General features: G+C 35.5%; 6 protein-coding genes across 7 annotated transcripts; 2 read left to right on the top strand and 4 right to left on the bottom strand.

Moving 5' to 3' along the window:
• Nucleotides 1-7,252: 7,252 nt before the first annotated feature.
• LOC143636561 (lysophospholipid acyltransferase 1-like) lies at nucleotides 7,253-11,460 on the bottom strand. Its single transcript, XM_077104128.1, has 8 exons — nucleotides 10,969-11,460; nucleotides 10,351-10,406; nucleotides 10,012-10,232; nucleotides 9,500-9,905; nucleotides 9,308-9,393; nucleotides 8,596-8,659; nucleotides 8,395-8,513; nucleotides 7,253-7,786 (listed from the first exon to the last, which is right to left on the bottom strand). The coding sequence occupies exons 1-8, from the start codon at nucleotides 11,298-11,300 to the stop codon at nucleotides 7,646-7,648; spliced, it is 1,425 nt and encodes a 474-aa protein (XP_076960243.1). The 5' UTR covers nucleotides 11,301-11,460; the 3' UTR covers nucleotides 7,253-7,645.
• Nucleotides 11,461-12,946: 1,486 nt separating this feature from the next.
• On the bottom strand, nucleotides 12,947-17,268 carry LOC143636560 (plant UBX domain-containing protein 8-like). 2 transcript variants are annotated; one of them, XM_077104126.1, is made up of 10 exons: nucleotides 17,185-17,268; nucleotides 15,773-15,834; nucleotides 15,387-15,672; nucleotides 15,074-15,186; nucleotides 14,847-14,988; nucleotides 14,550-14,765; nucleotides 14,345-14,455; nucleotides 13,428-13,571; nucleotides 13,277-13,333; nucleotides 12,947-13,198 (listed from the first exon to the last, which is right to left on the bottom strand). In XM_077104126.1, the coding sequence occupies exons 1-10, from the start codon at nucleotides 17,266-17,268 to the stop codon at nucleotides 13,091-13,093; spliced, it is 1,323 nt and encodes a 440-aa protein (XP_076960241.1). In that variant the 3' UTR covers nucleotides 12,947-13,090. The 2 variants fall into 2 exon arrangements, with proteins under 2 accessions (XP_076960241.1, XP_076960242.1); XM_077104127.1 differs by having other exon boundaries at nucleotides 15,387-15,669.
• Nucleotides 17,269-25,651: 8,383 nt separating this feature from the next.
• LOC143636563 (cytochrome P450 87A3-like) lies at nucleotides 25,652-28,176 on the top strand. The gene is made up of 9 exons (XM_077104130.1): nucleotides 25,652-25,851; nucleotides 25,981-26,302; nucleotides 26,378-26,527; nucleotides 26,979-27,230; nucleotides 27,308-27,397; nucleotides 27,488-27,566; nucleotides 27,634-27,740; nucleotides 27,847-27,974; nucleotides 28,056-28,176. The coding sequence occupies exons 1-9, from the start codon at nucleotides 25,652-25,654 to the stop codon at nucleotides 28,174-28,176; spliced, it is 1,449 nt and encodes a 482-aa protein (XP_076960245.1).
• Nucleotides 28,177-29,367: 1,191 nt separating this feature from the next.
• Nucleotides 29,368-31,038, bottom strand: LOC143636559 (RHOMBOID-like protein 2). Its single transcript, XM_077104125.1, has 5 exons — nucleotides 30,838-31,038; nucleotides 30,225-30,388; nucleotides 29,985-30,148; nucleotides 29,655-29,905; nucleotides 29,368-29,575 (listed from the first exon to the last, which is right to left on the bottom strand). Exons 1-5 carry the CDS (start codon nucleotides 30,954-30,956, stop codon nucleotides 29,458-29,460), a joined length of 816 nt encoding a protein of 271 aa, XP_076960240.1. The 5' UTR covers nucleotides 30,957-31,038; the 3' UTR covers nucleotides 29,368-29,457.
• Nucleotides 31,039-41,105: 10,067 nt separating this feature from the next.
• On the top strand, nucleotides 41,106-44,110 carry LOC143636564 (E3 ubiquitin-protein ligase At1g63170-like). Its single transcript, XM_077104131.1, has 4 exons — nucleotides 41,106-41,709; nucleotides 41,787-41,919; nucleotides 42,003-42,164; nucleotides 43,738-44,110. Exons 1-4 carry the CDS (start codon nucleotides 41,108-41,110, stop codon nucleotides 43,909-43,911), a joined length of 1,071 nt encoding a protein of 356 aa, XP_076960246.1. The 5' UTR covers nucleotides 41,106-41,107; the 3' UTR covers nucleotides 43,912-44,110.
• A 4,243-nt stretch (nucleotides 44,111-48,353) lies between these two features.
• LOC143636562 (BON1-associated protein 2-like) lies at nucleotides 48,354-48,866 on the bottom strand. Its single transcript, XM_077104129.1, has one exon. The coding sequence runs from the start codon at nucleotides 48,864-48,866 to the stop codon at nucleotides 48,354-48,356; it is 513 nt and encodes a 170-aa protein (XP_076960244.1).
• Between the last annotated feature and the right edge of the window lie 16,282 nt (nucleotides 48,867-65,148).

Below are 65,148 nucleotides of genomic sequence, written 5' to 3'. Positions count from 1 at the left end.
TTAACCTTTTTAACCAAAGCTCACCTTACGGTGTCGGGTTCGGGTTCGGATATGAACAACCCGCAGATCTGGGGGTGTTTCTTGTTGCTTGAGGATGTTAAGTCACGAAATCACCTTGGTGGTACTTGGATATTAGAGGAATATGAGAGAAAGAGAGCTTGTGTGCATGAGTGTGTGTAGGAAGGAAATGAGAATGGAGAAATGAGGAGTGCTTGGGAAATTTCGGGTTTATATAGGGGGTCCATGGGCCCTATGGTCCATAACCCTCTCCTAACCATTCTCAAGCCCAGACCCAACATAATCCAAGCACTAATACACAATTAAATTAACATAATATCCCTTATTTATTATTAACAAAAGTAGGATGTTACATAAATTGATCAACTACACAATATTTTAGATTTACAATTGAGATAATGATGTGTTTAATATAATATGGTACGCATAAAGTCCCTAAAAAGGATTTTGAAATTTGTAAAATAGAGGAATGATTACTCACCTTAATGATTCGTGAGCTAAGCAATAAATTTAGAATAATAAACAAGTCCCGAGCCTTTAATGCGCTAACTGATATGACACGAATAGACCTGAAACTTTGAGACGGTAAACTAGGATTAAAACCGAGAATAATTCAACTAGAATCAGGTTAAACAAACATGTAAAACTCAAGTTATGAAACTTGTAATAGTTAAGCGAGTTGGTACTGTTCAGAATCTAAACTTCGAATCTGAAGTCAAGTTCTGACCAATATGCTCAAAATTTCGGGATGAACAAAAAATTCTTCTGACCCAAAAGCTAGTTTTGACCAGAAGATGTAGTAATTAAATATGCAAAAGATTTGACTTTTAACCCTTAAACAGGTCAGGATCAAATTGACAAACAAAACTCCATTAATCAGTAAAATTGATTGAAGGCTTTTGTTAGTTAGGCAAAAAAAAAAAATTTCATGAAAACAACTTACCCGGAAAGATTATGGAACAATGAGAGATCATGAGTCAAATGTTCTTGAAGCACCAAAGTCAAACCAAAGAATAAAGAACTTGAATAATCTTGAAGAAATCGGCAATGGGGAGAGGTAATTCGTGAATTCAGATATGGCGGCTGATGTTGAAATAATAATTTAGGGTTTTATGATACGTCTTGTTTAAATATTAAGCTTAAAACTTGTTTATTAGGTAAGCAACTCGATTAGAAAACAAAATAATCAATTAATGATAAAATCGGGTATTTTAACTAACAAAAATTGTTTATAAAATCAGAGGTACGAATTTGGACATGCTATAATATCATATGGCTTATCTTGGGACTTAAGTTTCTTGATTTTTGGCAAAAATAGTCCTTGTACTTCTATAAACACGATTTTTAGCCGTTTTAAGCGATTTTAAGGGTTTCTAAGAGTTGTTCGACAAGTTTAGAGGTTGTGAGGATATAAATAAATTAGACCAATTTAAATACTAATAAATTTAAGTTTTTATTCATACGAAAGATCCGAATTACATTTCCTTGTCGGGTTAAATATAAACGAATACAAATATGAAAATCCGAAATGTTACATCTAGTGTGAAAGAGAAAATGGGTGAATGATAGAATTGGGCTGGGATAATCTCTCCCCAACATACGGGTAGTGGGACTAGTTATCCTGTCCGAAACGATCTATTATCCTCTGTTTTCTCCACACATAAGCCTCGTAGGATTTTCACTTTTTCATACCTAAAGGGGGAGAGGGTGTCGGTCATCCCACCGAAAAAATAATTTCTTTTAATATAAAAATTTAAATAAAATGCTTTCAAATAAAAAATAAAACAAAATAAACTTCTATTGAATAAAAGAAAAGTGCAAGGCATGAATAGAAAAAAGAAATGGATACAAATAAAATTAAGCTAATTGAATCACTCTCATCCCCAATGTTTGGCAATTTGTTGTTTTTGAGTTGAAACCTTGTTCAACGCCTCCCTGGTTAAATTGTCATGCATTACATTTTGGGGGTGGTCAGAATGCCTGAATCCGATTAATCTGACCCGAACCTGAATAAGCTAATTAGGTCGGGTTAAATATGGTTAAAAAGTATTAAACGGGTTATTCGGGTGTTAACCCGAATTGTTAATAGGGTCGGGTTTCAGTTTTTTTTTCTAAACAAATTGGGTATCTGGTGAACCCGAATAACCCGATTAATGGTGATAGTTAACTTCAAAAACATTAATGATGCAAAGGCGAAATAATAACTAAAAAGTCAATATTGAAAATTTTATAGATGAACAAATTATTTTGCTTGTCCGTGAACTATCCAGCGAAAAGTTCATTTATGGTGTGGTCAATTAAAACATGAACATGAACACATGTTTCATTTATTCATCTGTGTTCGTGGACACTCGTTTATGATCTTTCATTTAAATTTGTTTACGTTCGTTTACATATTAATATAAAATTATTTTAAATGTTATTTGCATTAGAAATTATATCACCCTAATATGTTTTATATTTGTTTGTTTGTGTTCATGTTTGTTTATGTTCGTTAATGTTTGTACATGTATGTTCCTTTATGTTCGTTTATCTTTGTTTAATTATGTTCGTGAACTATTCGTTTAGATTTTAAATGAAGGGACATGAACGAACCCGAACATTTTCATTTTTTAAACGCTACGAACATGAACACAAAATATTTGTAAGTGTCGTGTTCGTTTAAAGTTAAATGAACAAACACGAACATGCCCTTGTTCATGTTCGTTCGATTTGTTTACAGGCCTATATTTAATAATAAGATAATTACATGTCAAAGAAATTGAAAATTGAGTGAAATGAACAATATTGCAATCCACAAGTTACAAACACAAAAATCAACTTAAAGTTATAAAGTAACATGGTTAACTCGATTAACCCAACTAACCTGACCCGAAACCCGAACCCGACTAACCCGAAGCTTAATAGAGTCGGGTTGCGGGTTAGGTATTTTTTTAAGGAAGGCCCAACTAGCTCGTTCTGATTAACCAATAGCATGATTGGTTGACCCGATTAACAACCCCAAATACATTGACAAAAGAGAGGATAAATATATACTCTTTGTTTGGCATGTTCTTCTTGATAAATTACGAACACGTTAAAACCTTAGTCAATTAAGGCTTGATATCCTTTTCATATTATGTCCAATCTGTCTGTCACATATGGAAACCATTAATCATGTTCTTGAACACTGTTAGTCTGTCACATTGTAAAGAGGATTTGGAGGTTAGTGATTACCTGGCTAGATAATAATAATCAATTAATTTGAAATTACATACATATGTAAAAACGTTGTATTAATCCGTAATAATTTTAATAATCATAAGAAAATAATATAACAAAAGTATATTACTAAAAGTAATTTCGTTTAGAAATTAGTGAATTAAAATAAGAGATTATATTATACATGTGAGTATTTAAAACTTAGATTTTAAAAAAATAATGCATAACAATTTGAAGGATATAAAGAATGAAGATCTTTAACCTCCTTTATAGTGATGCTAATGGCAGGTGGATTAACCATGACATATATCATTTATGATTTTATTAATTCTCTATTAATTTCATTTATGGGCGTCATTGTCAAAACATGTATTATGTAGCTCGAATTTCTGCTATACACTACGTATAATGCTTTCATAATTGGAAATAAGTTACCGACGTGCATATATGCTTTGCTGGATAAGACTTGTGAGCCATCGGAGAAGTACCTTTAGGTAATCGATCCTCGCTAAATATCCCTTCGATTATCCCTCGAGACTTTCCCTCGTTAATACATTGGTAAACAAAATCCTCTAGTGTGGATTACTGACAGTCTTTTATAGACAGATTCTTGTCAGCAACTACTTTTACTGGCGGATTATTTATGGAATTCTACGTCATTAATACTCATTTGTTTAGCAGCATGTATTTATTATGTTTGTATTATATGAAGGATCACAAAAAAAAAATAAAGAAAGAAAGAAAAGAAAAGATGCAATTTAATAAATATACTTGTTATATAATTAAGTTTATTTGCCTTTGATTTTGTAAAGGTGACATGCTAGTCCTTCGGGGTAAGGTACTGTATTATACGACAAAAGATTTTTAGATGGTTTTTGAGTTTTGCTAAAGCTTATGCTTAAATATTAGATGAACTAGCTTTTGACCCGTGTTTTACAAATGTTTTGTCAAATGATAAAGATAAATAAGGTTTGTTATTTCAGTTGTGATTCTTAAAATACTTGTGAATTAATTTAATGTAGTCTTAATGGAAAAAACAAATAGGGTTAACGAAAAATACTAAAATTGCATAATTTTAGAACCACCAGGTGTTGATTTGCGAGAAATTTAAAAAAAGTACTAAAGTTGTGTAGTTGGTCAAAGCTTAGGTATGAAACTGACACTTGATTCAATAATGAATATAATCCACACTATATTATAACCCATTTGACAAAATAGTTAACCCATGACCCATAAATAGCTAAAATGAATGAGATGAAATTTAGGAATTAGGTGAAATATAGACTTGATACCTAAGCTTAAAAATTTTCTTTTATTAGTATTGTAAGATAATATAAGATGTAAAATAACATAATTATTCAAGTGAATGCTTAAAAATTGAAATAAAATTTAGATGGTTTTTGAGTTTTGCTAAAAGTTTACATTTTGCAGGCTCTAATTTTATCATGTAATTGTTTTCTTTATATATTTATGGTTTATATCATTTATTTATAGTGACAGCTCTAAAAAGTCATGAAGTGTCAGAAACAGCCGACAAATTTGAAAATCTTTTAAAATGCTTTGACTCCCGTTCCTGCTTATTTTTTTACTATTTGTATTTACGCACAACCATATAATTCCGGCATGTTTTATCCATTCGAATGGCAAAATGGAACGAACAACATGGGCCATTTGCGTAAATTATATCTTAGTACAATTTGTCTTTTCTTCTTCTTATGCATCAATTTGTGGTCCAACAAGACAACGACATGCATGTATGTTAATTCATCGATCAGTTGTATATGTTTAGAGAAATACAACATAACATGCAAAGTTAACTATTAGATAATAAAATATTTACAGTTAAGATTTGTTATGATTATAGAGGATACACCCGATCGATGCATGAGAATTCCGCATGCACTGGATCAGGATGTATCGGGTTAACTTCGGCTTGATATACTACATTTCTATAAGAGGTTGTTTTTACGAATCGAACTTGTGACTTCAAGGTTACACGGCAACAACCTTATCATTGCTCCAAAGGTTCAACAATATGATTTGATTAAGTTCCTTTGTAATTATTCTCGTTGTACGCTTAGAGATAGTTTTTTTTTATATATAACTATTCAATACCTTTCGAGATCTTAATTATTTTATATGATTTAAGATTTTTAGGGCTCTTTTCTCTTCCTCTTTGCCTTGACTCCGTCAAATTTTAGTTTTAGCAAAAACAAATAAAAACAAAAATAAAGTCGGCCCCTTGTGTGATGGATTTCTTTCACTTCTTTGCCCCGCGTCTTGCTGAAGAGATGTGCTGTAAATATATTTGATTATAACTTAGTTATTGTCATTTTATACTTGTGTCGCGATAGTCGTAACTTTTGCCTTATAGTCGTAACTTCAATCACCATGTCATCAGAGTTGTAGCTCCTGTAATCATAGCTCTATTATTGTGCTTATTTTGTTAATTAGTATATATATATATATATATATATATGTATGTGTGTGTGTGATATTGCTAATTAGTACGTATATACAAAATTACAAATAAAAGCTTTAGCTGCCAACTAGTTTGCTAAACATACCCTAATAAACAAGTTTTTATGAACTTAATACTACGTCCTACAAGTTAATGTTGTTTTCTTGATTAAATATTATATAGATAGCAACATATCATTTACTTCTGTAGATAGTTCTAATGGTTTCTTTCCTTTTTTTTTTTTTTTTGGGAGGGGGGGGGGGGTAGGGAAGTAGTCATGTCTTTGATGATTGAAAAATGCTCTTTCTAAAAGAAAGGGAAAGGAAAATGAAGAAACCTTATGTTGAATTTACTTAATTACACACATCAACATTACATTTCATTTGAAATAATTTATTTGGATTGACATGATTAAACTATTTTAATTCAAAACTAAAAATATGTTAACCCTAAATTGATAAGCTAACACTTTGTTTGTTTGTTATCCGTTATGTTGATTAATCATGTAATTACCTAATTTTAGGAACCTTGCATGTGCCCAACTGTTAATATTAAACTAGACCTCAATATGAACCCTAACAACACAAACACTACATGTCTATTAGCCGCATTTTATATTAATTAGAGATATGATATAATACTAAAACCTTTCAAATAATTATTAACAAATAAAATAAAAAAGATGGTATTCTCTTGGCCAAAAAACGGTCCACAACCCCGCTTTCAAATTCCTTCTCATAGTTGGTTGGTTAGAGTCAAATTGTATTAATATAATTAGTGGATTAGAGTGAAACAACAAGGTGTTTGATTTGTTGATTTAATTGTTGTACCTTTTGGTTGACATGATATATATGGCTTTTCATTTTTGGCAAATATATTGGACCAAAAGGGCATTCGATTTGTTTTGTTAAAGTTTATGCACCGGCCAACTTTCTAATTAGGGCAATGGTATATGTTTGGACTATGGAACTATAGCCTAAAGGTATGAAGCTATGGGGTATACATTACTAGTGACCTCTAATGGTGCTGACATGGCATAATTAATGATCGGTCTCACTGAAAAATCGTGCCCTCTTCTAATGTCTACTAGTTACGGGGGCTCCCTAGGCTAGACAACTAGATCCAATCATTTCTTTTTCCTTTTCTTTTATGGTGGAGAATGATGAAGAATAAAATATGATATAGGTTGAATGGTGGGGTTTAAGGATAAAGGAAATGTTGAGGTGACGCTAATGTGACGAATTATCTAGAATAGTGGAGAGTAAAGTATAACACATAGTCTAAAGATGAAATAACCAAATAGTAAATACAATATGGAAAAAGTTAAGGTCGATCACAAATTGTGTGTGTGTATAATCATAGAGATATCAACGTTAACATGTTTTGAATTCTATCTGGTTTATGACTAATACTTGATAAAAAAAATATTTTATAACTAGTTTTACTTTTAACTTTTTTTTAAACATCAAAATATATTTTTTATAGTAAAAGACAAGTTAAGTGTCAATTCACCATCTTTTTATTAATTTACCTAACAAAATCAATAAAATAACGTACTTGATGATACAAATAAGACACAAGAATGGAATAATTTTCCAAGTAATCAACAAAAGTAGAAAATCTTCTCCAAATGTACATGACTGGACATATATAGAGAACTACTTCTAGATCAAATAATCATTACATGAGTGCCCATTTACATTATTATTACGGAAATATAATTCAAATATGCAAGTACATACCCTAAACCACTTCTAGATCCCATTGGGTGCTAAAAGCTGTCGAGGATAGAACCCGAAAACAACTCATGATAAGTTGAAAAATGCATAACTATATCGCCTACCCCACCTTCCTTAGTGAATATAGAACCAATATATCAGTGTGGTTCTTGAGGGCTAAATAGGCCAAGAAGAAAGCAAAACTGGGAAATAAAATTAATTTATGTGTTTGTGTGGTTTATAAACGTTACTGTACTTTCTGAGCTCTGGATGTGCCCGCCGTTGGATTGACCATAATGCTACCGAGGAGGATGATAACCACAGGAATGACAGTTCCAATGTAGTATACACTCGCATATGAAGCGATTGTTTCGTCCAGATTTAGTACCTGAAAAGTAAAATGGATATATATGATATATGTGAGTGAATTAAAAACGTGTTTGGATGTGTATTTTGAAAATGATTATTTGATATATGAGTAACTATAACAAAATAAATAAAGCATGATGTATTGCTTTAAGTTGTAGTAAACTAGTAATTGAATATCATTTGTTTGAAATACTCTAGTCAATCTAATAAGGAAATAAACTAAAAAGGTTAAAATATTAAATTTTTGAAGCATGCCAAATCATTTAAAGATGTTTTTTTTTAATATATAATGGTTATTTTTCTCAGTTGTATCATATATAAGAGAAAATCTTTAAAAACTAGGGCAAACAAGTAATTTCAGTTTTCCTCATATAATAAATTTTGTTTTGATTGTTAACAAAAATGATTGTTTAACTTCTAGATAATGAGATATATAGTTAGTATTGCATAACACAATTCCAAACACCCCAAAATGTCTGCATCAAGTTGTTTGAGACTCAATTCAGAAAAAGAGAGGTTGACTTTCATTTTTTAAGGTCAAACCAAAGAATGTAATTATACTTTATAGAGAATTTAAAGTATAAAAAACCATTAACAATAACAAAGAAAATAATCATATATACTTACCATGAAACCAATAGAAGAGTAGGTTAGAACAATAACCGTGTAAGCAAAATTTGTGAGCATAATCATCTTCCTAAGCGAACAGTTTTTACCCGAAACAGATTGTTGCCATCTGTAAATGACTGATTATACACAAAACAAAAACTTATAAGTTAGAAATTTAACCATGAATGTAATTAATTATCAAGAAAGAATGATTAGTACCTTTTGAACCAGAAATCATCAAAGCAGATTGAACAAAAAAGATAATGTACCCCGGATATAAACCCTATCAAAGTAACAAATATATATAAACTTTCCTTAATTATGTAAATTAACATAGTTCTTATGCATAAACATAAGATAATGTTTACAATAGTAGGAGAACTAATCAAATAAAAGTTACAAACATAAAGTTATGAGTTACCCAAAATACCGATGTGTCGAATAAAAAGTTTTACAATGGTTTGATTACAGAAAAATTGTCTTGCATAACCCAGAAAATAAAGCTGTTGTATGCTGGAAAGGATATTGACTTATGTTTTACATCAAACGAAAACCGTAAAAACGAATACCGATACTGGTTCTAATATACCAACACCGGTGCCTATGTTGTTCAGTTAGTCACGGTACCTACACTCGTATCATTTACGATATTAAGAACGTTTCATTTTGAATACAACTCCGTTTTAAATAAAACTTATATTGGAAGTCGGAATGTTGAAATTAAAACTAATTACAACCATGTACTTAGGTGGGTCTTTTTTTCTTTTTTTTTTAAGTTAACGAAAACAACGCATTGGTAAAATTACTAAAGGTTAGACGGTTAAAGGCATATATTATTTAGAATATAAGAGAAAGTATTAAAAACTGTTCAAAAAACTGTTCAAAAAACTGTTTGGTATTTTATGAATATATAATGCAAATAAAATCTTACATGCCATACGGCACTAACAGTCTGCGTTGCTAACAACTGAAAGAAACCAGGTTTTTTCCCCTTCTCAACAAGCCTGTCATAAACATCTGAATACACACATAACATGCACACATACATAAATATATACATAATATATAAGTGTAAAAGTACAGAGTATTATTATGTAATTAGAAGAAAAGTAATTAAACTCACAATGTCTAAGCCATGTGCTAACATGTATATTCCACACAAGTGGTATCTCTACTGCACTCTTTGCAAATTCAACACCCAAAATATCAACATTTTTTGCTCCCCGCCATTGCGCTGTAGGCGAATCAGAATCACTCCATCCACTGAAACCGAGTCCCGAAAGAATCATGGAAGCTTCTGAGACCGACCATATGAAATAATATTTCCAACGCGCCGAAAAACTGCACAAGAACTGGTACTTAAACTTCTCAATAAATCCCCATCTGTTGTAAACGGGGTCACCGATTCTTGATATTGTATATCGCGGGTCAAGGTATAAGTACACACCCATACACAAACCAGCTTGAAGAATAGCTTTTATTGCTGCCGCAAAAGGTGATGGTTTAGGCTTCTCAGTCTTCTTCCAAATCTGGTAATATAGTTAAAAAAAATAATTTAAAAAAATTAAGCACTTTTCAAATTTAAAAAAAAAATAAAAATAATAGTTGTCTGTTTTGACTCGTTGATTTACTGACCCCTTTCCCTTCTGTCCAATCTAAATAATCCTGCATTTCGAAAACGGGGCCAGCGAAGTGGCTTCCACAACAGAGACAATATGCCACATACTCTATGAAAGAGGGTAAGTTAACTAAGCGAGTTCTCTTCTGGGAATCGCGTAGACGTTTGTTTTTGAACATCCCGTCGTTGTAATTAATGGTGCATGATATCACTTTTAATGTTATCACCATCATGGATCCTGCATAATATGATATGTAACATACAAATCAATTTCTTTAAAATGTAATAATAAGTTGTTTAGGATTATAATAAGTTTATAAAAATATGAAACATATGGCATTAATTAAAATGCTTACCAGTAGCATCAATACCTCCATCCTTCCATAAATCCCCACTCATGTAGTACACATGGCTACATGTTTGTCAACATTTCATAATAGTCAATATTTTTATGAACCATCAAAATATTTAAATAAAGCAAATATGTGTAAAAACTAATTTTCATAATTGTAATCGTAAATATAGATATAAAAAGTGATAAAACTATAATCAAATAACAATAGCATACAAATTTTTTTATAAAAAACGTTAGTAATTAAGGCTCCCATTAAGTTATTAAATAATTTAATAGTTCTGTAATGATATTCATCCTATATATGTGTGTGTGTGTGTGTGTGTGTGTGTGTGTGAGACCTATTGGTTCATAATAATCCATACTAACAATTTAACAAACGACACTCCTAACTTTTACATTCGTTGCCAAGGAATCCCTATAAGGCTATAATCATCACCGATTTACAAGTAAATCTCTAAAGATTACATTTGTGGGATTGCCAATGACACCAAAAATGAAATTGTCAACATATATTATTATCGGCCAATAGGTCATAATTTGGATTAATAAAATCCAATTTGCCGTAAATATATAACGCATGAAAACAAGGTTAAAACAAGTAATGTTATAAATCGCGTACCATCCGATGAGATAACCCATAGCCAAGAAGAATGTAATGATGCCACATTTTCTCCGACAGATCTCCATCGACCCGTAGCTGATTAATATGAGAACAAGGAAATGCAAATTGGAAGAGAGGCCAAACGCGAGGTAGGAGAGCACAGCGCCCGTTGAGGCAGCGTAGAGGTGTTTTGCAGTCGGGCCGCCAGGGACAAAGCGGTGGAGGAAGCTGACAGGAATTGTGGCAACAAAACATAGAAGGAATTGGAAAACCGGACGCGTTACGCCGATCATAGACGCCATTTCTTCCATGTTCATGTCCTTGATCTTGTCTAGCAAACACGGACACATGATGAATGAAAAAAAACACAGAGAATCAAAAGACAAAATTTGGCAAAGGTAGTTTTTTGTTATAGATTTAGATTTAAATTTAGATTTAATTTTGGGAAACAAACGGTTGGAAAATTAACACTAAAGGTGAGACGTGGTGGTACATGATTAGTTATGTATTTATATATATTGGCTGTTAAAATAAAGTTAGTTATAATTTATAAAGGAGGGAATGTATAAACTATAATGTTGCATGAAAAAAACATAGGTGTGACATTTTACGAGCCAAGTCAGGATTAAATTGAACTCGGATTATGTCTTTGCAAGAACGCATTTTACAATATTATGAAAAAACTAAAGCGTTTGGTAATATATAAATCTTTACGTTATAAGCGTAATATAGCGCAAAATTACAACACTATTCGTGTAACATAATAATTCCTAGATTAAAATATAAAGTGATTAAACATGTCACATTAAAATTTTGTGTTGGGTAGTATAATTTGGATAACATTAAAATTTGGGTTTAATTAATACTGCTTTATCCGGCGCGATGCGTCGGGCAAGTCGGTAAACTCAATTGTTGTTGGTCCTGGAGTTAAGGCGGTAAATCGAAGTGAATTCAATCCGTTTCGGTTACGTGAATTATCGTATCAAAACTAAAACAAAAAAATATATAAAAGTTGAGTTGGACCAATTGGGTGGCATCGGTCCGTAAAATCGGGCGTTGGCAAAACCGAGCATTGTCGATCCTGAGCGTTAATGCGGTAAGTCTACGCAAATTCGGTTGGTCCCCACCACATTCGTTACGGTACCAGAACTAAAAAAAATAAACAAAATTGGTATACAGTCGGTTTTCATTACGGTACCGGAACGATGAGTCTACGCAAAATAGGTTGGTTTCCATCACGTTCATTACGATACCGTAACTAAAACAAAAACGAATTTGACTTCCAGTCAATTTTCGTTATGTCCATTACGATGCTGGAACCATAACAAAAAAAATGAGTCGATGCAACCAAAAAAAACAAACATATTTTGGAAAAATAAAACAATAAAATATTCAAAATAGATTCTTAAAGCAAAAAAAAAAAAACAAAAAACAATAAAATATTCAAAAAGTTTCTTGTGGCACCGACCTACCACATTTACTTCTATATAGATAATCGTTTACAAAGAGTCGAGCGTAGCCGCCTACTCATTTACAACCGAGCTATAACTGAGCCTTTTTTAACGAGTTTCGAGTTGGTTGAACAGTTCCAAAAGAATGGTACATTAATTGTTTATATAAAAAGTCTAACCTAAATTTAATAGAGTAAAATCTCTAAACTTGTAAAAATATTTAATAAAAGAATAATTCAGGAATAAATAACAAAAATAATCAAAATAAAAAAATCACTTCACCTAAATTTAGTATATTAAAGTCACTAAACTTAAGTTTAATATGGTTTTAGTCTCTAAACTTATAAAAAATTACTTAACCCAGTTTCGAATTGTAAAAAAATATTTATATAAAATAATTTGTTACGTTTAAACTTGTTATCGAATCCGACTAGTACTTATTTTGATACGCCATAGCTTATTTTAAAAAAAAATATCAATGACCGCGTGTAAATCATATAAACATTGTATCATGTATCAACTTCATAAATACATAAGGTACGGCAGAACACTTATCAAGCTCGAGCAAGTTGGCTAGGCGTGCCACCTATACGATAACATTATCCCGATCAAGCAAGAACAAGCAATGACCCTAGGCTAATGAAGCCACCTATTTTATAATTTACAAATGACATATGCTGCTTAAATAGTTAAATCAACTCGAGAAACAACGCCTCCTGCTTGCTAGTCAAACCGAGTTCATTCAAGGTCAACTCACTTTCGCCATCACTGAATGCACGTCGAGGGTATGGTCTCACCTGTGTCAAAACATTACAGTACTATGTTAAAAAAACATCAAAATAAGATTGTATAAATAATAACAGATGAGTGATTACCAATCTGTATGTGCTAGGTTTGGCCATTCTGCAAATATCAATGAAGTCAAAAAGATGCTGCCAAGATAATAGAAAAATAGTTAATTTAAGGTATAACTGCATAAGTATTTTAATCACAAAATTCATGTCATCATTACTGCAGAAACCATACTTGTAATTTATCAGTTTTTATAAATCGGCGCCCTCGACGGCTTCCATCTGGCATCCGCACGAGAAGGGTGACCGCATTGTTATCATCAGATGCAGGTTCCTGAGGAAGTGAAGCTTCTTTGGCTGCCAGCTGCCTCTCTGTTTCCTGCGAAAAGAAACAAAAGAAAAGGCTTGAAAACTATACCGAAATCTTTTAACAATGGCAAGAAACAATCTTGAAAAATATATGGAATCTTGGAACAATGGCAATAAACAATCTTGAAAATTATACTGAAATCTTGAGCAGTTAATGCGGAAAAATATCGGATATCGGTCAAGGACCGATATCTGAGATATCGGTTATCGCGGTGAGATATCGGTGGGATATCGGGAATTTTAATATCATGTAAAATTCATATATATAGCAATTTAACACTAATTATTCAGTATAGTCTCCTATCATTAACAAATTAACCATTTGCAACTTGCAAAAAACACTAACAATCGTAGCAAGTAAGAAGTGATTAAGACTTAAAACACTAACATTGAACACTAAAAGTTGATAGTTAAGACGTAAAACACTGATATCGTGAATATCGGTGATATATCGGTCAAATATCAATCCAATATCGGTCAAATATCGGTCAATATCACTGATTTATCGATACCGATATTTTAATTGATATTTCACCAAGGTATCGATAACCGATATATCACTAATATATGGGTGATATATTGGTGTTATCGACTGCATAGACTGAAATCTTGAAACAATCATGAAAATGATATAGATTTCTAGAAAATGTCAAGAAATAACCTTGAAAATTATACGAAAATCTTAAAACAATGACAAAAAAAAAAAAAAAAAAAACCCTGAAAATTAAACTGAGATCTTGAAACAATGGCAAGCCACCAAAAAAATCTTGAAAATTACACTACCTGTTCTTGCTCCAGCTTTCTCTGTTCTTCTTCAATAGCAGCTTCTCTGGCTGCTTGTTCTAGTAACTCTTTTTCTTGGTCAGCTTGCAACGAAGCAAGATATTCATCATTCTGCAAATAAACAGTTAAAAATCATATGATTTTGTCTTAGAAAAATTAAGTGTGTTACTTAGTGTATGCCGACACTTTAGCCTTTGGGGTTTACCTGTTGCTCCCTTATTAATCTTTGAGCAGTAAGAGAGGGAGATGGAGGACGTGGGGTCGACCTAGTGTATGGCCGACCAGTTCTACCCGAACTATTTCGCGTATAACGGCTTCGTGTATTCGGTACGCGATATCCAGCCCCCGGAGGAACTCCACCAAACATTGCAGCCTCAAGCATGACCGCCTCATCGTGTTCTTCAGACGAAATACCTCCCCACTTCCAACAAACAATCAACAAATAAAATAGGAAGTAATAACAAAATGAAACTTGATATTAGAAAGAAAGCAAGAGATATACTTCATCAGGATGATTCACATTTTGCTGCTGTATGGGAGCCGATGGTGCGTTCGAGTTCGTGCGTCTAGTCCTATGCCTAACTAGAGGTTGCTCGTCTACATCTTCGGTTTCATCCTCGACAGACGAGCTCCCGACACCTAGCCTACAGTTTCGTGTCACTAGTATTCATGGTTTAATGAAATGATAATAGAAGTATATGCAAAACAAAATAGTAAATAATTCTTTACCGTCCATTTGACGATGCTAATGTCTCAGGTTCTTCAACCTCGGTCAACTTAGAAGCTCGTGTTTCCGATGGTCCTGCTTCAGATTCTAGCTCCCCAAAGGCCTTCTCGTGTTTCTAAAGAATGTTTTATCAATAATACGTAATTGTTAAAAAAAAAAAAAAAAAGGAGGTGGTGGATTATATTGGTCAAATGGCGTCCGGTGTGTATTTTTTAGTTACTTGTTACAAAACTCAAAACTTTATTAAAAAATAATAAAAAAAAGTGCTTCAAGGGCAACCTGAACCAACCCATTTCGTACCGCACAAGAACTTACCACATCTGGTCGACTGGTTTCAGCCTCGCGTTTAGAAGCCTCGATTGCAGCTTGGATCATTTCCTCTTCTATGCCATAGTCAGGTAAGTTACTAATTTCAGGAGCACTTGGGCTCACACGTGTGTCATGTGACACGTCATTATTAGTACCACGGGTCACACAAGTTTCAGGGACGGTTTCTGGTAAAGAGTCGGTGACATTATCAATGGAAGTAGTTGCAGGGTGATGTGATTCATCTATGTCCATAAAATCCTCGAGTGGAGCAGCAACATTTGTTTCATGCCTGCTGAGAAAAGAAATTAACAAAAAATAAGTTTATTACTTTATTATCTACTGAATCCGCTTCTGAAACTTAACATAATGTGTATATATTATTAGAAACTAACATGTTTGTATCTCCTTCAGTAAAATAAGAATTCACAGCTTCATTGAGACCACCACCATGCTCCTGATAAAGAAAAATATGGTTTAGCACCGAGCAATAAAAGAATATCAACGAAAACAGAAACGAACTTGCGGAAACTCAATCGATGCATTATATAATGGCTGTTGGAGTAATCTATAATTCTATATACCAGATTCATATTCATTTTAATTGCCTAACTGTTTCAATCACAATATTCATTTTAAATTCTATAATTTATCCAAAATTGCTGCATCCAGCAAACTGTAGTGTTATTTGGCATTTGCATTAAATGATTCCTGAAGAAGCACAAAGCATGATGATTCATAAAGTCAATAAATTCAAAAGTTCATATCAACTGCTACCAATTGTAATCAGCAGGGCCGCCGTCTGGGAGGAGATACAAGGCTTGGCTGCCGTCTAGGACCCATTCTCGGTGGAGGCCCGAATTTTTTTAAAAAAATTATACTATATATTTATAGGGGTGAGTTCATTGGGAAACCACGAAAAAGTGGGGAGCCGGGAACCATGTTTTTACAGGTAAAAAGTTCATTAAAAAATTGTTTTTACATGTAAGAAACCCATTTTAACATACTTTTTTGGGGATATTTTGCATATAAACACATTTAAAAGCCATTTTAATAAATAAAAAAATTATTTTAAAAAAGGGTTAAAAACCTGTTTTAAAAGTGAAAAAAAAAAAAAACTCTTTCAAAAACACATTTTTTATTCGAATGCCTTCTACATGTGTTTATATACAAAAGCTCAAAAAAAATATATGAAAAATTGAATATTTTTACATGTAAAAATGAGTTTTTTTATACGGTTTTTAAATGTAAAACCTATGCAGCCAATCATCATTGGTATCTCGGTTATCGTTCCTCGTGTGAAATATCGGTCAGAATATTGGTACCAAGAATATCGGCGTTATTGACCGATATATCACCAATATTCCCAATATCAGGGTTGTAAGTCTTAATTTTCAACTTTTAGTGTTTAATGTTTGGTGTTTTGAGTCTTAATCAGTTCCTACTCGCTACAATTGTTAGTGTTTTGTAAGTTGCAAAAGGATAATTTGTTAATAGTAGGAGAGTATATTGAATTGTTAGTGTTAAACTATTATATATATATAAATTTGCATGATATTAAAATTACGGACATATCTCATCGTGATAACCGATATCTCTATTTTTCCGCATTAACTGCTTAGATTACACCTTTTTTTAAATAATAAGTAACTAATAAATCCATATCATCATCAAATACCTAAAGTAATAACATTTACATCAATCTGAGATTCTAAATGTATCGAAATCAGCTTTAATTCATCATAAGCACAAAAATTGATGAAATTAATTAAAATGAGCAATTGGGTATAATATAATATATTATTACCGTGAGTTTTTGGATAGCAATAAGTTCAGAGGAACCGGTGATACTAATGAACGTATCGATTGATTCTCGATCAGGTGTCGCCATTGAAGATATTTTGAAACTGGGTTCGGAGAATTTGTTGGTGTGTATTTATATATATGTATATGTATGTATATATGTGTGTGTTGAAGAAGATGATGAGAGTAAAAAAAATTAATTAACGGAGACGATGGGGTTCCGTTTGTGATTATTATTATTATTATTATTAACATTGCGTGTAATTGATAATGTGTAAACTTTTATATGTTCGACCCTTGAAAGTTTTATTGTAGTACTTTTTTACCCTTTAAGTTTTCAGGGGTAAAATGTTTGCAGTCTGCGAACCACATCTGCAGGCATTTGTATAAGAAGAGGTGGACCAAACCTCTACAGTCTGCAAGAAGAAGACTGTTTGTTTTTAACGTCTATAGACTAGTAAAAGAAACTGGTGGTGGTGTCTGAACTGTGATAATGGGTGGTGGTGATGGATTGTGGTAGTGGTAGTAGACGATGGTGGTAGACGTGGTGGTAGGTTGTGGACGGTAGTGGTGGCGGACGGTGGGTAATGGGTTTGCGGTGGTGGTGGACGTGGTGGTGGGTGGTGGACGGTGGTGGTGGGAGGTGGATGGTGGTCGTGGTGGTGGGTGTTAGTAGGTAATAGTGTTTAACCCTCTGTAGACCTTAGAAGTTGATGGGCAAAGTCTGCACCAAGAAGAGCTCAGGCGGACTTTTTTTAATGAAGCGTCTTCGAAAAAACAATTTGCAGATGGTAGTGTCTAGTGCGTCGCAGACAAAAGAGCATACGCATGCCCTTTTTAGAAAATCAAACAACACCTGTGTAATTTAACCACCATGAAGAAGAAGAAGTGTTCTTACCCTCATCGTGTACGTTTCAGAGATGCAAGCAATTTATGTCGAGCACCAAAGGGCATGTAGATATGTAAAGATAGACGTGACTTGTGAGCGATTTATATTGAGTACCGAAGGACATGCAGATGAGAGAAGTTTTTATTGTTTACGTATTGAATATGTTTAGTGGATTGTTTAAAAGGTTATCAAGATATGACGAGTTGACTTTCAAACTGAAAAACTGGAATTTTTTTTTCGTATATAAAATTGGAATTGTTATTCTTTTTTGTAAACATGGGGGCTAAGTGTGTAAGCGGAGGTCTTTATTCTGTTGAACATAATATGGATCCGTTAATATACCGTCAACAAGTGTTAAGAGGATCATCAAATTAAATTTTGCTTGCATTGATAACCTTGTTGTGAACTATAGAACAAAATAGTAATAATCCGAATACATGTATTAAGATTAAGATAATGAACTTTAAAAGCCATAGTTTATGCCAATAAATAAATTATTGGAGTCATATTCACCTTAGTGTTTTGTAATAGTGATTATTTTTCATTATGACCTTAATGATTAAAATTGATAAGAAGACAAGTTGTTACTAACAGAAATAAAAGACAAACACCTGTAATATCATTAATATGTATCATGACTAGGTTAGAAAATATATCTTAGTAGAATTACAAACATGTAAAATACGCTATTATTTTATATCAGTTAAATATAAAAATAAGTAACAGTACAAAACAAACTTTTAAAAACAAGCCAATGACCAGAAACATTGGATCAATCGAGTCTAGTAAATAACCCGATTGACGCAACTCAGCCACTCATTGTTGTCACTTCTTAGCAAGCCTAAAGAACGAGCATGCGAAACTTGTAATATACAAGTGTAAATAGGGGCGCTATAAGATGATAAATAAAAGTACATGGGCCAAATAAATCATATTAGCATAGTACATAGACTATACGGTTACATATTTTATTTTGTTTTGTTTTGCTCGGTGCATCTCCAATGTTGCACGCTTCTGTTCTGGATTTGGTTTTTGTGTGTTTTGTTGGATGGACAAGCAAAGACTTAGCCGTTAGATAACATTCCACGTGTTGTGAAATCAACATCTTTGTATGATCAGCAAATGTGTCTTTGGGTATCTTGGGCCTTTTGGGTATCTTGGAGGAGGAGATTAGCATCTTTTGGCGTGTAATATTTAACAAGCATAGTTGTATCATGTATATTAAATAGTGTTAAAAATCAAATAGAGGATTAAAGCAAGCACAATTGACTATTTTGTATGTGATTTTATTTATATATATTGAGAGAGGAAAAGATAGACACTTTCTAAGATTTCGATTGCTAGTTTTTTTCTTTCAAATTGTTGGGCCGGATTATTTATCAGTTAATTATAATTGTTACTTGTTTGGACTTAGGCCCAATTTATCAATTAAATAGACTGTTAGGCCCATAAAATCACCAATCTATTAAATGCTCAAACCCGTTATTTTGTTTATATTTTGACTTTTAGATCATTTTTAAATCTTTCATATAAATTCAGACCCTTATGTAAGCATAAAACAATATAAAAAAAAAATAGCATGCCCCCGGATGAATAGGGTTTGACACGGCTGTGGATCCCCGTATGAGGTGAGAGTTGAGCCTGCTTAATTATTAGGTTGAAGTTCTATAAGCTTCTTGTAATTCTCTATAATAGGTTAGTTATGATTGAATGTGTAACTAATATTAGATTAGTTGGGAAAACATATATTTTGATGTTTTACTTATATATGCTAGGTTAAAAATACGAATTTGGATAAACTTAATTGAAAAAAAATATCAATTATATTATGCTTTAGAAAAATGTAATGATATTATAAAAAGTAAACTTATTTATAATACATTACATTTTTCTAAAACATTATTTGAAGGGTGGCCTATTGTATTTTAGAGGTTATAAAAGCAATTTACAACTTATTAATTCCTCACTAACGTAACAAAATAACGGAGCTACTCATTAGTCATTAGGCCTATTAGCATAACTTGTTCATTACTTTATCAATCATTTATTCGAGTGGCTGACTTCCTGACAACAAGCAAGCCTTGATATATCTCTTTTCACATAAGTTGTTTACAATCACAAGTTTGTTAAATATATGTTAAGTCTGACCCAATTAAGTTAAGGTTGCATAAATTTGTTTGATATAGATGATGTTATCACCTTAGCTCCTTGTTTTTCACATTCAGTTTACTTGATTTTGTGCTCCTTCTTGGGTTCTCGTTTCTGTTGCCCCTGTCTCTAGAACACATATACACACTTTGGACCATATAAACACTTTTTGACACAACGTGGAACACTTTGTGACCAAACATCTATTAAAGTTCCAAATCCGCTACCAACCTTCAATTTTATTGCCAAACTTCAACGTCACTACTAACCTATAAAGTTGATTTAACGGGAAAAAAATGGATAGAGTAAGGGAGTTAATGAAATAGATAAAAATGACAATAAAATGAAACACTTAGACCATTCGCTATGAGGCGTCTTTGGGCCTGAAAACCGCCGTGGAGCGCTAAGAATGGGGCGTCCAGGGGGTGGCTTCATGAAGACCGACACTATGTGTGTGTGTGTGGGGGGGGGGGGGGTTGGGGAGGGGGGGAGTGGGCCCACCTTCTCTCATACATACACATACATATATATGCATACATATAATGAGGCGTTAAATGAGCTTTAAACCACAACGGGACGCTATAGAGAGGACTTTTGATGTCTTGTTTCTTAGGTGACAATGACATAAAGGGGCTTTAAAGCCCCGCCATAATAAAGAGCCTTATAATTAAATTGCATCGAAATGCATGAAGTTGGTAGTATTTGAGCCATTAAAAATGAGTTAAGAGTGCTGACTAATGTCCCAATTTAGTCCAAACCTTTGGTCAATGCACTAGCATCAACCAGGCACCTGTTTTGGGTTTCCATAATAGGAAACTACATCCCTGTTTTAGAGTTATGCCACCTCATCTTGACCTTAATTTTGATTACACACTTTTTAAACCTTTTTTAAGTGGGCCCCAATAGATCTGTGCAAGACAGGTAGGACCTCTGATGAAGCCCATATAACACTTGTTCAATCCAATGCACTTAAACTACAAATCACTCTTTTTTGCTGTAATATGCATTAAACAAAGAGATTAATTAACCATAATAGATGTTTAGTTGTCAGTATTATGTGTTATACATTGTCCAACCTCAGTCCCTTTTTCCACACCTTATTGCATTCTATTTTTTTCCTTTTAAGTATTTGGAGAATCAAATCTTGGTGTTAATGATACGGAACCCATCCAAATACACGCATAGTTGTATGGAGCAACCAGATAAAGGCAAGCGGACAATTTTTGTTACGTCTGGAGTTATATGACCCATAAATATAAATGTTTTTTTACTTGATTACTTTTCCCCATAATTTCATCATTTTGATTGATTTAATTTCAATGTAACAACCATGATTTAATTTCAATGTAACAACCAAAAACAAGTGATCTTCAATTTCATTAATTAACGTGTTTATTTAGTTATAAATCTAATGGTTGAGGATTCTAGTCTCGTGAATATGTAGATTTATGAGTAGTATTAGAGAGTGTGTTAGCTGTTAAAAAATTACAATTCTAGTCCATTAGTTTTCATTTCTCAAGATTTGGCAATACTCGACAGAATAAAACTTACCCTATACAGAGGGCCGAATATATCATAAATTTACCAACTTCTCTCTTAAGAAGTGTAACCTTTTTATATGAGTTAGAAACTACAACGGTAGAAAAAGACTTTTATGTAAATTATGAACATGGATAGTGAAATCATACGTATCACGAAATCACGATCTAGATATGCAAAAAAAGAATAAACTAAAACAAACTATAATCATCCATTCAGGAAAATTCCGTACTCATATATGAATCAATGACAATTCGAGAAAAAAAAGTGAAAAACAGACGAATTTAGAGATTTATCTTGTTTTTCATGATAAGGAAAAACATGACTTGTCACCAACTCATGCAAATTATTAGTTGTCACATTACTTTTCTTGATTATAGTATTTAATTCTTTAGTCGCATGTTTGAATAAACAAGTTGCTAGAATTTCGCTATAACAAAAAAAAAATCGTGCATTCGCTCTTTCCACTCTGTAACAAATCAAATTTTCTCCTGAAAGGTATTTTTTCTTGTTTTCTATTTTCGCTTGTGCATCGTTAAAACTTAAAACACAACGGATTGTCATATTTTATTACCAATACATATGCTATTGTTTTTTTTATTTCTAAATTTGATTATATCGAAACAGAAGGTAAGCGGGCAACAAACTGATACATATGCATAAAGACCTGCGTAAAATACGCCTACATGGTTCCCAAGTTACGTAACGGGTTGCCACAAACTGGACATAATTGAGGGCCAAGAATGACATGAATCTGGAGCTTTGAATTTCAAAAAATGCTTTACTATATCTCAAAGAAAAAACAATTAATAATTAATTAGTGGAAGTCAAAAGGATTAAAGTTTCTGGAGTTTAGAGCTCACTTTCACTACAAGACATGTGTTAAAACGTAAAAGAGCAGACAATGGTTACACATACCAATACTCTTGTTCTAGCTTCATTTTGCAGCTCTCACATGGCATGCATATACATATACTCTTTGTCATCTCACACATGCACCATGCACGTGCAAACACAGTGGTTTACACTGGTTATTGGTCATTGGTCAAGTTGGTCATACCAATATACAGTTACCTACCTAGTAAAATAACTCGTGGCTCAAAAACAACACAGCTTGTGTGTGGTGCTCTATGTCAAATTTGACTAGATTTGTTGATGTTTGGAAAGTAATTTAATTTGGCAAATTTGCTATATGTTTATGCAAATTTGCATCCAAACGTAGTTGTAGATAACGAATAGCGGTTGATAATGACAAGCTATCTGTATGCTATGTTGCAATGTAGCAATCATGGTTATGGATAAACCAAGAGCAAATTTTTTAATAAATTAAAGGGTTTTCATTCACGAAATTAAGTTTTTACGGTGGAATTGGTGGAGCTTGGCTATGCAATTAATATGGAAAAATATCGGATATCAGCAGTGTTGTAAAAATCGCTAGTCGCTAGTCGGGCGGTGGGGTTGGGACTGATGATTAATCGGATCCAACTTTAATGTATAACTTTCAATTTTATATATACAGGCACACATTTTTATAATTTTTAATTTTATACAACCATAAACACATTTAGGCAGGAAATTAGCTTGAATCTTGCCGGAAACTGCTAGTTTTTTATAGAATCTCGCCGAAAACCGCTAATTTTGGTCTAAATCTCGTCAGAAACAGCTGATTTTGGTCAGAATCTCGCAGGAAACTTTTGATTTTGGCCGGATTTGACAATTAGCCGATTAGCCCAAAGTTAACCAGTGAATTGGGGACTAGCGATTAATCGGCGCCTAGTCGGGATTTTTGCAACACTGGATATCAGTCAATGACCAATATTTGAGATATAGGTTATTGCGGCGGGATATCGGTAATTTTAATATCATACAGAATTTATATAGCAATTTAACACTAGCAATTCAATATGATCCCCTACCATTAACAAATTAACCTTTTGCAACTTAAAACACTAACAATTGTAGCAAGTAAGAACTGATCTTAAAACACTAAAAATTGACCATTAAGACAAAAAAAATTGATATCGGGAAAATCGGTGATTGATATATTGGTCAAATATCGGTTCAATATTGCCGATATTATCGAAATTGGTGATTGATATATTGGTCAAATATCGGTTCAATATTGCTGACATTATCGGTACCTGCTAGAGGTCCGATAACCGCTATAGCACCAATATTGACTGCATAAGAGCTTGGTGGAGTTTGGTTGACAAAAATGCCTAAAAATTTTTTTGATACTTATTGAGTCGCCATACATCAGGTTGCGGGTAACTCCCTCTTCGCAACATTGCGCGCTATCTTCGCTACCGACAACCGAGCATCCAAACACTCCTGGAATTTGAATAGAAGTTGATAGGTTCCTTACACCTTCCTAAGAATATATTAGAACAACACAAATTGGTTTGGTAGAAAGAATCTGGCGCCAAATCAATAGTGACGCAATTAAGATTATGAAAGTGGATATAGATAATAATCTAATACATAGGTACAGCTAATGAAAATCTAGGATGACATATAAAGATCAAAAAAACAAACAAACAAGCACAAGTGTTGGAATGAAGTAAAAGAACAACATTTGTTTCAGTTTAATGTCATAACATATATATATATATATATATATATATATATATATATATATATATATATATATATATCAAGAAAAGAGTATTTAACAAAGATACTGGCAAAGATTTATAGTAATAGTTAAAACTCTGGGATTTTAGTATTTGTTTTAGTTATCATCATTTTGATGATTGGCTTCATACTTGGAATAGTCAATAAAGATTCTATCTGCCTCTTATCTTCTAGAATCTAGGGAAGCTAACTTATTAACTTATTTCTCAATTGATCTATTTTCTAAGTTCTAACACAGCTACACACAAAGATGATGCAATACCACTCGTATATTGGTAGTGGGAGACATATAGTTTCTAAAATAAAAAAATAGCGTAGATTCGACAAATTTATACGTTTTCTTTAGGTTAAGATTTATGTGGTCTAAAAGGTCGAGTAATAAAGGCGAAAACCAATTTGGTTCATACTAGGTTTCGTCAGAGTGGATTTGTGTGAAAACGAGTCACTTAAAAAAATGAATTTGGTCATGGTCAAAATGGGGTCGGGTTGAAAAATTACGCTTTAAAAAGCCAATTTGGTTTTGATCAAAACGGTTTAGGTCAAAATTTGTTTAGGCAGAGTGGTGGTCAAGCAGGCTGTAATCGAAGTTATCAATACGATGTCAAATGTTGTATATAAAGAAGTGCATATGAAGAAGCATTTGTAATACATTTTTAATATAATTATGTTCTTAAGCTTACCTTTAAAATTTTTAAAGAAATTATTTGTTTTAAATAATTCATTATATTAATTTACACATTGAAGAATCCCGAGTAATACACGGATTCCAAAGCTAGTAGTTTCTAAAATATAAAAATAACCTAGATTCGACAAACTTATACGTTTTCTTTAAGTTAAGATTTATGTGGTCTAAAAGGTCGAGTAATAAAGGCGAAAAGGGAGGAACATGTAAACTTCATGGAAATTGAATGCATAGCTTAAGTTGTAATCTAAAGATGCTGTTCACAACAAATGGGATGGTCTGAAGACAGAAGATGATGATTATTATTATTATTATTATTATTATTATTATCACCAACCACTTGTACAGCTTTATGAGGAACTAACTGTACAAAAAGTGTATTATTATTATTATTATTAAAATAGTTCCAACTTCTGGCATGTCTATATAAATACTTCTCCTCGTGTATACACTCAAATACATTCCACAACCATTTGCTTAATCTCTCTCATCATCAAATCATCATCATTTTTTCCATCCAATTCTAGTTCCTTAAGTCAGTCTCTCATTGGCTTAACTTTTGATACATATTAAATAAATATGTGGTCTGTAAGTGTATGCATTGCAGCCACACTTGTGTTGGCGGTTGCGAGTTGGCTTTACAGGTGGCAACATCCCACGTGTAACGGAAACCTTCCACCCGGGTCAATGGGTTGGCCGTTACTCGGGGAAACCATAAAGTTTTTTGCTCCTAATCCAACATGGGACACGCCTCCTTTTGTTAAAGAAAGAATGAAAAGGTGATCATATATTCATATGATCATATGATTATGAGCTGGTTAACATATGGCCCATATGGAACATATTATTGTTATATTATTTTATATGATTCTATTGATTGTATTCTAACATAAACTATTGGAATGCAGATACGGGTCGATATTCAAAACTAGTTTAGTAGGGAGGCCTGTCATAGTCTCAACTGATGCAGATCTTAATTATATGATATTTCAACAAGAGGGTCAACTGTTTCAAAGCTGGTATCCAGATAGTTTTACAGAAGTGTTTGGGAGGCAAAATGTAGGGTCTTTGCATGGGTATATGTATAAGTATCTCAAGAACATGGTGTTGTATTTGTTTGGGCCTGAAAGCCTTAAGAAGATGCTGAATGAAGTGGAACATGTGGCTGCAAGAAACTTGGAGAAATGGGCTGGGCTTGAATCTGTGGAGTTGAAGGAAGCAACTGCAAATGTAAGTAATATGTAACGATAGTTAATGACTAAATGCTCATAAGCCTAAAATTATTAACTTTTTTGTTTCTTGCAGATGATATTTGATTTAACTGCAAAAAAGTTGATAAGTTATGATCCGAAGAAGTCGTCTGAGAATCTAAGGGAGAGTTTTGTAGCTTTTATACAGGGATTAATATCCTTCCCTTTGGATATTCCTGGAACAGCTTACCACAAGTGTCTACAGGTACTAAAACGAGTCGGGTTGGGCCGGGTTGGATTAGCGCTAATTATGATTCCAGAAACAATATTTTGTAGAATAATAATAATAATAATAATAATAATAATATACGAGTTAAACGATTTAGGAGGTTTCTGTGTCATTTGTTCCTCATTTTAGCAGTTTTTATAACTGGCCCAATTGGAATAAGCGCGACCCAAATTGACATATTCATGAGTCATAAGTAAATGCATCGAAAACAATATTTTGTAGGATAATAATAATAATATAAATATACAAGTTAAACGATTTAGAAGGTTTATGTACCATTTGTTCCTCATTTTAGCAGTTTTTATAATTGGCCCGTTTGGAATAAACGCGACCCAATTGACATATTCATAAGTCATAAGTAATGTATCGAAATTTCCACCTACGAGGCTACTACTAATTTATGGTTTATTGTCTTTAACTTAATCAGGGAAGAAAGAAGGCGATGACAATGCTTAAGAACATGCTGCAAGAAAGACGGGCTAATCCTAGGAAAGTCAAAACTGATTTCTTTGACTACGTACTCGAAGAACTCGATCGAGGTGATACGATCTTAACAGAAGCAATTGCACTGGACTTGATGTTTGTACTGTTGTTTGCAAGCTTTGAAACAACTTCACTAGCTTTAACTGTAGCTGTCAAGCTTCTGAGAGACAATCCGCGCGTATTGCAGGAATTAACGGTATTTAATTCAAAATTATTTGCTCCTAATATTTTTCGGCCCGGTTAGTCGCCTTATGCTGCTACTACTGTATGCAGGAAGAGCATGATAATATCCTAAGAAATAGAGAAAATAAAGAGTCTGGACTTGCATGGAAAGAATATAAGTCGATGACATTCACGTTTCAGGTGCGTTGAATAATGAATATAAAATTGTGAGTAATATAGATTTCACTTGCGAAAGTATTCACTTGTTAATAAAACTACTTGATGTTGCAGCTTATAAATGAAACGGTCCGTTTGGCTAACATAGTGCCAGGAGTGTTCAGAAAGGCGCTAAAAGATATCAAATTTAAAGGTAGCAAAACAACTTTTTTCTTTTTTATTTTTTTTAACTTATAAATAATAAAGTTGGATTTATGCAGGCTACACGATTCCAGCTGGTTGGGCGGTGATGGTATGCCCGCCATCCATTCACTTAAACCCTGACAACTATAAGAATCCACTAGAATTCAATCCGTCGAGATGGGAGGTATGCATACTTAAATCCTAAGTTTATCACTTTATATGCAAATATGCATACTGTAAACTGCAAATGTATACTTATGATTCTTATTACTTAACCGTGTTTCGAACAGAAAATGGATCAGAAAGGTGCATCGAAGAATTTCATGGCGTTCGGTGGTGGTATGCGGTTTTGTGTTGGAACAGATTTTACTAAAGTCCAAATGGCAGTTTTTTTGCATTGTTTGGTTACTAAATACAGGTAAAATTGTAAAAACATAATAAAATCTATATGTTTATGAACTAGAGATACTAACATGTTTTTTTTTTCTAATATTGACAGATGGAAAACGGTTAAAGGAGGCGATATTGTACGAACACCGGGCTTACAGTTTCCAAATGGCCTTCATGTTCAGATGACTAAGAAAGACAAACAGAATCAAGATCCAACATCAAAAAACTAGACACTTTTCGAACAGGATTTGTATTTTGAGGTTGCAGAAGAGCTTACAGTGGACGGTAGGCTCGTATTGTGTAGAAATTTTGGGAAAACAATCACAATGTTCCTGCATATTTTGCGCAGGATCATCATCATGTAAAGCTAGATGCTTTTAATGTGCCTCAGTATTAGAATATGTAAGTTTTACAAAAGAAATGAGAAATGTACAATGCTCTATATGGCACTGTTGCAATATATATATATTGTTTTACTCGTGTTCTTCTTAGGCGAAAATAAACCGAACAGCTTAAAATGAATAAATGATATAAAGATCACGCAGGAGCGAGAGCGTAAGTTAACTGGTCACCTAGATAATAAGACACTAAGATGCTGAAGTAATAAAAGAAGTAGATAAGTAAACATTGGCCCCTGCTAAAGTCAACCAGTTGGTAGTTGAAATGGTTACGGTTAATCAATTCATGTCAATTGTCTGTCATAAACCGTTTAGTGAATTGTTTTCGTTTATTTGATAAACCGTTTAGTGGATTGTTTGTAAACCGTTTGGTGTGAAGTTTTCATTTATTTGATAAACGAGCAGACGTGAACGAATATTTTGTGTTCATTTAATTAAACGAATGAACATGAACACATCGTGAACGTTAGTTTATGCTCATTTATGTTTATGTTTGTTTACTTATTAACAGAATATAATTAGATACTATTTGTATTTTACAAATTATATCACCCTGATACGTTTCATTTTCATTCATTTATGTTTGTTTGTATTCGTTTATGTATTTTCATATATGTTCATTTGTGTTTGTATACGTACGCATGTTCATACATGTTCAAACACCTTTGATCCATTGTGTTCATATGTGTTCGTGAAATGTTAGTTTAGATTTTAAATGAACGACATAAATGAGCACAAACATGATCATTTTTTAAACAAACAAGCATGAACACAAATATTTGTCCGATCAATAAGTGCTTGTGTTCGTTTAAACTTACATAAACAAACACAAACATGCCCTTGTCTATGTAAATATATAACCAAATCAATGCTTCATTTGTTTCATAAAAATGGTGCATTATGTTATCGACGAGCCGGAAAATAAATGTAAGATAATATAATATAATATATATATATACACACAAATATCTAAAATCTCATGTATCAGAGTTTGTTACATGTACAAACCAAATATCATACCCTAACTACATATAAAAACATAAAATTCACAACCAGAAAACAATAATAAGAATCATGTTAACAATCGCCTATGCGGAATAAAATAAGGTAAAATCATTCGTTATTATCACACCGCCATCTTGAAGTCGGAACACAGCTCAAGTAATGGCACCAGCTGCAACGCTCGTTCCCATTTTCACCTTTGAAAAGCATCACCAGCCCCACAGTAAACCTACAACACATTTCTGCTTAATTTAATTTTAACCGTTTAATCCTAGTAAAAACAGAAATAGTTGTTAAACAAAGCTTACCCGACAGCCAATAAAACGACAGACAGAAGCCAAAACACATATTGGAAGACCGTGTACTTTGATTTGCTACGCGCTTCAACAAGAAGATTATGACGCTCTTGCCAAGAAAACTGCGGCCGGATAAGCAGTACACACCCGAGAAGAAAACCCGTCAAGAAACCTCCAATATGTGCAAAGTTATCAACATGCGGTAGCATCCCGACAGCCAAGTTAACCAAAATTATAATAATGAGTGTAAACAAAGCTGCAGCCTACAAAAAGAAATATAAAAATTAAATAAAAGTGTTACCTAACATTAAATGTATAATATGTTATATATATATATGTTACCTTATTAGCATAAATAGTCCAATTGGTAAGAAGCTCGGACAACATTGCTCCAAGAAGTCCAAAGAGAGCACCCGAAGCACCAACCGAGATATTATCGGTTATAAAAAGACCAGATAATATACTCCCACCAATGCCGGCAAGCATGTAGAGTATCCCAACTCGAACTGTCGTATTAATGCATTAATCAATCAGTAATCAAAATGTTTATATGTTTATGTGAAAGTTAATAAGGAAACGTACCGAAACCAAACTGTTGCTCGAGACGAATTCCAATGAAAACCAAGCTTAGCATGTTTGCGAGTAGATGAACAACTCCGGCGTGCAAAAAGATGCAAGAGACTAGTCTCCATGCTTGATGATCATCCACCACTTTATTCCACTCTAGAGCTCCCAATTTTTCCAATCTATAATAAAAATTAAATAACAATAAGACCCAAATGCCAAATCAAATCACAAACTAAAAGTAGATCATGACAAATACAAATATATATAACCGAAAAAAATGAAATTTTTCATAAAAATGTCTATTTACCAAAAAAAAAAAACAGATTATATTCAAGAACAATCGTTTAGAATTTCGAATAATCGATTATGAGAACAATTGTTGTAAAAAACCGGCGTAAGCGCCGCCAATTTATCGCTAGTCGAGACCCACAGACTAGTCCCAATTAATTCGCTATTTGGTCAAAATTGGTACATGTTATAATATGTTTAATATCCAATCAAATTAATCCCAATTAATCTCTAGTCCCTACCAACCCCACCGCCCGGCTAACGAGTTCTGCAACACTGATTACGACTTAACTAACAAATTAAACCAAACCGAACCGATTCGAACACATTGAAAGCTTACGTGGAAGAAGAAGGACCAAAGAGTGGATTCTCCTTAAGCGGCTGAAACGAAAGTCTAACCAAGAAACTTAGCAACACAGTCTCCATCAAGACTCTCATCATGGTTCTTGGGGCAGTCATTCACAATCATGATAACAACAAACATAGCCACGTTGGCGACAACAATCATGGGCACGAGCCAAGAAGTCCATTGCTTGTCGGATGACTGCTCGTAGTAGTGTGAAGGTGGTGCGAACTACAGAGGTTAATCGGATCGGACTTTAATATATAATTCTCAGTTTTATACACACACAAACACATTTTGGCCGGAAATTAGCTACAATCTTACTGAAAACCACTGTTTTTGCTGGAATCTCGCCGGAAACCGATGATTTTGGTTGGAATTTATCCGGAAACCGTTGATTTTGGTCGGAGTCTCTCCGAAAACCGCCGATTTTGGCCGGATTTGATTGTTGACTGATTAATTGGCTTATTAGCAAAAATTAATCAGTGAAATGGGGACTGGCGATTAATCAGGGATTAGTCGGAGCCTGATCGAGATTTTTGCAACACTGGCCCTAGGAAAAATCATACCGCCGACTGCCACTTGACAATCATTGTGCCAACACATGAGCAAAACTCTCTGGCGTAACACACTGTGGGACGAAACCTAAGTGGGCTCTGGGTTCGAACTGACAGCCTTTACACAAGACCTGGCTCAAATCCTTTATTGTCAATATCCACCTAAAAATAACACAAGTGGGATTTGAACTTGAATATTTGCTTTATAATTTGAATTTAATATTTAATACACAAATCATCAAAATAAGCATTTCATATGTCATAATGTCAATGCCAAATATCTCAAAAATAAATATTTGACTTTTAAAGTTTGAATAAGAGCATTCTCATTTAGTTTTCTATCCTTATATTCATATATTAAATAATATTTTTTTATATTTTTTTCATTACAACTTTCTCTCTCCACCCTATAATTTACAAAACAATCACTAGCTTTTTCCCAAATTTACAAAAAATCAATACATTTTCTCTCTTTATCCTATAATTTACACTCACAACCCCACTCTATAATTTACAAACCCTCCTCACATAATTTGAAGGAATGGGTTAGGAATGATCTAAGCATGTATTGTTTAGAAGATAAAGTTGGGCACGTAGATATCTAAATGCGGATTCCTCGTATCGCGTGGACAACTCAGATTAGCGACACGTGGATGAAAGTTGGTGGTCAGACCATTTTCGTGTGGGTAATTTGAGTTGTCCATATGATCGGTAGAATTCGCAATTAAGTATAAGATAGAAGACTTTATTTTCTAAAGAGTACATGCCGTTTAATTTATTATAGTTAAAATATTATATTTTGGTGATTTACTCTTTTCTTAAAGTCAGTCTAATGTACCTCTAATAATACAACACTAATTTTTAGGGGAAATTCCTCAAATAAGTATTTATGAATAAATTTCTTGTTTGTTTTAGGTACAATTTACAAAAATTTCATAAATAGGTATTATAATCTAATCGTGACGAGTAGTTTGTATAAACCAATTAGAACTTGTCATGTGTCCTTAAACTAACCGTAACGAGCACGTTCGTTAATCAATTACTCGTCACGACTAAATAAGTTTCATGCCTCGTAATCAACGCCCACAAGTAATTCATAAGTACTTTAGTTGCAGCGATTAGTTTACCTGGTTTACATTCTCTACACGAGTAGTTTATTAGTAGTTAACTCGTCGCGACTAGTTTAACTTTATAATCTACTCGTCGTGACTAAAAGACTCATCAATTACTCGTGGGCGTTGATTACGAGGCATGAAACTTATTTAGTCATGACGAGTAATTGATTAGTGAACGTGCTCGTTACGATTAGTTTAAGGACACGTGGCAAGTTCCAATTGGTTTATACAAAAATATTCATCACGACTAGTTTATAATACCTATTTCTAAAATTTTTTGTAAATTATACCTAAAACAAGAAATTTGTTTTCATAAATACTTATTTTGGAAATTTTCCCCTAATTTTTATAACGAAACTTGAGTACTTGACATCAAAGTTATGGCTAACTTTAATTTTCTTTGTCAATGACAAGCACATTTGTGTAATCATTCAAACTTTGCATCCACTTTTCGTTCGGTCTCTCTCACAATAATAGTTATGATCGAAATGAGCACCGCGTATTCCTTCTGAATGAAAATAAGTATAAATTTAGAATAATTATATGAGTGTGATTGCCCTTGTCAAAGAAATTAAAGGTTAAGACTTGGTTATATTGGCAATGAGTCATGATTTGAGTTATTATGAAACTTGGTTGTTATTCTACAAAATTATTCATATAATAATTTATTTACTTTTTAAGAAATTTAGTTTTGTACGTAAACATATATAAATATAAGAAGACAAGAGACGGATAATTAATAACACACTATATATGTGATTAAATGTCCTTTTTCTTAGAATACCAAATTTGATAGAAGTGTGCTGTGTTAGTTGAACAATCGTATGGTTCTTTTCGTTTATTAAATACTAAATTTTGTTAAAATTGATATAAGTCGTTTAAAATTTTATCTTTTCGTTTATTAAATATTAAATTTTGTTAAAATTGATATAAGTCGTTTAAAATTTTAACATTAATGTACACGTAATGTGACGGCAAGAATAATTAGGATGGATGACCTGTGAAACCAGTATCAACAGTCTGACATCGTCTATCTTAATAAGATATAAAATTCTTAGTCAATGATATTTTATCGATGTTCCAAGTTCTTTCACCCCCTTTCAAATTAGACCCGACACTCCAACATAGGTGATATTGTCTATGGGAAACTAATTGACGCTTAAGTGTAACATATTATAAACATTTCACATGTTATGCATGCCAAGCATATCCACATGTTATGCCTTAACTTTTGACAGTTATTCATGTTAAGTTTAATTAAATTGCATGTTACAAATGTTTATAGCTTAATATGTTTTGAAGTGCAACATGCATTTTTTTATTAGATACATGTGTTATATCTCGTTGTATGAGTGACTTTCCTTAAACATTGTTTACGCCATAAAACACTCTCAACTAATTGCTAAAGTTGGTTAATATACATGTACCTAAACCGTGCCCACCCGCACTTGCATATTCAGTACTGGTATCGGCACCAGGTTTTAGGAACTCGATATTTACGGGTACATGTATTTCGGTACTTGATCCCTTTTGGAATACATTGAATCTTATTAGGAGGTCCAACCCGTGCATATCTTCAAGCGGGCATTTCAGTACTCGGTAGTCAGTACCTATTTGATATTATGGTTTACTTGGGAATTATGGTCTATTGGTTTTAATTTTTGGTTTTGGTATTTTGTTTTGGTTGTGGTTTTATAGTATATTGAATACCGATACCGTACCGGTACCCGTACCAATTCAGTACTCGTCGTGCATTGGTACTCAGACCAATTTAACTTAATTATTTGTTACTTGTAATGATACTGTACCAAGTTCAATGGAGATTTGAAAGAAGGTACGTGTAAGTGTCATATTATATTTACATGCACCCTTTCATATATCATTGTTTACACTAAATGATTGAATTTATTTGGACATAGATGACTTGTTTTCATACTCATATGTACGTTGCTTAAATTTTCTAATGTGTGATTTCATTATAGGATTGATGGGGTGGGTAGCATGACACAAATTATATGGATGCTTGTTCATACTTAAAATGTGGATCACACATTTAGCTCCCATGTAGGCTGTATGCTGTATTTAGGCAAGGTTAGGGTGACTAGGTGAGTCGTTGGTATAACTACTTGGGTGTTTGTCTTGTTATGAATTTTGATGCTCTAGGCAACTCGGTTATTGAACATATAGTTTTTATGTACGTGTTATGCCTAACTAGCAAGTAGCTATCATTGGCGACTTTAGAAAAATTATTTACTTGTGTCATCATGTTATTATGTACGGAAGTCTGAAGCATTATTGTTACCATAAAATTAAACCAAGTTCCAATAATAAAGTATAGTTTTGGGCCAAGAAAATACACACAGCGGCAAGCATATAAACGAAATTTCAATTTAGCTCACAATAATTTCTCATTTTTCTAGGCTTGCTATGTCTTCTTACAAAAACACACTGCACAACTTAAATATCATATACATCCATAAACACCCATAAAAGATTCATATTGTTATCACTACACACGAGTGTTTGTGGTATTGAAATATAATTTTTGGTTCAACCAAAAGATACAATAACTCTGTAATTACTTGATTTCGTTTTTGATATGTTTCAACAGTAGCATTAGATTGTATATGTAACTAATCTATCAACTAATAGCTAACATGGAAGTTTTAACAACATAATGCAAATAATATGAATATGATTAAATTGAAAAGGCAATGTTAGTAAAATCATGTACTAACTCTTTTCAATATGTATTAGTAAAGAAAAAGTTATTTTAAAATTGATCTATAAAATCAATTCACTATTATCTATTATTTGTACAAACTTATACGTAGTATATCATATCTTACGTAATTATTGATAGTACATTTTAAAATTATACTTTATAAAGAAGTATAAATAATTCATACAACTTGGCTACTTGATGATTGATCCAAGAGCTCTGACTTCTAAAACTATCTTCATTGTAATGTGAAAAACTATCTTCATTGTAGCGTGAAGTTGTCAACACTCAACACCATAAAATATTGTAAAAAGTCCAAATTAATCAACTATGCATTTAAAAAAATTGATGACGCCTCGTTACAAGTATTAAATTATAGAACTTTAATACGATAAGAATTTATATTAAGTACAATAATTTAATCAGCATTTAATTAACTCTTAAAACATAACTTTTACTATTTTATCTACCAAAACTCTTGGATCAATTCATCATTATTTCAATGAATGAGATACCCAACAACCTTTGATCTAACATTAGTTTTTAACTTTTTAGGCTTGAGCTAATTTACGCTTGCCTCGATAATATTTTTAATGAGCTAACTTTAAATAACTTAGTAGCAACCTGACTCTTTAATGTTTTACACCCTAAACAAACTAAAAGCCTGTATATCTTTCCCTTATATGCTTTTAAAATCTTTAAGCTCGATTCATTATATCTACTTTTACATGCACAAACCTTTTTGTCTCAAATTTAAGTTTCTAAACATTCAGTTTTGTATTATTATTCTTATTTTTATTATAATAATTGTGGTTATTATCAAATACGCTCTTTCATAAGTCTTAATATGAAATCATACAGTCACTTGATGGATCCTTTAATAGGCCAAAGCGGTCCGTGGCCCTGTCACATTTTTCGTTCAGTAGTGTATTTTTTTCAAAAATATCAAATATATACATACACATATACATATATATGCACTTAATCCAGCTCAGTCAAGTTATTTGAGTCTGATCCATCCATATTATTTAAGTCCGGGTCAACCTTTATTTTTTTTAAAAATAAAGTTTGTTTAAAGTCGAAGAACCATAAATTGTTTACAATATAAACGCAAAGATAAAAAAGGCTAAGAAATAAAGCTCCATAAGACCAAGCTCAAGCCTAAATAAGTTAATTAAAAAAAACTAAACATTAAGCCTAAAATCCAACCATACCACCTGGTTGATCTTCGAACACAACAACAAACGGAGTTTCCATTGTGCGTTAGCCATCGTGTGACTTACTTACTTGTGAGGTTCGGCACAGAAGTCAGAATAGAAGCTGAGAAGCAAGCACGTGAATAAGTGAAATAGTTTGGGTGTAAAATCGATTAATTGGCGCTGCTGCTGTTTGCTGAGGGCAAAGGTTCGAAACTGGCTCGTGTGGGTGTGAATCCATTACTCAAAACAATAAACAGAAGCAAGTAGAAACCATGTTCACCAATTCACATTTAACCATTTTATATTTTTTTCAATTTGGTAGGTCAGGATTCCCGACACAAAACTTAAAAGCAGGAAAAAATTTTTGGATCTCGTGACTTTTATCCATCCATACTAGCTGTTCAAGATCCTCACTACATCATCATCATCATCATCGTACTCAGTATATCCCACCAATAGCAAAGCTATGGTAGGGTCTGAGGAGGGTAAGATGTAGACAACCTTACCTCTACTCCGTAGGAATAGAGAGGCTGCTTCCGGTGAGACCCCCGACTCGATAGTAGTTTTGCATCAAGCCTCAGTAGTGTATTTTTTTCAAAAATATCAAATATATACATACACATATACATATATATGCACTTAATCCAGCTCAGTCAAGTTATTTGAGTCTGATCCATCCATATTATTTAAGTCCGGGTCAACCTTTATTTTTTTTAAAAATAAAGTTTGTTTAAAGTCGAAGAACCATAAATTGTTTACGATATAAACGCAAAGATAAAAAAGGCTAAGAAATAAAGCTCCATAAGACCAAGCTCAAGCCTAAATAAGTTAATTAAAAAAAACTAAACATTAAGCCTAAAATCCAACCATACCACCTGGTTGATCTTCGAACACAACAACAAACGGAGTTTCCATTGTGCGTTAGCCATCGTGTGACTTACTTACTTGTGAGGTTCGGCACAGAAGTCAGAATAGAAGCTGAGAAGCAAGCACGTGAATAAGTGAAATAGTTTGGGTGTAAAATCGATTAATTGGCGCTGCTGCTGTTTGCTGAGGGCAAAGGTTCGAAACTGGCTCGTGTGGGTGTGAATCCATTACTCAAAACAATAAACAGAAGCAAGTAGAAACCATGTTCACCAATTCACATTTAACCATTTTATATTTTTTTCAATTTGGTAGGTCAGGATTCCCGACACAAAACTTAAAAGCAGGAAAAAATTTTTGGATCTCGTGACTTTTATCCATCCATACTAGTTGTTCAAGATCCTTACTACATCATCATCATCATCATTGTACTCAGTATATTCCACCAATAGCAAAGCTATGGTAGGGTCTGAGGAGGGTAAGATGTAGACAACCTTACCTCTACTCCGTAGGAATAGAGAGGCTGCTTCCGGTGAGACCCCCGACTCGATAGTAGTTTTGCATCAAGCCTTGGACACAAGGCACATAACACTCAACCATCGGCACACCGGTCGATTGGTGCATGCACCCTTGTCTTTTGGCTATCAACGCCACCACATGATGCCTGATTAACCTTACGCCACTTTTAACGTTATTTTCACGAGATTAGTAAAATAACGTCAAAATTAATGCAATTTCACTTTTGCCCACCCGAGGGTTCGCACATATATACATTATATGCGCGCACCGCAAACAGGACATACTATCTTAATAAATAATAATTAAAATAACCTAAATAGTTCTTTCATTCAAGACTAAGGATGAACAGACTCGGTATCGATATCGATATCAAGTTTTAAGTTTTTAGAATTTAATATTTCCTGAAATTTGTATGAAATACCGATACCATATCAGTACCGAACTAAACATTTCGACACCAATACCAGCACCAAAAGTTTGAATTGTTTTGTAACATCATCAAGTGCTTTTCTCAACCGTATGCAGTTAAGTTACGGGGTGAGCTAAATACACCATTTAAATTTCATTTTACACCGCTAATTATTAAATAATGATTGTGTTTAATTTTTTCTTTTTCTTTTTAATGATTATGTAATGATTTTGTGTGACACCCATTGTAATGATTACGTTTTATTTTTCTTTGTTTAATTTTTTCTTTATATTATTACTAATTACTAATTACTATTTCTTTATTAAACTAATTACAATTTTATTTTTATTTTATATTTTATTATACTATTATTACTTATATATAAACAAGATATATAATTAAATAAATAAAAGACAAATAAATAAGATATACAATTAATCTATAACTTTATATACAAGAGGTTTCCATATCCAATCTTTATATAGTTGTTGACGTGATTGATATATTTGTTCCCACTCAGATGCGGCAGTTTGTCTGTTTAGTGTCCATAACTTTTGTGTGACACCCATTGGAAACTCGCCTTGCATTTTCACCGCTACATAATGATTTGAATGCACCAGTGCCATTGTAATGATTCTTTTTTCTGGGAACTGGTCAGGTCCTCTCCAAAGCGGAAATATTGTCGAGCTACTATTATTATCTTTACTAATGAAATGAAAAATGACGTTAAACCTGTTTGCAATCAAATACCCCGTCTCTGGCATAATCATCCAGTATTGTGTTGGTGCAAAACCTTTACCAAACCAGTTCAAGGATGAGAACACAGCATTGTATTCGTCCACCGTATTGTTTTTGTCGTTGAAAGCGAGTCTGTAAAGTTGTTCATACTGCACCATCTCCTCAATTAGGGACCTTCGGATTGATGCCCAATCATTTTGGTGGTACCCGAGAGCAACAGCTGTAGCCCGAAACCCACAATTTCCATCACCGTCGACGTTTTCTATATCCTCCACATACGGTTGAAATATTTCTGGAATTTCACCAATATAAGTGCGATAGTCTATTGATTTTTGACATGTAACACTATGCTGGCTCAACCCCATGAAATCATATTCTGTTACCCTTGCAGTGTTGGTGAAATACGTCTGTTCAGCAGTATTCTGGTTAAACCCGAATAAATCATCTATTACACTTGAAGTGCTTCCAAAATACGTTTGTTCACCAGTATTCACGTATGCACTATTGTAAGTTGGATGATCATCATAGTTCCCGTAAAAACCAAGTGTTTCGTAGTTCCCCCATCCACTGTTGTAACCGGGAGAATTGTCATGGTCCCTTAATGAATTGTGCCTTGTAAGCTCTTGGGCATAATCACGTTCTACGGGTTGCACATATGAACTATGCCTCGGAGGCATATGGGAGTCGGTTCGCTGAAGGGGAGGTTTATCAGTTGTAAATCTGCAAGACTGTTGACGAACGGGATCGTCATGCCTTTTTTGTTGCGTTTTCTTCAAACTCGGTCGTCCACGAGTATTCCTTTGGACACGAGGTTCCCGAGTATTCCTTTTTTGTGCCGGACGCCTTGCTTGATTCCTGAACTCTGTATTTTCCGCCACGATCACATATGAGTACAACCTTGAAGACGAAACCACAAGGTCTTTTATTCGACCTTTTTGTGACGACGACAACACCAAGTGAGTATCCCAACTTTTGTACCCATTCCACCAAATCTTCACGAGACCGGAACACCTACAAATTAATAATAATAATAATAATACTAGTATTAAAATATTAAAATAATAATAATACTAGTAATAAAAGTTAATAATATAACAACAATAAAAATAAAAGTTAATAATATAACAACAATAGATGGTGTCATAAACTATGTTTTTTAATGGATATTGTACCTGATTAGTAGCAAATTGTGGTGTAGTCATAATAATTTCATCATATCCCATTGAATCATTTTCATAAAAAGTCGACATCTATTCAAATAAAAAAAACATAATTATTAGAAACTCAAATATAAAAGAAATAAATGTGTGATGTTTATAAAAGAAATGAATAACTTTTTTTACTTGTATTTTTAGATCTGTGGTGGATGGTGGTGGATGGCGGTGGTGGATGGTAGTGGATGGCGACGGACGGTAGGGGATGGTGGTAGATGGCACTGGCAGGGGATGGTGGTGTGTGGTGGTGGATGGTGGCTTTGAATTAAATATTATTACCTTATTAACTTATTAACTTGTATTTGTTTACTGATTTGGAATATCAAGTTTTGATTAAGTTTTTGATTGAAGTATTCTTATTTATAATACGTAGATGATCAAGTTTTAGTGATATAGAATTAATGTTAACTTTCTAACTGTATTTTTCTTTTCAATACAAATGGTGTTTTCTAAGGTTTGTATCTGATCAAGGGAGAAAGTGATTTGGAAAGTTAAATTGAAGTTTTCAAAGATAAAAAAGCTGATCATATCTTGTTTGACCAAAAAAATAAAATAAAAGTTAAGACTGACACAAAATTATGAAAAAGAGGAAAGCTGACAATCTTATTTCTCTTTCTCTCTCCATTAAACTTTTCAAAGTGGCCCATTATGATGCATATAGCAGGGCCCTTAAGTTACACACGGGACACACGCATCAAAAGTACACACAATCCAATCACTTCACTTGTTATTACCCGCAAAATCAGTTCTTCTTGTTTTCCGGTAGGCCCCACCCTCTGTTCCAAACACAACAACAGTCTTTAGTCAAACTCCCAACATCGTAATTTTCGAATCCAATTAATCAAGATCCCATGTTTTTAATTCATTAAACCATTAGGGTTTGGTCTTGTCTTATTATTAATTTGTTAAATTGTTAATTAATTATTAATTATGTTGGCTCCAGTACCTTCCGGCAGCATCCCGGTAACCACGCCGTTGCTGTACGACGATGACCGTGGCCGGAGATCACTCCGGCGCCAAAGCTTACGCGACGCGGCTCGGTTTCTGCGCCGAGCCAGCAGCCGGAGGATGATGCGTGAGCCGTCGATGCTGGTGAGGGAAACTGCAGCTGAGCAGCTGGAGGAGAGACAAACCGATTGGGCGTATTCGAAACCCGTGGTGATACTTGACCTTGTTTGGAATTTGGCGTTTGTTTTCGTCGCGGTTGTCGTTTTGGTATTGAGCCGGGACGAGTCCCCGGCCGCGTGGCTAAGGGTGTGGATTGTCGGGTATGCGGTTCAGTGTGTTGTGCATATGGTTTGTGTGTGGAGTGAGTATAAGAATAGGCGGTGGGATGGTGGTTCGGGTGAGGGTCAGGGGGGGAATAGTCGGTATGTGACGTTGGCGAATTTGACGAATAGTGAAAGTGGTGGCGTGGCGAAGTATTTGGAGTCTGCGAATACTATGTTTTCGTTCGTGTGGTGGATTCTCGGGTTTTATTGGATTTCGGCGGGTGGGCAAGTGATGGCTCAGAATTCGCCGAAGCTTTATTGGTCGGTTAATTAACATTTGCTATAAATAGATTTAAATTCAATCGATTACTGATTACATGGTTTTTAAAACAATGCAGGCTTTGTGTGATATTCTTAGCATTTGATGTGTTTTTTGTTGTGTTTTGTGTGGCGCTCGCGTGTGTTATTGGTATATCGGTTTGTTGTTGTCTTCCGTGTATAATTGCTGTCTTGTATGCCGTGGCTGATCAGGTAAGGAACTTTGTTTATTGTTTCTTTGTTATATGTTAGTTGTTGTTACGCGTGTGACGTGTTTGAATTTGCTAAATAATTAGGAAGGAGCAAGTAAAGAGGATATTGAGCTGTTGCCGAAGTTCACGTTTAGGCGTGACAACGGTGGAAAGACGGATGATGAGATACAAGGGATGTGTGGTGGAGTAATGATCGGGTGTGGGACCGACTCACCCGTTGAGCATGTTCTGTCGCCCGAAGACGCTGTAAGATTTTTCTCTATCTCTCTTGCGCGTATGCACTAACTTACAAATTAGATATTGTTAGGTTCGAAACGTTGGCCAGATCGGTTTAGTCAAATAAGGTGCAAACGACATGAAATTGAACTAATTTGCATTTTAGTGTAAAAGTCATACAATGGCAGCCTGTTTTCGCTTTTGTACTAAGATGGTATTGGTACAATTTAATAAATTTGTGGCCTTGTTAGCAATAATAAAAGCCACATTAACAAAAAAAAGACATTGTCACTTGTCAAATTAATTTGGTAGCAAAAAAACTATGTGAATAATGATTTAATAACACATCCAAGTGAAAGATTATGTACCATATTAGCAATAAAAATGTATATTACCATCTCGGGATAAAAGTGAAAGCAAGTTGCTATTTAATGGCTTGTTTAACCCTACATTTGTTGTAGCAACAAATGACTTATTCCACTAGCAACAGGTATTTTTCGCTTATTCTCTAAGAATTGATGACGCGGCATCTTATTTGTCATTTTAGTGTATATGTGTGTCTCATGTAGGGGTGGCAAATGCCACCCACTGGGTTGAATGGGTTGTAATAAAATGTATATAATGGGTCAAACTAAAAAAGAAAATGATTGAAACGGGTCAAAAAGGGTTGACATTTCTCGAATTTTTTTTTTGGAACGAGAAAAACGGAGGAAACTTTTTAGTTTTTTTTACTTTTTTAGGTTTTGATTTATATTTCGAGTTATGATTTTTTAATTATTTTTTTAAAATTTTTTAATGAGGGGTTTCTGAAATCTCAACCCATTTTGACCTATTTCAAAAACCCCTCATTAAAAAATTCAAAAAAAATAATTAAAAAATCATAACTCGAAATATAAATCAAAAACTAAAAAAGTAAAAAAACTAAAAAGTTTCCTCCGTTTTTCTCGGTCCATTAATAAAAACTCAAGAAATGTCAACCCGTTTTGACCCATTTCAATCCTTTTCTTTTTTTAGTTTGACCCATTATATACATTTTATTACAACCCATTCAACCCAATGGGTCACATTTGCCACCCGTAGTCTCATGTATCTGGTGTGCATCTAGTGATTATTCTGAAAACATTTTTTCTAAATACCATTTTCAAACTTGCTAATGAATTTACTTTTTATTCTTTTACATAAGCTTTCTTTGCATTGCATACCGCATATGATGTGAGATTCGTTGTTAAATTTGGTGATTAGTTTTAAGTTAGTTTTCATTTTGAGCCTAATTTTTATGTTTGATTGCTAAAATCGAAATAAAAAAAATGCGTGGTTTGTTTCCAACCGGTGTAGTTTGACCTAAAATAAACTAATGTGAATGCTAAAAAATCAGTTTATTTATTATTAGAAACAAATATAAGTGTTATTTTTGCTCGTTTTAACTTTTAACTAGCCTCTTAAGATGGGCTAGTGAATGGATTGTGAAATGGGTCAAAACTGGTTCATGCTGAAACGAGTCATTTTTTTAGATAGTTGACTCATTTATAAGTAAACGGGTCAAGATTACCCGCTTTAGTAATAGCTTAACATACAATATTAATGGTAAACCGTAAACATGTAGGAGTGTTGCATATGCCTCTCAGCCTATGACGACGAAGCCGAGCTACGCGAGCTTCCATGTTCTCACCATTTTCATTGCAGCTGCATCGACAAGTGGCTCTTCATCAATGCCACATGCCCTCTATGCAAGTACAACATTGTCAAGAACCGCACTCATGGCTCTGAGGACGCCTAGTAAGATCTTTAGTGTTACTTGTATCAAACCGCTCTTAGTTCTCGTGTGTTTTTATTAAATTCGGTTTGTCGCGTGTTAGATTTATTTTTTTGGGTTCGTAAATCATGAGTCATGAGAAACCGTAAGCTAAGTGAAACACTCCTGTTAAAGTCGTATGCATCGGTTTGTGTATGTTTTCTCGTTATAGCAGATTGAATTTTCAAAATACCGCTGTTTCATGAAGGTATGGTTGCATTATCGAGTTTTTTAAGACCATATTATTTCATCGTCAGGCTGTTCAAAAGTGCCTCAAAGCTCAGGCTCGTAGCTCGCTTGAATAAAACTAGCTAAAAAAACTTGATTTGTAACAAGCTGAGCCAAGCTAGCTCAGTTTTGTAACCTAGATTCGACCCAAGCTCGGCTCGGGTCGGCTTGTGGCTCGATGTGAGGCTCATTTAACTTCGAGCTCGAGCCGAGGCGAGCCAAGCCAAGCTGCCTCGTTTAAATTCGAGCTTGAAACTGAATATATTGAATATAGTAAATGAATTTAAATAAATAAAAAAGTATGGAATTTGCGGAGTTATATTTGATATTTGATCGGTGATATTATATACGCTTAATTACCAACTAAATATGTATAAACGCATCGTTGTCATTATAAACTTTTATTAATGTGTTTTTTTTCTTTTTATAGTAAGAGAAAATGAAAAAAAAAAGGATTTGTATTAATACGATCCGAGTCAGGGCCGGACTTGGACCAGTAGGTAAAGCAAGGGCTTGGGGCCAAAAAATTTAGGTACCCTAATAACAATTTTAAGAAAAAACAGAATATTAGGCTTTTAACATGGGCTAATCGCGATTGTAAAATAAATCGGTGGAATGGCATATTAAAAGTTAAAGAAAGCGCGCATTTTTGTTTTTCAACTTAATAGATCGGATTCGCGTCCCCCCTCAACTCCCTAGTCTTAAGATCCCAAGCATGGTGCAAGTATTTGAAGTTAGAAGTTTCTGATCAGTTGATTACTATTGTAATTTCTAAATCCATGTTACAATTAAATTAGTTCGTATGTAAATGATTTATTGAATGAGTGAAAACTGAAAAGTAAATGAATTGATGATGTTAATTAATTTACTTCTTTAATCTCATAGGCTTTTTTTAATTGCATTAGGCTAACTTCATCATTTTCATTAGATTAAATAATGCAACAACAAAACGGGAAGTGTGCAAATTAATTGGAAAGATGAGATTCACTGAGTTAGAGGTGCACAAAATACCTGGTTCGGATCCGACCTGGTATTGGATTTCTTCCCGGATCTGTATCCGGAATCGTTTCCATCTTTACCAAATCAAAACTTGATCCGACCATACCTGGAACCCCCCCCCCCCCCTCCTGATCAAAGTCCGGTCAAATACCCGACTACCTGACCCGGTTTTTACTTTTGTTGACCATATCTGGAGCTGGTTTCTACCTGGTTCCGATTCCTAAAAAATACCCAATTTGTGCCCCTCTGCATTGAGTGAACTACAATTAGGTGGAATGGGCTTGCTTAAATAAAAGATCGGGCCATTCATATGGGCTAAAAGTAAGGCTAGCAAATCAATTAGCTAGCCGGGCCAGAGATAAAAGGATGTTGGGCCTATCAGTTTGAACTACATAAAAGATAATCTGCTAAGTTTGGAATTATATGGGATGGATGTGTTAAGACATAAGACCGCTCATTTTTAGTCATAAGTCTTTAAAATCTCATGCTTTCGAGATAATATTAAGACCTAACGATTGAGAATTAATTGCTGATTTGGATCTTCATAGTTCTCAGGGTGTGACATTCCCGTTTGTCTCTTTGGAGGGTTCTTAAGATCATCGTTTAGATTTGTTTATCTATGGTTTCGTTTGAGTGATGATTCTTGCTTGTTCTTTGTTATTTCTTGTTGTCTATGTTTTTAGGACATAATATATAGTCAATTTGAGTTTCTGAATTCTTATTGATAGTTGTATCTGTTCATTTATGTATTTGTTCTTGAGTAAAACACTTGTGATTTGGAATTAATAATTAAAATGAGATTTAGCATTTCTGACATCTTTCATATGATAACTTTGATGAATAATATTGGGGTTTCTTTTTTTAGTATATATTATTAGTTAAATGAATGCTAGATGGAAAAGAAAAGTTAGTTTCCTAGCTCAAAGCATGTCCTTTTCTTGACTTTTGCTTAAAGCTTTATATTTAGTGCTAAAATATATCCCACATGCATGATCTTCAAGGTGTTCTGACCAAGTCAAGTGAATATATATATATATATATATATATATATATATATATATATATATATATATGTAGATTGTTATCATAGTAATATATATAGTATCATTTATTATTACGTACATATTATATATGCTACATAAAAAAATGAATGCTAAGGCATTCGGATAATGCTTCTGATCACTACTAATGAAATTTCAAAAAATCTCTTTATACAAAAGAAATTTGTGTACATTAACTACTAGAAATGTTATATTACAAAGGTGGTTAAATTTTTAGACTGCAAATGCTACTTCATAACAGAAAGCATAATAATTACCACAGGATTAAATTAGTTTAAAGTATTATGATATCCATTTTAGATGTGGCTTGTAAAGTGGGGTCGTGAGTGTGGAACATTTGAGGACTAAAGACGGTGGTTTGTCTTGTTCTTCAAATATTCCACAATATTGTCTTGTCATTTTACATATATCTTTAATCTTATCTTAATATATTTCCTTAATCAGTCCATTAATCTAGTTAATAACTTAATATATAATTGATAAACATAGAAAAACTTACGAGGATATTTTGTTTGATCATACAATATAAAGTTTCCTTAAAAAGTCAACATCATTACACCAGTAACATTATTGTCCGAAAAAGAAAGTTGTATGCATGATGCCCACATTATCATTAAACTAGTAAGTAGTAACCAACCTTTTTCATTAACTATACAATCATGTGTGGTTTTAACAGGAAGTCGATGAACAAGTATATTAATTAGCATTTATCGTAGTGCTATGAAAACAGTACATTATTTAATACGACTATACAATAATACAAGTCTATTAAGTTTTTCTTTAATGGCGGTTCACTTGATTATCAAAATGTTAATTTTTAGCATTAATTCTTACATACTTTTTTTTTGGCAAGTGGTAATTGTAAATGGATTTTGTTGGTTTGAAACTAACCCATTGATATTAATTTTATAACGACACGGAACCATCAAACACAGTTGGATTCGAAGACCAAGTCACCACCTTTAAAAACGTGTTTTACAAATATAAATATAACCTAAGCAGTTAATGCAGAAAAATATCGGATATTGGTCGAGTACCGATATTTGAGATATCGATTATCGCGGTGAGATATTCGTAATTTTAATATTATGCAAAATTTATATATATAACACTTTAACACTAACAATTCAGTATACTCTCCTACTATTAACAAATTATCCTTTTACAACTTGCAAAACACTAACAATTGTAGTAAGTAGGAACTCATTCAAAACACCAACATAAACACTAAAAGTTGAAAATTAAGAATTAAAACCCTGATATCAGAAATATCGATGATATATCGGTGAAATATCGGTCAATATCGTTAAATTATCGATCAATATCGTTGAAATAATATACCACCAAGATTTACTGTATAGAGTATAACACATATTAAGATTTGGACAAGACATTCTAGATAAGACTCTCCCTCTTATCACCAAAGGGGCTTTTAACTTTTATTAGCTTAAATATTAATGCACTTTTGAAATTGAAACATATGTGATAATGTGAAGTGGTGCTTCTAATTTTAATCAATTTATATGACAATTTTGAATTTGAAGAAAATAATCATTTGTGAAAATCGACCTCAAGAGACAAATACCTATGTAACCAAACATACACAATTGCTGAAACGTTTGATTAATTAATCTATTTATTTTTCTATTAAAATATACAATCTACACTCCCTAAATATCATACATAAATTCACATAACTATAACAAACTTATATTTCATTCAAAAGCAATGTTCAGGACACCCACAACAATAATCATAAAAAAACCGTAACGCTGGCTTCACATCAGATTCCAAACAAACCTAAGAAACAATAATTTTTGTCTACAACAAGTAACAACAAACCACCACAAACCATATTAAAAATATATACATGTAATATTGTTTGTGAGAGAATGGTTCCACCTTAGCCGTCCGCTTGGCCGTTTGCAGTCTCAGGCCTCCCATCTGAACTTTAGGCTTACAACGGGGTACGCCCATTTCCCTTAAATCCGCTGATGCCACATAGACTGTGGCATTAGTCACTCTCTCTAGCTAGTATATATAATATAAATACTATCAAAACAAACCAAAAATATAATCATAACATAGACTATCATATATATCTTAATATTACACTAGCTATATATCAAACTCCCTTGATCACCAAACCGGAGACCTCACTGGAATCCCGACGGCCACCCGTCCAAACCTCATCTCTGGCACATTGGGATTCACTCGCCTTTGTCTTTGAAAAATTGAACTCTCCAACTTGACCACCACATTGACAACACCATGCCCCCTTGACCCATCTCTCTTCCTCAACCTATAACTCAGCGTCCTCGCCGTCCCAACGGGCGAAAACCCATCGACAATATCACCCGCCGGGATCCCACACCACCCTAGTAACCTAGGACCCAACAAGAACCTATTGGTGTACAATTGCAAATAAATGTAGGAGCTTTTATTGTAGAAGAAGCTAGCATCAATAATATTGGAAAGATCAAACTTGTCACCCCATGTGGGATTGACACCGCCTTCATGGTCCACCGTGGTGGTGTACACGTGGCAGGAGGAGGGTGGTGGGGTGGTGGTGAGGGTGATGAAGGGTTTGATGTGTTGAGAGAAGAGTGATGAGTTTTTGAGACCTTGAGCTGATATTATGGTGATCTCCATTGGTGAAGTTAATATATTGTTGGTCAGAGATGGAGGAAGAGATGTGTGTGTGCGTGTGCGGGTGTGTATATATATGTATGTATGTGGTGGAGATGAGGACGGTGGGAGTGGTGGTGGTGGTTCCAGGGAGGTGCCGGGAGAGTGTGGGAGTAGCTTCCTTGTTAGTGGATGAATGTTTCAATACTTATGGATATTTGATTAGTTTCCATGTTGCTTCCTAATTTCCACACTAAATATAAAAGCATACCTTTTCTCATTGGATTAACCCGTATGAAAAAGTAGCTAGACATTTTACGGGGTTGTTTTATATTATTCGTTAATATTATTTATAAATTTTTGGATTTTAATTTTATTTATAGTAAGAAAGTTAATAATATAATTTCGGTTTTGATGATAAAAGAGTATCACAAATAAATATAATGTTATATCTGATTTAAAAGCTATTTGGATTTGGTGAGACTCATAACCCGCTTATTTTTTTTTTCTATAAAACTGTTTATTAATTATATACAATATCTTCTTTTTTTAAATCGAATGTTAATTTTTAGTATATCCCTATTTTATAGGATTTTCATATCAAATATTTGGTAAGATTAATTTTATTTAATGAAATGTTATGACCCGTTTAAAGGCTAAATGGGTTTGGTGAGACCATACCCGTGAATTCGGGTCAAATGTAAGAGAAACCTCCATTTACAAACAAAGCAATTTGGTGGCTTGAGATAATATATGGAGCAACCAAAGAGCTTTTAAAGGTTTCGTTTATATATATATATATATATGGTAAGGTTAAAATAAAAACCCACTTGAGTTGTGAAAACTTTAGAAACTCATTCTCAATCACATGTTTTTAATTAAAGTTTAAATTTTGTGGTCCATAATTAAAGTGAATAAAAAATGTAAATATAAATATAACTTTTTCTCTCTCTTGAAAACATATATAAAAATTAGTAAATAAATGTTAAAACATAGCAAAACAATTTTTTTTTTGTTTTCGATGTTTTGTATTAAATGTTACAACATATATTACGTGTGAAAAAAAACAAAAAAAAAAAACAATGTTACAAAGGGTTTTCACAACTCAAGTGGGTTTTCATTATATACTTTCCCTATACACACACACACACACACAGAGGATTAGGTTCATTTAAGAAATATTTCTTATTGCGAGAAATGCGAGAAATGAATCCAACCAATCGTATTTTTCTTTTCTTTTATCATTTATTTAATGAAAATGGTGTTATAGTAAGAGATGTAATTTTTCATATTTGGTAAGTCATAATGTATAGAAAAGTTACAATTAATTTGGTTTCATAATTTTTAATATATAGCAAATCAAGCTATATTGAACTCTTTTTTTTTTATCAAATTCATTTTTTTCGATTTATCCATATTAAATTTTTATTCTCGTAATTTGAATTTCATACCTATATCCAAATAATGGGCGTTCCCCTGAAAAACCATACCGCCGACTGCTAAGTCGTTGTGCCACCACAAGAGCAAAACCCTCTGCGTAGCACACGGTGGGACGAAAACCAGGGTGGGCTCAGGGTTCGAACTAACAACCTTTGCATAAGGTTTAGCTCAAATGCTTCATTGTCAATATCCACCCAAAAGCGACACGAGTGCAACTTATGCAAAGATATATAAACAATAAGTATATAATTTTTGGTTTAAAATTAGTAGTCAAGAGGAAACCAACAAAAGAAAGCACAACTTATGCAATTTTCTTTATTTTTTCACTACATATAACTTTTAAACTATGTATCTTTGAAAATAAAGAAAAAAAACTATATATCTAAAGCACTTATTTTATCATTTGAAGATAAGCGTCGGTTGTGACATTCGTCAGTTTTTCGATTCGTTTTCGTATTTGTAAACCCGACCCGTTGGGTCGTTTCGATGTACTAAATATTTCAATAAAGTGATTATCGACATTTAATATTCATTATTCGATGTTCGTTGTCATTCAAGTATTTATAAATTCCCAAGCCTTAAAGTAATCAAGCCGTACGGGTTAAACACGTAAAACCGAAAACTATTTAATTTAATTATAAAGTTTAGGGTTAAAAAATGTAAACTTGAAAACTTTATTTAACTTAAAAAAGATATTTATATTATAATTTAAAGGTTCTTTAAACTTCAGGGGCTAATAGTGTAACATTTTTAATTCAATTTATATTAAAATAAAACCCTACCCGCCTCCCCCACCACCCCCGTTTTTCCGGCCACCCTCCGGCCGCCGGAAGCGGCGCCGGAGGTGACTCAAACACCACCAAACTTCGTCGTTTTAACCAAATAAATACGTAAACGTGTTTCTCCGTCAATATAAAACATTAACCAACTATTTAATTGCGTTTAACATCCGTAAATCACCCCGTAATCGTCGCCGGAAAATCTGGGTAAATCACATTAATGCATTGACGCGTATACGCTCCGATTAGTTGTATAAATAGGGACCTAAGCCTTGTTACAACTCTTTCATAACCTTCTTTCCCTCTAATTCTCTCTACAATAGTCGTAATAATCCGGCAAAGCTTCGGCTCCGGCGAGTTCTTGTTCTTCACCAAATCAACACCTTTTGAGGTAATTGTAACATGTTTTTGATTAGTTTTGATCCAATAAACAAAAACCATATACTAATTTAAACACACATGAAACAGAAACTGAGATTGAATTATTAGGGTTTATGTTCTTCATGTGAAGAAGATGAACCTGAAGTATTATATATATTTAATGTTTTTCAAATGTAAAACGAATATGACTCACAGCCCAACTGGTTAACTACATAACATGTATCCAACAGACCCGGGTTCGAAACCCGGGTCAAACGCTATTTCATTCTGAGTTTAGGGTTATGCCCTTTGGGTTAACCAAGACCGCCTTTCGGACTCGATACGAACATTATGAGTTTAGGGTTATGCCCTTTGGGTTAACCAATGCACCCGCTGTATTCATGGACCTCATGAACCGCGTGTGCAAGCCATACTTAGACAAATTCGTGATTGTCTTTATTGATGATATCCTTATATATTCTAAGTCCAAAACTGAGCATACAAAGCACCTTCATTCCATTCTTGATCTCTTGAGGAAGGAACAACTTTACGCGAAGTTCTCGAAGTGTGAATTCTGGTTGAGCGAAATTCCGTTCTTGGGGTACATAGTAAACGAAAAAGGAATTCACGTTGACCCCACCAAGGTCGAAGCCATCAAGAATTGGAAGACTCCAATCTCTCCTACTGAAGTTCGCTCGTTTCTTGGTCTCGCGGGTTATTATCGTCGCTTCATCCTTAATTTTTCCAAGATCGCTTTGCCCCTAACCGCTTTGACTCACAAAGATAAGCCTTTCGTGTGGGGGCCAAAGCAAGATGAAGCATTCCAAACTCTCAAACGTATGCTTTGCGATGCGCCGATCCTTGCTCTCCCCGAGGGCAACGAGGACTTTGTTGTTTATTGCGAGGCTTCTAACCAAGGCCTCGGTTGTGTCCTTATGCAACGAGGTAAAGTCATCGCCTACGCTTCACGGCAACTCAAAGTTCATGAAAGAAATTACACGACGCATGATCTCGAGCTTGGTGCTGTGGTTTTTGCGTTAAAAATTTGGAGACATTACCTTTATAGCACAAAATGTGTGGTATTCACCGACCACAAGAGTCTTCAACACATTTTTGACCAAAAGGATTTAAACATGCGGCAACGTCGATGGGCCGAATTACTTAGTGATTACGACTGCGAAATTCGCTACCACCCCGGTAAAGCGAATGTTGTAGCCGATGCCCTTAGCCGAAAAACTCATGTCAAATATATCTTGCTTCATAGTGTGACCGTCCAAATCGATCTCCAACTCCGAATCTTTGAAGCTCAACATGTCTCTGTCACCGAAAGTAATATGCACGACGAAATGTCTTGTGGCGCTGAGCTTCAACTCGAAACCAAGCGCAATGGTTTGTTGTATTACCTTAATCGTTTGTGGGTTCCCAATCGTGACGATCTTCGTACTTTCATCATGGACGAAGCTCATAAGTCGCGATATTCTATTCATCCCGGTGCGGATAAGATGTATTTCGACTTACGGTCCACATTTTGGTGGCCAGGTATGAAGAAAGACATTGCATTGTACGTCGCAAGGTGTCTTACTTGCGCTAAAGTTAAGGCCGAGCATCAGCGACCATCTGGTTTACTCGTGCAACCGCACATCCCGATTTGGAAATGGGAAGATGTGACCATGTATTTCGTGTTTAAACTTCCAACCACTCGAAACCGCCACGATGGAATTTGGGTTATTGTTGACCGTTTGACTAAGTCCGCGCACTTCATTCCGATCAATGAAAAATTCTTGGTTGATCAACTCGCTCAGATCTATGTCCAACGTATCGTGTGTCGTCATGGTGTACCCTTGCGTATTATTTCTGATCGTGATAGTCGTTTTACTTCTCACTTTTGGTCATCTTTGCAAACCGCGTTGGGAACTCGTTTGGACCTTAGCACCGCCTATCATCCTCTAACCGATGGGCAATCCGCGCGGACGATTCAAACGCTTGAGGATATGCTTAGGTCTTGTGTTTTGGATTTTGGTGGAAACTGGGATTCTCATCTTCATCTGATTGAGTTCTCCTACAATAACAATTTTCATACGAGCATCGGTATGGCTCCATTCGAAGCACTCTATGGTCGTAAGTGTCGTTCTCCGATTTGTTGGAATGAGATTGGTGAAAGCCAAATCACCGGTCCCGAACTTGTCCAAGAGACCACTGATCGAATCGCGCAAATTCGACAAAATCTCTTAGCCGCTCGTAATCGCCAAAAGAGCTATGCGGATAATCGTCGACGACCTCTCGAGTTTAATGTTGGTGATCGTGTTCTTCTCAAGGTATCTCCTTGGAAGGGTGTTGTTCGTTTCGGTAAGAAAGGCAAACTATCTCCTCGATATGTTGGACCTTTCAAAATTCTCAATCGTGTTGGTAGCGTGGCCTATACTCTTGAACTTCCGCAAGAACTCGCGAATGTTCACCCGACGTTTCATGTGTCGAATCTTAAGAAATGCTTAGCTGAGGAAAATCTCCATATACCACTTGACGAAATGCGCATCGATGAATCTATGCACTTTGTTGAGAAGCCGGTGGAAATCATGGACCGCATGGACAAAGAGACCAAACGTAGCCGTATACCTTTGGTAAAGGTTCGCTGGAAATCTAAACGAGGCGCTGAATTTACTTGGGAGCGGGAAGACCAAATGCGAACTAAGTATCCCCATTTGTTTGATATGGATTCTTTAACCTAATTTCGGGACGGAATTTTCAAAAGTAGGGAATGCTGTGACATTCGTCAGTTTTTCGATTCGTTTTCGTATTTGTAAACCCGACCCGTTGGGTCGTTTCGATGTACTAAATATTTTAATAAAGTGATTCTCGACATTTAATATTCATTATTCGATGTTCGTTGTCATTCAAGTATTTATAAATTCCCGAGCCTTAAAGTAATCAAGCCGTACGGGTTAAACACGTAAAACCGAAAACTATTTAATTTAATTATAAAGTTTAGGGTTAAAAAATGTAAACTTGAAAACTTTATTTAACTTAAAAAAGATAATTATATTATCATTTAAAGGTTCTTTAAACTTCAGGGGCTAATAGTGTAACATTTTTAATTCAATTTATATTAAAATAAAACCCTACCCGCCTCCCCCACCACCCCCGTTTTTCCGGCCACCCTCCGGCCGCCGGAAGCGGCGCCGGAGGTGACTCAAACACCACCAAACTTCGTCGTTTTAACCAAATAAATACGTAAACGTGTTTCTCCGTCAATATAAAACATTAACCAACTATTTAATTGCGTTTAACATCCGTAAATCACCCCGTAATCGTCGCCGGAAAATCCGGGTAAATCACATTAATGCATTGACGCGTATACGCTCCGATTAGTTGTATAAATAGGGACCTAAGCCTTGTTACAACTCTTTCATAACCTTCTTTCCCTCTAATTCTCTCTACAATAGTCGTAATAATCCGGCAAAGCTTCGGCTCCGGCGAGTTCTTGTTCTTCACCAAATCAACACCTTTTGAGGTAATTGTAACATGTTTTTGATTAGTTTTGATCCAATAAACAAAAACCATATACTAATTTAAACACACATGAAACAGAAACTGAGATTGAATTATTAGGGTTTATGTTCTTCATGTGAAGAAGATGAACCTGAAGTATTATATATATTTAATGTTTTTCAGATGTAAAACGAATATGACTCACAGCCCAACTGGTTAACTACATAACATGTATCCAACAGACCCGGGTTCGAAACCCGGGTCAAACGCTATTTCATTCTTTTTCTGATCATCTGTTTATTATTATTATTAATATTAAATAAAACCATTAAACTGTAATACTATATATGTATATTTACAACCAAGATCTTAACGAATATGAGGCCTAGCTCAGTTGGTTAAACATGAAACTAATAACCTCCGAACCCGGGTTCGAAACCCGGGTCAGTCATGTTTTTTTATATATATTATTTAATAACAGTTTATTTATTTATAACTAATAAATCATTTTAAGCAATTAAAAATCAAAATAAAATTATAAAATTTTTTTAAGTTAAATAAAAATTATATAAATTAACTATAAAATGTATCTCACCATTTTACACTAGAAACCGAGTTTTTCATTCTCGTAAGCCGTAACCAAAAATCGTATATTAATTGCGACGTAAACTTTAATATATTAAAAATCATCTCGTTAAAACAAAAATTATATTTTTTCGACTTGTAAACATTAGTTCAAGTATTTCAAACATACAAAATTCGTATCCCCGCCGTTAAAATAATTAAACCATATTAATAACCGATTTCCGTTAAAACATAAATAATAATATAATAATCTAAGAGCCATAGGATTCGTAATAAAATTATAAAATAATAACTAAATTCTAAAAATTATTCGTGCAATTAAATAACTTTAGAATCCCGTTAGAATAGCCGTTAGAAGTCGTGTTTATTCTTATTTATAGTTCGTACGGATTGACCGCTTCGGTTTCCTTTGACGCCTTCAAGTTATTCTTATTCCTTTTTCACTACAACTACTAAGGTGAGTTTTTCACCACCCCTTTTTAATGTTTTAATGTTTTGGGGTAGCATATGTATCCTTATAAAGATTCAAGTATTATTTCTTCTATTAAAAAACTACAACTCGTATATGGACTTGTGTGTTACTTGTATTACTTGCACGATTGGGAATCCTCATTAAGTATGATCATACGCCCCCCCTTTGCACTCTGGTCCATTTGTATCGAGTGGAAAAGGGCCTCATTATCCAAGTACGTTGGTTGTTACCAATTGGAAAGGACCTTACTTGCGCGATTATCCAAGTACGTTGGTTGTACCAACTGGAAAGGACTTACTTGCTCGTTTATCACATGTATATGAATTGTATGGTTTTTATGTACGTATTTAAACTGTGGAAACTCACCAGCTATATTTATAGCTGACCATATTTTATACATATGTTACAGGTACCGTGATTAGAGGTTGAAGTATTGAAGACACTTAGATTACTTAGGGTATTTCAATAAAAGAACTATTGTTATGGTTATGTTTTGGTTTGAACTTGTATTGTTACTTTCGAACTTGTGTTACTTGGCTTATTAAATGAATTAATGTTATTATGGTCACTTAATAGTGCCACGTGTGTTTGAGCAATCTGTACGTCACACTCGGGCGTTTCCGCTTAAGCCAGGGTGTTACATCGGTCTATTAGTGGGCAAAAATAAGAAGGATGAGAAGAATTTGTAGAAAAATAAATAAAAAAATAAAACCCTAAATAAAAAATGAAAAATTAATAATAAAAAAAAATTATAACTTAAAATTTAATAAGAAAACAAAAAATATAAAAGATACAAAAAATGTTTTCACCGTCTTCCTCGTTTACCAAAAAAAAAACAATGTTGAGAAAAAAATGTTATTGTGTTTATTTTCGTCATTGATTGTGTCTTTTTTTCTTGATATTGTGTCTTTTTTTCTTGATATTGTGTTATATTACTCAACAGTGTGTAATATTTTGTTCGGTATTGTGTTATATTTTGTGACATATTGTGTCTTTTTTTATTTGTCATTTTGTTGTTTGTGTATTTTTAGGCATTGGTCTTTTCTGCGTTTTGTTTTGTTTTTTTTTAGAACGGAATAACAGGGGAAACATTTTGGTTATTTAAATTTTTTCGTTTTTTTACTTATGATTTTTTAAGAGGTTTTTATGTCTACGTTTTCATTTTAACTTCTCCCTGACAAATAAAACTTACACTTTCATAAATATACTTGGCTAGTTGTCTTTTTCATTTATAGTCTATTCATCTAATACGTGCTTTTTGTCATAACTCATAAGGTTTGACAACTTTGTACATCAACGACCAAAATTAATACAAATAAAGTACAAGTTTGAATTTACATTTATATTTGTTCTTACATGGAGCTAACTCTTATGAGGAAATTAAAGGAACTTAAAGACTACATTAAACTTTGGAGATCGAAAACTAAAGAAAAAGAGGTTATCGAGCTTGATAGACTTATAAACGATATGGAAGTTAGAGCACAAGTTTCGGGTTTCTTGGAAGAGGAGAGAACGGTATGGGCTGATTACAAATGTAAAATTTTAACTATTAATCAACTCAAGAGGCTTGATCTTCGTCAAAAAGCAAAGGCCAAATGGGATGTAGAGGGCGATGAAAACACTCGGTTCTTCCATGGCTTCATCAATAGTAACATTAAAAGGTCTCTCTTCCAATGGTATTTGGGTGACAGAGCCACGGGCTATTAAAGAGGAAACTTTTACTTTTAAAAAAAAAAAATTTGATGAGAAACACTTCCCCAGGCCACGTTTAATTAACAACAATTTCAAATCTCTTTCGGTTGTGGACAGTTCATGGTTGGAAAGATCGATTTCTTTGGCCGAATTGAAAGACGCGGTTTGGGCGTGTGGGAATGATAAGTCTCTGGGCCCGGGCGGCTTCACCTTTAAGTTCATTAAACATTTCTGGGACGTTTTGCAAAATGACTTCTTTTTGTTCGTCAAAGAATTTGAGCGAACAGGTCTCTAATATCATGGTTGCAACTCCTCGGTTGCATGTCAAAAATTATCTCAAAAATGTTAGCGCTAAGATTAAAAAAGGTTATTCCTCAATTAGTTGGCTTTGAACAATCTGCCTATATTGAGGGACGGAATATTCTTGATGGCCATCTGATTGTTAATGAGGTCATATCTTGGGTCAAGAGTTGCCATAATAAATGTATGTTGCTCAAAGTAGATTTCGACAAAGCTTTCGACTCGGTTAATTGGGATTATTTGGACTCTGTAATGAGTCAAATGGGCTTCAGCTCTAAGTGGAGACATTGGATCTCTTCTATTCTTGTCTTGGGAAGAGCTTCAATTCTTGTTAGTGGTTCTCCAACACAGGAGTTTAACTTTAAAAGGGGGGTCAAACAAGGAGACCCTCTCGCTCCTTTTCTCTTCATTTTGGCTATGTGAAGAGGTAGGTCCCAGCAGGGCTCAGTTGGTCCCGCATGACTCACCTTGAACAGGGATGTCTGCGCAAAGACCATCTACTCCCGCAGGACCCACCATGCTCAGAGAAGCCTACGCGCAGTATGCAAGCTGCATACGCAGGGAAAAGCCTCCCAATGGAAGTAACCCGCCTGTTCCCGCAGTTGCGGATACAAGCCATCAGGGAAGGCTACCCGCACAGCATAGCTACACGCATAAGGCTTAACACTTACAAATATTCAGTGTCACCTGAAAGAATGAGCAAAGGCGGGAGGGGGAAAACTCCCGCCAAAATGGGCCAGTCCGTATGATGGAGGATCTTTTGCGTGATACCTGACGAGGTAAAGACAAAAGATCTGACCAAGAATGCGACAGCTCACTGACAGCAGCGTGGCAGACAGCACGCCACAGCACTGTGACCAATAGCCGCCGCCTGCCCACCAACTCCTGCCAGACCACGTGCCTAGCCTGCAGTTGGTAGAAGACGAAGAGTGCACGGCACGCCTGCTCTGTGTCAGCCGCTACCTATCCACCACTCACAGGTAGGGCACGTGCATAGGTTACAGTTGGTAGCGTGTTGGGCCGGCTAAACCCCTTGGAAACCCACCTTCGGCTATAAAAGACAGCAAATGGTATTATCATTTGATCATCTACTATCTCGTATAACTTACTTGATAATTGCTCTAATAGTATTCATATACTTTTATATTTAAAGAGCAATATAGACTGATTCTCACGCCGGAGGGTGGTCACAAGGAGGAACCCCCCCCCTTCTCAGTGACGAGCTCACGGTGTCTGTTTTGCAGGTTCCCTGAAGTACAACTTACTCTGCTGGACCTAACCTTCGAGGGAAACATTACTTAGCCCCCAGATTACCCATAATCTGCCCGGGGTCACTTAGTGTTTCTTCATTGGCGCCATCCGTGCATGAAGCTAGATCTACATCTTTCTCCAGTTTTTCAAAACTTCCAAGATGACTAGAGAAATTCCGGTAACCACAACCCCAGCCACTGGGGTAAACACCGGCAACACAATGTTTACAAACACTACCCCAGCCACCCAAGCTGGGGCAAGTGAAGTACATTTTACGAACACTACCCCAGTCACTCATGTAGGGGCAAGTGGAGTAAATATTCCACTGGGATTCACTGATGCCCAGCTGGAAAAACGAACTCGAGCCCCTCGCCAAACACTTGATCAAGTGAAGGCATGGGCCGAGGCACGTCAAAGAGAATTTCAGGCTGAGTTGGACGAACGCTTGCGTTCAGTCCAACAAGCTGAGGAATTCGGTAGTACTCGCCAGCACCTCAACATGAGTAGTGAGTACGAGTACTCAGACGACGAGAGGGAAGACTCCGACACCGACGCGAACCCTCGCCATAGGGCGAAAGGGAAGCGTAAGGAAACGGATCCCCAGCCAAAAAGGAATTTTGGGGAAGCATTCCAACCAGTCACGGAAAAAAGCCCGCGTGACTTCTCCAAGGCCTTTAGACCTACTGCCACAAACGCAGGAAGGTCAAAATTTGCAAGGGACATTGCAGAAGCAATCGCCCCGAGGAGTGCCAAACAAATGTCCAACATTGGCACATACGATGGTCTATCCGACCCAGATGACCATCTGAACAGGTTCATTGCGGGGGCAACCGTCAGTAACTGGACGGAACCCACGTGGTGCTACATGTTCCAGATGACTCTGGTAGGAGCAGCCAGAGCATGGTTCGACCGTTTACCGGTCCACCACATTTATGACTGGGCAGACTTCCAGAACAAGTTCAGTCAACAGTTTAGTCAACAGAGGAAGCACACTGAGGAGCAGTGGACGATCCTCAACTGTGTGAGAGAAGAGGATGAATCCTTACTGGACTTCATCACCCGCTTCAACTCCAAGAAGCTGAGTCTGGGCAACATCAGCGAAGACCTCGTTCGCGCCGCTTTCATTCAGGGCGCTGAGTACCCAGAACTTATCCGCACTCTGACAGGTAAAGACGGCATGCCATCCACATGGGATGCCATAATGACGGCAGCCAAACGCTTTGCCGAAACGGAGAAACAGCTGGGAAGAGATCTCCCCCAGAATACAAACCTCTACACACAGAGGACAAGGGAGAACAATGTGAGAACCGCCCGGCTAAACAAAAAGAGGCGGCAAGGTATTTGGCAGTCAAGGATAAACTTTGACACCCCCTCAAGCTCTCGCCCTCTGGTTGGCGGAAGGGACAACACGCACCCTTCGAACCGGAAAAAACCGTTGGACGCCACTCACCAAGAGCGTCACGGAGATATTTGCCACGGAAAAACTGCCATGGCCAAAAGCCCCAGCGATCCGACAGAAACCCAATGCGGATCAAAGCAAGTCTTGTGACTTCCATGGGACAAAGGGCCATAGCACTGAGGAGTGCACATCCTTGAGGGACATCGTCGAGACATTCGTCAAGGATGGGAGGCTCGCACACCTCGTGGCATCTATCAAGAAGGGAGGAAGGAACGACAACAGGTACAGGGGTAACGGACGAAAGCCCGTCGACATCAGCATCAACATGGTCCATGGTAAGGTCAGAGGAAGAAAGAGACCGATGACCGAACCATGCGCATGGAAGGAAGCAGAAGTGCGCTTCCCGCGAGTGCCGGGAGGCCCAAACAAAGAAGGCCCCATTGTCATTAAAAGCCAGCTGGGGCACTACATCACCTCCCGCACCCTCGTTGACAATGGCGCATCGTCGACAGTGATGTACAGGCAGTTCTTCGACAAGCTAGACGATGAAGACAAGGAACGCCTGGAGACGGTCTACGCTTCAATGGAAGGGTTTGACGGCAGCATGAACACTCCCTTGGGCACCCTATCTTTCCCCGTCACTCTCACCGATGGGAATTATTCACGCACGGAGGATGTGGATTTTGTTGTAATGAAAAAACCACATCATACGTATGACATCCTATTCGGGAGAGACGGGATGGCAAGATTCAACGCCGTGGTATCCTCAGTCCACGGCATGATGGGATGGCCAACAACTGAAGGCGTAGCGATGATCACGGGCATTCCCCAGGTATGCATCGCATCCGTCTCCTCTAAACCCAAACCGAAGATGGCCAAACAAACCATCACTGAACCTGAAAAGTGGGCATTCAATGGGAAATATCCCGATCAGGCCGTTACCATTGGCCCGACAATTGTTGATCCAACACGCACCCTACTCAAGCGCTTACTGCAGCGAAACGCAGACATCTTCGCGTGGACACCAGCCGACATGACTGGTGTACCCCGGAGTAAGGCAGAGCATAAGCTCAAATGCGATCCGGCCGTTACGCCGATCGTACAAAAGCGCAGAGTAATGGGGCCCGAGCAAACCAACGCGTGCAGAACCCAAGTCAAGGAACTCCTTGACGCGGGCATCGTGCGCGTTAGCAAATATCAAACATGGGTTGCAAATCCCGTAATGGTACCGAAGAATAACAAACAATGGCGCATGTGCATAGATTTCAAAGATTTGAATAAAGCATGCCCCAAAGATTGTTATCCGTTGCCAGAAATTGATCTCAAGGTGGATTCGGTGGCACCATTTCGCCTTAAATGCTTCTTGGATGCGTATAAGGGGTACCATCAAATCCACATGGCTGTAGATGACCAGGACAAAACCGCCTTTCGGACGCCCGATGGCACATTTTGTTATAAAATGATGCCATTCGGACTTAAGAACGCGGGGTCCACGTACCAACGACTAATGGACAAAGAGTTTCACGCCCAAATTGGGAGAAACTTGGAAGTCTATATGGATGATTTGGTCATCAAAAGCCCCGAGCCAGAGGCGATGTTGAAAGACATTGACGAAACTTTCAACACGCTCAGAAAGATAAACATGAAGCTCAACCCGAGCAAGTGTTCATTTGGGGTGGAAGAAGGGAAGTTCTTGGGAGTCATTATTACTAAAGATGGCTTCAGAGCGAACCCTGAAAAGGTCGAAGCCATTGTCAAAATGGAATCACCTACCACCATAAAACAGGCTCAAACACTGAATGGACGACTAGTCGCGCTTAACCGCTTTTTGGCAAACCATGCGTATAGGTCGTTCCCTTTTGTGTCAACGCTAAGAAATTGTTTAAAGAAAACGCACTTCCGCTGGACACCAGAAGCGGAAGCAGCTTTTCAGGAGATTCGATCACGCCTGATCGAACTCCCAACACTCACAGCACCACAAGCGGGGGAGGAGTCAATCCTATACCTCTCCGCAACAGATAGAGCAACCGGGGCAGTCCTGCTTGTAGAACGAAAAGGCATCCAGATGCCAATCTATTATGTTAGCCGCGTGCTGGCAGACGCGGAAACCCGGTACTCTACCCTGGAAAAACTAGTCTTGGCACTTATACACGCTTCACGCAGGTTGAGACGATATTTCCAGGGTCACCCAATCACTATTCTCACCAACTTCAAACTCTCAAATGTTCTAGGCAAACCCGAGTTATCGGGACGTCTAGCCAAATGGGCAATTGAATTGGGAGAATATGCGATTCAATACAAGCCGAGACCAGCCATTAAAGGCCAGGTCCTGGCTGATTTTATTGCAGAAGTCCCCGCTTCACGGGAGAAAGAGTGTCAGGAGGAGGTTCAACCCTCCCCAGCACACGAAATCAATGAGGTCTGGCGACTCTACACTGATGGAGCAGCTAGTAACGAGGGTTCAGGCGCAGGGTTAAAATTAACAAATCCAGCAGGCCAGGAATATACTTATGCTATTCGGCTGGATTTTCCAAGTACGAATAACGAAGCTGAATATGAAGCATTCCTGGCCGGATTGAGGATTGCGCGTAAAATGGGTGTAAAAAATTTGGAAGCCCATGTAGATTCCATGCTAGTGGCAAACCAAATAAACGGGACGTACACGGCTGTGAACGACACAATGGCCCTGTACCTTGCCCAGGCTAAAGCCATCATGCGCGATTTTAATGATTGTAAAGTGATACACGTCAAGCGCAGCGAAAACAAATCTGCGGATGCGTTAAGCAAGCTTGCATCACTGGCCTTCACCCACTTGGGAAAGGACATCCGCGTTGAACTCCTCGAAACACCATCAGTCCCGCACAAGGAAATTTGTGTCATCCAAACCGGTACAGAAACATGGATGACCCCAATAATAAAATACCTTGAAGCAGGAACGTTACCAGAGTCAAAGTCACAGGCAAGAAAACTACGCTGTAAAGCACTGAATTATCAGCTGGTCAATGACACCCTTTACAGACGTAACTTTCTTGGCCCATTGTTAAGATGCGTGGACAACCAAGATGCTGACTACCTCCTAAGGGAGGTTCACGAAGGCATCTGTGGAGTACACGCAGGCCCCCGCGCTGTGGTAGCCAAGCTAAACAACGCGGGATACTTCTGGCCGGGGATGCATATGGACGCGTTGGCATACATCAGAAAATGCAGATCTTGCCAGCTTTACGCACCCAACACGCATCGCCCGAAAAATGAACTTGTTCCTGTCACTTCCTCGTGGCCATTTCAGAAGTGGGCCATTGACGTGACAGGCCCATTTCCTACAGCAGCTGGGAATGTTCAGTTCCTAGTGGTAGCCATTGACTACTTCACCAAATGGATAGAAGCGAAACCTTTAGCCCAAACAACCGCAAAGCATATCAAAAAATTCATTTGGGAATTTATTATTTGTCGTTTTGGGCTTCCACAGAATTTGGTAAGCGATAATGGCACCAACTTTGCTGACAAGAAGCTACAGCAGTGGCTGAAAGAACTTCAAATCACCCACACCTTTACCTCAGTGGCACACCCGCAAGGTAACGGTGAGGTGGAAAGAGCAAATAAGAGCATCGTCGAAGGCATAAAGAGAAGACTCTTGGAACATAGATCCGGTTGGGTGGACGAGCTCCCACACGTCCTTTGGGCAAACAGAACGCTGAAGAAGACCAGTACGGGAGAAACCCCGTTCAGTCTCACTTATGGCACTGAAGCCATGATCCCAGTCGAAATCGGTCTACCCTCACCAAGGGTCTTAATCCAACCAGAAGACAATGATGCGGAAAGACGGTTAGACCTTATGCTAACCGAAGAGCGCAGAGACTTAGCCGCCGTGCGTGAAGAAAACTACAAACGACAAATGCAAAAATACTACAACACGCGGGTAAAACTCTGCAATTTCAATGAAGGAGACTACATACTGCGTAACAACGAGGCTTCGAACCAACAACGCCCAGGGAAGTTGGCCCCGATTTGGGAAGGGCCATACGTTATCAAAGAAGTCCTGGGAAAGGGCGCATACCGGCTCGAAAGGCTCGATGGCACTCCCATCCCTAGAACATGGAATGGAGCTCAATTACGCAAATGTTATATGTAGATCAATTCCAACTTGTAAAGAAAACTTCTAATGGAAATGATTCTCCTTTCATGATGTATTGATAGCTTGTAACCTATGAACTTCCCTTACGGGAAGAAGTAGTTGCGTGTGGAAGGCGGCAATACCCGCATAAACACAACGCCAAAATGTTAAAAAGTTCTAAGGAAAACCTACACGCAGGTCAGATGTAGGTATAGTTTAGCCATCCTTGTAAGTGCAAGTGACGGTCTTACCCGCACAATCACAAACAAGGAAGCCAAACTTAACTTACCATCTACCACGTTAAAAGGTTAACTTATGAACACTTAAAAAAGTTCTAAGGAAAACCTACACGCAGGTCAGATGTAGGTATAGTTTAGCCATCCTTGTAAGTGCAAGTGACGGTCTTACCCGCACAATCACAAACAAGGAAG

This window comes from Bidens hawaiensis, unplaced genomic scaffold, assembly GCF_021521415.1.
Source record: "Bidens hawaiensis isolate Kalapana, Puna unplaced genomic scaffold, B.hawaiensis_p1.1 tig00007998_1, whole genome shotgun sequence".
Classification (NCBI taxonomy): domain Eukaryota; kingdom Viridiplantae; phylum Streptophyta; class Magnoliopsida; order Asterales; family Asteraceae; genus Bidens; species Bidens hawaiensis.
Note: the sequence above shows the minus strand (reverse complement) of the source record. Positions and strands in the feature narration are given on the sequence as shown.

Coding starts and splice junctions, on each gene's coding strand:
- LOC143636561 (XM_077104128.1), bottom strand. CDS start 11,300: ATGTGTCCGTGTTTGCTAGACAAGATCAAGGACATGAACATGGAAGAA. Junction 9,906..10,011: donor ATTGGACAGAAGGGAAAGGG/GTCAGTAAATCA, acceptor CTATATTACCAG/ATTTGGAAGAAGACTGAGAA. Junction 7,787..8,394: donor ACTCTTCTATTGGTTTCATG/GTAAGTATATAT, acceptor TTTACTTTTCAG/GTACTAAATCTGGACGAAAC.
- LOC143636560 (XM_077104126.1), bottom strand. CDS start 17,268: ATGGCGACACCTGATCGAGAATCAATCGATACGTTCATTAGTATCACC. Junction 14,456..14,549: donor GATTAATAAGGGAGCAACAG/GTAAACCCCAAA, acceptor GTTTATTTGCAG/AATGATGAATATCTTGCTTC. Junction 13,334..13,427: donor TAAAAACTGATAAATTACAA/GTATGGTTTCTG, acceptor TTATCTTGGCAG/CATCTTTTTGACTTCATTGA.
- LOC143636563 (XM_077104130.1), top strand. CDS start 25,652: ATGTGGTCTGTAAGTGTATGCATTGCAGCCACACTTGTGTTGGCGGTT. Junction 26,528..26,978: donor CTTACCACAAGTGTCTACAG/GTACTAAAACGA, acceptor TAACTTAATCAG/GGAAGAAAGAAGGCGATGAC. Junction 27,231..27,307: donor GCGTATTGCAGGAATTAACG/GTATTTAATTCA, acceptor TACTGTATGCAG/GAAGAGCATGATAATATCCT.
- LOC143636559 (XM_077104125.1), bottom strand. CDS start 30,956: ATGACTGCCCCAAGAACCATGATGAGAGTCTTGATGGAGACTGTGTTG. Junction 30,149..30,224: donor CGAGCAACAGTTTGGTTTCG/GTACGTTTCCTT, acceptor TTAATACGACAG/TTCGAGTTGGGATACTCTAC. Junction 29,576..29,654: donor GTCGTTTTATTGGCTGTCGG/GTAAGCTTTGTT, acceptor AATGTGTTGTAG/GTTTACTGTGGGGCTGGTGA.
- LOC143636564 (XM_077104131.1), top strand. CDS start 41,108: ATGTTGGCTCCAGTACCTTCCGGCAGCATCCCGGTAACCACGCCGTTG. Junction 41,920..42,002: donor TGTATGCCGTGGCTGATCAG/GTAAGGAACTTT, acceptor CTAAATAATTAG/GAAGGAGCAAGTAAAGAGGA. Junction 42,165..43,737: donor TTCTGTCGCCCGAAGACGCT/GTAAGATTTTTC, acceptor GTAAACATGTAG/GAGTGTTGCATATGCCTCTC.
- LOC143636562 (XM_077104129.1), bottom strand. CDS start 48,866: ATGGAGATCACCATAATATCAGCTCAAGGTCTCAAAAACTCATCACTC.